Genomic DNA, 72,089 nt, shown 5'->3' on the forward strand with positions numbered 1-72,089 from the left:
GAAATGTATAAAAGCAAGAAGTTATGCTGAACCTTTCTCAAACACAGTTTCGGCCTCAGCTGGAGTATTGTGTTCAATTCTAGGCGCCACACTTAGGAAGGATGTCAAGGCCTCAGAGAGCCTGCATAGGAGATTTACTGGAATGGTACGAGGGATGAGGGACTTCAGTTATGTGGAGAGACTGGAAAAGCTGGGATTGTTCTCCTTAGCACAGAGAAGGTAAAGGGGAGATTTGATAGAGGTGTTGAAAATAATTAACTGATTTGATAGAGTAAATAAGGAGAAACTGATTCCGGTGACAAAAGGATCAGTTACCCGAGGTCACAGATTTAAGGTAATCGGCAAAAGAACCAGAGGCGAGCTGAGCAGAATTTTTTCACGCAGCGAGTTGTTCAGATCTGGAATGCGCTGCCTGAAAGGGCGGTGGAAGCAAATTCAACAAAACTTTCAAAAGGGAATTGGATAAATACCTGAAGGGGAAAATTTTGCAGAGCTGTGGGGAAAGGGCAGTGGAATGGGACTAATTGGGTTCTCTTTCAAAGAGCCGGAACAAGCATGACGGGCTGAATGACCTCCTTCTGTGCTGTATGATTCTCTGATTCTATGATATATGTTTCGCAGATGCAAGATTATTGTAGGAGGTTTAGTAGAGAGGGAAGGAGAATCTTCTTCACACAGAGAGTGGAATTCACTTCCAGGATTAGTCGTTGAAGCAGTAACTATGTCAACATCCAAGATAGACTGGATGGATAAAAAAAGGAAAAGGGACTGAAGGGATATGGGGACAGGGTGTGGAAATCCGATGAGGACTATTTGCTCGTGTGGAGGGTAAATGCCAAGACGGACTGGATGGGCCAATTGGCCTGTTTTCCTGTTGTAACTTCAACATATTCATATAAATACTAATGCAGCAATTATTCTGCCTACAGTCTTGCTGAAACAACATTCTTGTTGAGGTCAAGAAATGAACCATGATACTATATTTAATCTTTGACACGAAATTATGTCCCTAACTCTATCTATCCACAGATAAGACAGTGAGCAAAGTCATTATGACAACAATTGCTGCTTTTCCGAGTACATTAGTTTGAACTTTAGTCTGATATAACACAATATTAGCTGTTAGGGTGAATGAAAACAATTTAGCTCAGTTTCAGAGTTCAATTTGAGGATTGCACAATATTTAGTTTCGTGCAGCCGTTCAATAACACATGCTCATCATGTTCCACAAATCAGTCTATGAAGTTAGTAAAATGCTGTTCACTTCCTTCATCCAGAACTCGATGCACATCTGGTAAAATTTGAATTATTTCCTGAGGCAATCTGGTTTCATCTCGTATCCAAGTTATTCAATGGATTGTTCTGGTTTCTAAGTTACACCATGGATAGTTCCAATGTCTAAGCTATACTATGGATAGTTCCAGTATCTAAGCCATACTATGGATAGTACTAGTATATAAGCTATACGATGGATAGTTCTAGTACCGAAGCTATACTATGGTTTAGCTCTCGTATCTAAGTTATACAATCGATAGTTTTAGTATCTAAGCTATACTTTGGATAGTTCTAGTATCTAAGCTATACTCTGGCTAGTTCCAGTATCTATAATGTACTTTAGATAGTTCTAATATCTAAGTTATACAATCGATAGTTTTAGTATCTAAGCTATACTTTGGATAGTTCTAATATCTAAGCTATGCCATGGATAGTTCTAGTATCTAAGCTTTGCTATGGATAATTCTACTATCTAAGCTGCACGATGGATAGTTCCAGAATCTAAACTATACTATGGATGGTTCTAGTATCTAAGCTATAACATGGATAGTTCCATATTTATATTATTCTATGGATAGTGCTAATATCAAAGCTATACTATGAATAGTAGTAGTGTCTATGCTATACTATGGATATAATGTGGAGATGCCGGTGATGGACTGGGGTGGACAAATGTAAGGAATCTTACAACACCAGGTTATAGTCCAACAAATTTATTTTAAAATAAATTTGTTGGACTTTTACCTGGTGTTGTAAGATTCCTTACATACTATGGATAGTTCAAGTATCTAAGCTATAATATGGAAAGTTTTAGTCTCTCAGCTATACTATGGATAGTTCTAGTATCTGACCTATAGTATGGATAGTTCTAGTATGTAAGCCATGTTACGGATAGTCCCAGTATGAAAGCTATACTATGGCTAGTTCTAGTACCTAAGCTCTACTATGGATAGTTCTAGTATCTAAGTTATATGACAAGTTCTAGTATCTAAGCTATACTGTGGATACTTCCAGTATCTGAGCTATAACATGGACAGTTCCAGTATGTTAGCGATGCAATCTCAGCATCTCAATTCCAGCATCTCAGACATACAATGATTAGTTCGAGTGTCTACACTATGCTATGGATAGTTCTAGTCTCTAAGCTATAACATGGATAGTTCTATGTTTAGGTTGTTCGATAGATAGTGCTAGCATCTAAGCTATACTATGGCTAGTTCCCGTATCTAAGCTGTACTATAGATCGTTCAAGTATTTAAATTATACCATGGCTAGTTCTAGTATGTAAGTCATACTATGGATACTTCTTGTATCCAAGCTATACTATGGATAGTACTAGTATCTAAGCCATACTATGGATAGTTCTGATATCTAAGCTATGCTATGGATATTCCTAATATCTCAGCCATAATATGGATAGATCGACTATCTAAGCTATACTATGGATTGTTATAGTATCTAAGCTAAACTACGAATGTTTCTAGCATCTAAGCTATAACATGGATAGTTCTGTATTCAAGTTATTCTATGGATAGTTCCAATATCAAAGTTATACTATCAATAGTAATAGTGTCCAAGCTATACTATGGATAGTACTAGTATCTAAGCTATACTATGGATAGTTCTAGTACCTTAGTTATACAATAGATAGTTCTAGTATCTAAGTTATACCATGGCTCGAACTAGTATCTAAGTTATACCGTGGATGGTTGTAGTGTCTAAGCTATACTATCTCTGGTTCTGGTACCTAAGCTATACTATGGATAGTTCAAGTATCTAAGCTATAATTGGAAAGTTCGAGTCTCTCAGCTACATTATGGATAGTTCTATTATCTGAGCTATAATATGGATACTTCCAATATCTAATCTATAACATGGATAGTTCTAGTATGTAAGCTATGCAATGGATAGTTCCAGCATCTCAGCCATATTATGGATAGTTCGAATGTCTATGCTATATCATGGATAGTTCTAGTATCTAAGCTATAACATGGATAATTCTATATTTAAGGTATTGTATGGATAGTGCTAGTATCTAAGCTATACTATGGCTAGGTCCAGTATCCAAGCCATACTATAGATAGTTCAAGTATTTAAGTTATACCATGGCTAGTTGTAGAATCTAAGTTATACCATGGATACTTCTACTCTCTCAGCTATGCTATGGATAGTTCCAGTATTTAAGCTATACGATGAATAGTTCGAATATCAAAGCTATGCTATGAATATTTCTAGTATCTCAGCCATACTCTGGATAATTCTACTCTCTATGCTATTTTATGAATAATTCTAGTATCTAAGCTATAACATGGATCGTTCTATATTTAAGTTATTCTATGGATAGTGCTAGTAACAAAGTTATACTAGCAATAGTAACAGTGTCTAAGCTATACTATGGATAGTTCCAGTGCCTAAGCTATACTATGGTACAGCTCTCGTATCGAAGCTATACTATTTAGAGTTCTATTATCTAAGCGATACTATGGATAGTTCTGGTATCTAAGCTATAGTCTGGCTAGTTCCAGTATCTAAGCTATAGTATAGATAGTTCTAGTATCTAAGTTATACCATGGCTAGATCTAGTATTAAGTTATACCGTGTATAGTTCTAGTATCTACGCTATACTAACTCTGGTTCGAGTACCTAAGCTTTACTATGGATAGTTCTAATATCTATGCGATGCTATGGAGAGTTCTAGTATCTAAGTTATACCGTGGATAGTACTAGTATCTAAGCTATACTATCTCTGGTTCTACTCTCTGAGCTATATTATGGATAGTTCTAGTATCTAAGATAAACAATGGATAGTTCTAGTATCGAAACTATAACATGGATAGTTCTATATTTAAGTTATTCTATGGATAGTGCTAGTATCAAAGTTATACTATCAATAGTAGCAGTGTTTAAGCTATGCTATGGATAGTTCCAGTGTTTAAGCTTTACTATGGATAGTTCGAATATCAAAGCTATGCCATGGATATTTCGAGTATCTCAGCCAAACTTTGGATAATTCTACTCTCTAAGCTATATTATGGATAGTTCTAGTATCTAAGCTAAACTATGGATGGTTCTAGTATCCAAGCTATAACATGGATAGTTCTATATTTAAGTTATTCTATGGATAGTGCTGGTATCAAAGTTATACTATCAATAGTAACAGTGTCTAAGCTATGCTATGGATAGTTCCAGTACCTAAGCTATACTATGCTACAGCTTTCGTATCGAAGCTATACTATTTCGAGTTCTATTATCTAAGCTATAGTATGGATAGTTCTGGTGTCTAAGCTATACTCTGGCTAGTTCCAGTATCTAAGCTATAGTATAGATAGTTCTAGTATCTAAGTTATACTATCTCTGATTCCAGTACATTAGCTATATTATGGATACTTCTAATATCTAAGTTATACCGTGCATAGTACTAGTATGTAAGCCATAATATCTCTAGTTCTAGTACCTAAGCTATATTATGGATAGTTCTACGATCTAACCTACACTATGGATAATTGTAAACAATTTTACAACACCAAGTTATAGTCCAGCAATTTTATTTTAAATTCACAAGCTTTCGGAGATTTCCTCCTTCCTCAGGCAAATGTTTGCCTGAGGAAGGAGGAAATTTCCGAAAGCTTGTGAATTTAAAATAAAATTGCTGGACTATAACTTGGTGTCGTAAAATTGTTTACAATTGTCAACCCCAGTCCATCACCGGCATCTCCACATCAACACTATGGATAGTTCTAGTATCTAAACTATAACATGGATAGTTCTATAATTAAGTTATTCTATGGATAGTACTGTTATCTAAGCTATACTATGGATAGTTCTAGTATCTAAGTTATACCATGGCAGGTTCTAGTATCTAAGCTATACTATGGATACTTCCAGTATCGAAGCAATAACATCGATAGATCTAGTATCTGAGCTATACTATGGTTAGTTCTAGCATCTAAGCTATAGTATGGATAGTTCAATATCTTAGCTATAACATGGACATTTCTATATTTGAGTTATTCCATGAAGAGTGCCAATACCTAAGGTATACTATGAATAGTTCTAGTTTATAAGCTATACTATGGATAGTTCTAGTATCTAAGCTCTCCAATGGATCATTCTAGTATCTAAGATATACCATGGATAGTTCTGGTATCTAAGCTTTCCTATAGCTTGTTCTGGTATCAAAACACTACTTTGGATAGTTATCGTATCTATGCTCTACAATGGCTAGTTCTAGTTTCTAAGTTATGCCACGGATAGCTCTAGCATTTATGCTATACCATGGATAGTATTGGTATCTAAGCTATACGATGGCGACTTCTACTATCTGAGCTAAACAATGGATCATTCTAGTATCTAAGCTATATCATGGATAGTTCTGCTATCTAAGCTATACGATGGCTTGTTCTAATATCTAAGCAATATATTGGATAGTTCTAATATCTAAGCCAAACTTTGGATTGTTCTTATATCTAAGCCATACTATGTATAGTTCTGGTGTCCAAGCTATACTCTGGATAGTTCTAGTATCTAACCAAACTATGCATATTTCTAGCATCTAAGCTATAACATGGATAGTTCTATATTTAAGTTATTCTATGGATAGTGCTAGTATCTAAGATATACAATGTTTTGTTCCAATATCTCAGCCATACTATGGATGGTACTACTATCTATCTATACTAAGGTTAGTTCTAGTATCTAACCTAACCGTGGATATTTCTAGTATGTAAGCTATAACAGGGAAAGTTCTATATTTAAGTTATTCCACGGATAGTTCTAGTATCTAAGCTATACTATGACTATTTCCAGTGCTAAGCTGTACTTTGATAATTCTAGTATCTAAGTTATACTATGGATAGCACTAGTATCTAAACTATACTATGGATAGTTCTACTATCTAAGCTTTGCTATTGATAGTTCTACTATCTAAGCTATATTATGGATAGTTCTAGTATCTAATCTAAAGTACGGACGTTTCTAGTATCTAAGCTATAACATGGATAGTTCGATATTTAAGTTATTCTCTGGACAGTGTTAATATCAAAGCTATACTATCAATAGTAATAATGTTCAAGCTATGCTATGGGTAGTTCTAGTATCTAAGCTATAACATGGATCGGTCTACATTTCAGTTATTCTATGAATAGTGCTCGTATCCAAGCTATACTATGGATAGTTCTAGTATCTAAGTTATACCATGGCCGGTTCTGGTATCTAAGCTATACTATGGATACTTCCAGTATCGAAGCAATAACTTCGATTGTTCTAGTATCTAAGCTATACTATGGATAATTCGAGCATCTAAGCTATAGTATGGATGGGTCTAATATCTTAGCTATGACATGGATATTTCTATATTTAAGTTTTTCTATGGAGAGTGCTAATACCTAAGCTATACTATGGCTTGTTCCAGTATCTAAGCTCTGGATAGTTCTCGTATTTAGTTCTGTGACTAGTTCCAGTGTCTAATTTATGCCATGGATAGCTCTAACATCTATGCTATGCTATGAATAGTTTTAGTATCTAAGCAATACTCTGGCGACTTCTAGTGTAAACAATGGATCGTACGATGGCTTGTTCTAATATCTAAGCTATATATTGGATAGTTCGAATATCTAAGCCAAAGTTTGGATGGTTCTAGTATCTACGCCATACTATGTATAGTTCTGGTATTTAAGCTATATTATGGATAGTTCTAGTGTCTAACCAAACTATGTATAGTTCTAGCATCTAAGCTATAACATGGATAGTTCTTTCTATAAGTTATTCTATGGATAGTTCTGGTTTCTAAGCTATACTCTGGCTAGTTCCAGTATCTAAGCTCTACTATGGATAGTTCTAGTATCTAAGTTATATCATGTCTAAATCAAGTATTTAACTTATACCATGGGTGGTTCTAGTATCTAAACTATACTTTGGCGAGTTCTAGTATCTGAGCTATACTATGGATTGTTCCAATATCTCAGCCATACTATGGATGGTTGTACTATCGATCTATACTAAGGTTAGTTCTCGGATATAAGCTATACTCTGGATGTTTCTAGTATCTAAGCTATGACATGGATAGTTCTATATTTATGTTATTCTATGGAGAGTTCTAATATCAAAGCTATACTATGAATAGTAATAGAGTCTAAGCCGTACAATGAATGGTTCTAGTATCTAAGCTGTACTATGGATAGTTCTAGTGTCCAATTGCTGCTTTTCAGAGTACATTTGGTGGAACTTTCGTGTGACATCTCAGAGGCTTAGCTGCTAGGGTTAATAAAAATAATGTAGCTCAGTTTCAGAGTTCAATTTGAGGATTGCACAATGTTCAGTTTAGTGTAGCCGTACAATAACCATGCTCTTCATTTTCCCCAAATCAATCTATGATGTTAGTAAAATGCTGCTCACTTCCTTCATCCAGAACTTGTTGCACATCTGGTAACAATTGAATTATTTCCTGTGGCAATCTGGTTTCATCGAGTATCTAATCTATACTATGGATAGTTCTGGTATCCAAGCTGTATATGGGTGGTGCTGGAATCTAAGCTATACTGTGGATAGTTCCAGTATCTAAGCTATAACATGGATAGTTTTAGTGTCCAAGCTATACTGTGGTTAGTTCTAGTGTCTGGCCTATAAGTAGTTAAGCCATTTGTAGGAGTGAGTTGCAGTTTTTCCTTCCACGCTATCGCTGGCACTTTAATCCCAGGTGCTTCAATTTTGCTATCAAGTCTATTATGTGACACTTTGCCAAACGCCTTTTGAGAGTCTATATGCCACAACATCAACCTCAGTGCCCTCATCAACCCTTTCTGTTATTTAATTCAAGAACTAATTTGTCAGACACGGTTTGCCTTTAACAAATCCATGCTGGCTATCATTGATTAATCAAGTTCTTCCAAGTGACAATGGTCTCAAGAAGTTTCACCACCACCGATACGAGGCGGACTGACTTATCATTACGTGGTTTGTCCCACTCCCATTTTTTTAAACAGGGGTGTTACATTACCAACCCTCCGGTTCTCTGCTACCAGACATTTGATAATGTACCACATAATAGCACAACAGTTTTGTTAGCTAAATTGAAGCCCATGGGATTAAAGGGACAGTGGCAGCGGGGATGCAACATTTGCTGAGGGACAGAAAGCAGAGAGTTTTGGTGAACGGTTGTTTTTCACAATGGAGGGAAGTATAAAGTGGTGTTCCTCAGGGGCGGTATTTGGACCACTGCTGTTTTTGATATACAGTCATGACTTGACTATATAGACAGAAAATTTCAAAGTTTGCAGATGACACGTAATTTGGAAATGTAATAAAGAATGAGGAGGATGGTAACAGACTTTAGGAGGACATAGACAGATTGCTGAAATGGGCAGACACATGACAGATGAAATTTAACGCAGAGAAGTGTGAAATGATACATTTTGGCAAGAAGAACGAGGAGCGGCAATTTACACTAAATGTACAATTTTGATGGGAGTGCAGGAACAGAGAGATCTGCGGGTATATGTAAGCACATCTTTGAAGGTGGCAGGACACTTGAGAAGGCTGTTGATAAAGCTTATGGGATCTTTGGCTTTATTAATAGAGGCATAGAGTACAAAATCAAGGAAATTATGCTAAACCTTTATGAAACACTGCTTGGGCCTCAGGTGGAATATTGTGTACAATTCTGAGCACCACACTTTAAGAAAGCCTTAGAGAGGATGCAGAAGATATTTAATGGAATGGTACCAGGGATGAGGGACTTCAGTTGTATGGAGAGGCTGGAGAAGCTGGGGTTGTTCTCCTTTAACCATGTACGATATGTCTTCCTTTTTACCCAACCGAGGATTCCCCTCCATTGTAGTTGACAAAGCCCTCGACCGTTTCCGTCCTATTTCCCGCACTTCTGAGCTCACCCCTTCCCTTCCCTTTCAGAGCCATAATAGGGTCCCCCATGTCCCCAACTTCCACATCAACAGCCTCCACATTCAACGTATCATCCTCCACCATTTTCGCCAACTCCAGCGCGATCTTCCCTATCGCTCCCCTTTCAGCATTCTGAAGGCACCGCTCCCTCCATGACACAATGGTCCACTCTTACATCATCCCAACACCGGCTCCCATCCCCACGGCACCTTCCCGTGCGAGTGCAAGAGTTGCAACAGCTGCCCCTTCACCTCCGCCCTTCCCACCGTCCAGGGCACCAAACGCTCCTTCCAGGTGAAACAGTGATTTACTCGTACTTCTTTTAAGTTACTATTCTGCATTCGCTGCTCAAAATGCGGTCTCCTCGACATTGGGGAGACGAAACGCAGATTGGGTGATCGCTTTGCTGAACAGCTCAACTCTGTCCGCAAGCATGACCCTGACCTGCCGGACACTGGCCATTTTAATTGCCCATCCCAACCCCACTCTGAACTCTCTGTCCTCGGCCTCTTACACTGTTCCAATTAAGGTCAATAAAAGCTCGAGTAACAGCATCTCATCTTTCGTTTAGGAACTTTACAACCTTCCGGACTCAACATTGATTTCCATAACTTCAGATCAGAACCACTTCTCCCATTTTTTTGGACAGTTAGTGCTGGTAATGGTTCTGCTGTTGCCATTTACAGCTTTACCTGATCAATGTTTTGTTTCTTAACCTGTCCCATTCCACCCTCCTTGCCTTGCATCATCATCTCTTTTATCATTTAATCATTCTTGCTCTCCTCCATATCACAGACATTTCCTTCAGTTCTTTGCTCCACTCCCGCCCACCGCTTCCCCGGCTCTGTACTTACTCAAAAATGTTAATTCTTTTGACATCTTCCAGTTCTGATGAAAGGTATTTCCATCGACGTTATCTCTGTTTCATTCTCAACAGATGCTGCCTCACTTGCTGAGCTTCTCCAGCATTTTCTCTTTTTATTTCAGGTTTCCAGCATCCGCAATATTTTGCTTTCAATTCTGTGCTATTTCGTACTCTAGTGCTATCAGTCACAATCCAACCCTATGAGCAACTATCTTCTACTTTCAAATGCTACAGTCGATGCTGATCCCTGGTCCAGGATGGTGCTTTCACATCGAAACTCAACTCTGGACCTGGGCAGTGCTATCAATTGGACACTGATGTCCGACCATGGGCAGGGCTATCAAATGGCGACTGTGCTCTGGACCTGGAGAGTGCTTTCAAATGGAGACTGAGCTCTGGAACTTGCCAGTGATAGCAAGTGGAGATCCAGCCCCAGATCTGGGAGTGCTATCCAATGGGGACTGATCTATGGACCTTTGCAAGGTTACCAAAGGAAGACTGACCTTTCTGGATAGATACTGCCTGACTTGCTGAGAAATAAAACCATTTGCCGTTTTTTCTTTCTCCTTAGACCAGACAAGGTTAAGAGGAGATTTGATCGAGGTGTTCAAAATCAAGGACGGTTTTGATAGAGTAAATAAGGAGAAACTGTTTCCAGTTTCAGAAGGATCAATAATCAGACGACACAGATTTAAGGTGATCGGCAAAATGGGCAGAGTAGACAAGAGGAAACATATTTAACACAGCGAGTTGTAATGATCTGGAACGCACTGACTCAATATGTGGTGGAAGCAGATTCAATAGAAATTTTCAAAAGGTTAATGGAATAATACTTGAAGGGAGAAAATATACAGGGCTATGGGGAAAGAGTAGAGATTTGGACTAATTCGATAGCTTTTCCAAAGAGCCGGCACAGGCACGATGGGCGGAATGGCCTCCTTCTGTGCTGTACCATACCATGATACTACTCCCACATCAAAGGAGGTTTGAAAGATTGTGGCTCGAGACCTTATCTATTTCCACCCTTACCTCCCTCAGCAACCTACGGTGTATCCCATCACCTTTGTGTATTGTTATCCTTTCCAAATTTCTCAATTGTCTCCTCCTTTCCTGTGACACTGGCAGCATCCTTTTCTTTAATGAAGACAGATGCACAGTATTAATTTAGAAACTCAGCCATACCCTCTCCCTCCTCAAGATGGTTAGATTTTTGATCCCCAATCGACATCATCCTTCCTTTTGAATATCCATTCACTCACTCATTCTGGTAGACTGGTGTCTCTTATTTTGTAATATTTCACTATTCTGTTTGTTAACATTTATCTCCAATTGATAGCGCTGTCTGGGTCTGGGGTTCAGTCTCCATTTGATAGCACTGTCTAGTTCAAGAGATCAGTCTCCTTTGATAGCACAGTCTGTGTCGAGAGATCAGCATCCATTTGACAGCCCAGTCCCTGGCCAGAGATCTACCTTCAATTGGTCGACCTGCAAAGGTCCAGAGATCAGTCTCGATTTGATAGCACTTTCTAGCTCTGTGGATTCGTGTCCATTCGATGTCATTGTCCAGGTCCAGAGATCAGTTTCCATTTGATAGCCCTGCCCATGGCCGGAGATCAGTCTCCATTTGATCGCTCTGTCCAGGTCCCGAGATTAGACTCTATTTGGTAGCAATGCCCAGGTCCAGAGATCAGTCTCCATATGATAGTACTGCCCAGGTCCCGAGATTAGACTCAATTTGATAGCACTGCCCAGGTCGAGCGGCCAGTGTCTAATTGATAGGACTGCCCAGATCTGGGGATGGATCTGCAATGGATATCACTGGAAAGGTCCAGAGATCAGTTTCCATTTGATAGCCCTGCACATGATGGGAGATAAGCGTCTAATTGATAGCACTGCCCAGGTCCAGAGTTGAGTTTCGATTTGATAGCACCGTCCTGGACCAGGGATCAGCATCCACTGTAGCATTTGAAAGTAGAAGAAAGGTACACATAGGTTTGGGATGTGACAGATAGCACTAGACTACGAAATAATACGGTATTAATAGCAAAATATTTCGGATGCTGGAAATCTGAAATAAAAAGAGAAAATGCTGTAGAAGCTCAGCAAGTGACGCAGCATCTGTGGAGAAAGAAACAGATTTAACGTTTCAGGTGGAAGACCGTTCGTCAGATCTGGAATATGTTAAAAGAGTTAAAGTTTTTGAGGAAGAACAGAGCCGGGGAAAGGGGGGTGGGGGAGAGTAAAGAACAAAAGGGATGGTCTGTGATAGGGTGGAGGACAGGAGTGATTAAATGATAAAAGTGATGATGGTGCAAGGCAAGGAAAGTGATAATGGGACAGGTTAAGAAAAATAAAGTTGGGTCTAAATTAGCTGTAAATGGCAGCAGCAGAAACATTACCAGCTGACCGAAAAAATGGGATAAGTGGTTTTGATCTAAAGTTATTGAATCAATGTTGAGTCCAGAAGGTTGTAAAGTGCCGAAACGAAAGATGAGATGCTGTTCCTCGAGCTTCCGTTGAGATTCATTGGAACAGTGTAAGAGGCCGAGGAAAGAGAGGATAGAGTGAGAGTGGAATGGGGAATTAAAATGGCAAGTGACCGGCAGGTCAGGTACACGCTTTCGGGCAGATCGGAGGTGTTCAGCAAAGCAATGACAAAATCTGTGTTTGGTCTCCCCAATTTGGAGGAGACCGCATTGTGAGCAGCGAATGCAGTATCGTAAATTGAAAGAAGTGCAGGTAAACCGCTGCTTCATCTGGATGGAATGTTTGGGGCACTGGATGGTGGGAAGGGAGGACGTGAAAGGGCCGGTGTTGCATTTCATGCACTCGCACGGGAAGGTGCCGTGGGGAGGAGACCGAGTGTTGGGGGTGATGGAAGAGTGGACGAGGGTGTCGCAGTCCCTTCGCAATGATGAAACTGGAGGGGAGGGAAAGATGTATTTCGTGGTGGGATCACGCTAGAGGTACCGTAAATAATGGAGGATGATATGTTGAATGTGGAGGCTGCTGGGGTGGAAGGAGAGGACAAGGGAGACCCTATCATGTTCTGGGAGGGCAGAAGTGCGGGAAATAGGACGGACCAGGTCGAAGGCCTAGAGTCCTTACAGGAAGCGAGGTGGAAGGACGTGTAATGAACGTAGCCATGGGAGTCCCTGGGCTTATGATCGATATTGGTTTACAGCTTATCGCCAGAAATGGAGATAGAGTAGTCGAGGAAGTGAAGAGTAGGAGATGGATCATGTGAAGGCGAGGGGAAGCTGGAAATTCTAAGTAAAGTTGATGAACTTTTCCAGTTCGAGGCGAGAGCAGGAAACGACCCCGATACAATCTTAGGTAGAGTATTTGGTGGGATCAGACTAAGCGAGAATTGGAGAAGGTCTAAGATTGGTTTAGAGTCCATGTGTGATAACGCACGAAGTGAAGTAAATAAGATTGGTGAGCTACATGCAAAAATACCCATATTAGGAATGGATACCTGGATGAAGAAAGGACAGGATTGGGTAATACATATTCCTGGAGGACAAGGTGTTCAGGAAAGATAGAGAAGGGAAAAAATGAGGTGGGGGTGTGGCAGGATTGAATAAGGAGAGTATTGGGGTGCTGGAGAGAGAGGATGTCCTTGAGGGTCAAAGGCATCATCTATTTGGTTAGAGTTAAGAAATAATAGAGATGCCATTACACTACTGGGTGTATTCTATAGGCCACCAACTAGTGGGAAGGATATAGAGGAACAAATTTGCAGGGGAATTACAAAGAGGTGTAAGCGCCACAGAGTAATGATAATGGGGGACTTGAACTATCCTAATTTAGACTGGGATAGTAACCGTGGAAAGGGCAAAGATGGGGAGGAATTTCTGAAGTCTGTTCAAGAGAATTTTCTTGTTCAATATGTTTCCGGCTCAACGAGAAAGGAGGCAATCCTCGATCCGGTTCTGAGGTGGGTCAAGTGGAGCAAATGTCAGTGGGGGAACATTGAGTGAACAGCGAACGGAGCATCATAAGGTTTAAAATAGTTATAGAAAATGACAAGGAGCGATCTGGAGGAAAAAATACTTAATTGGAAGAGGTTCAATTTCAGTGGGTTGAGAACGGATCTGACCCGGGTAAATTGGGAAACAAAGATTGGCAGGCAAAACTGTAATCGAACAATGGGTAGCATTTGAAGCGAACATGGTTCTGGTCGAGTCTGGGTACATTACCACGAGGGAGAAAGGCAGGGCAACTAAAGACAGAGATCCCTGGATGACAAAAGAGATAGAGAGTAAGGTGAAGTAGAAAAATGGGGCGTATGAATGCTGTCACGTTGATAATACACGTGAGAACCAGGCTGAATGTAAAAAGTTCAGAGGGGAAGTGAAAAAGGAAATAAGAGGGGCAAAGAGAGAGTATGAGAATAGACTGGCAACTAACATCAAAGGGAATTCAAAAGTCTTCGATACGCATTTCAACCGTAAACGGGTAGTAAGAGGTGGGGTGGGGCTGATTCTGGACCAAAAAGGAGATCTACTCATGGAGGTGGAGAGGATGGCCGAGGTAATAAATGCATACTTTGAATCTGCCCTTACCAAGAAAGAAGATGCTGCCAGATTCACAGTAAAAGAGGAGGTCGTTGAGATATTGGATGGTGTAAAAATTGATACAGAGGTGGTACTAGAAAGTTTCTCTGTACATAAAGTCACCCAGTCCAGATGGGATGCATCCGAGGTTCCTGAGGGAAGTAAGCCCGAGAAAAATTGAAGTCAATGGGAATCAGGGGGACAACTCTCCTGTGGCTGGAGTCATACCTAGCACAAAGGAAGATGGTAGTGGTTGTTGGAGGCCAATCATCTCAGCCCCAGGGCACTGCTTCAGGAGTTCCTCAGGGCAGTGTCCTGGGCCCAACCATCTTCAGCCGCTTCATCAATGACCTTCCCTCCATCATAAGTTCAGAAATGGGGATGATCGCTGATGATTGCACAGTGTTCAGTTCCATTCGCAACCCCTCACATCATGAAGCAGCTCAAGCCCGCATGCAGCAAGAACTGGACAACATCCAGGCTTGGGCTCATAAGTGGCAAGTAACATTCGCGCCAGACAAGTGCCAGGCAATGACCATCTCCAACAAGAGAGTGTCCAACCCGCTTCCCTTGACATTCAACGGCATTAACATCGCCGAATCCCCCATCATCAACATCCTGGGGGTCACCATTGACCAGAAACTTAACTGGACCAGCCATATAAATACTGTGGCTACAAGAGCTGGACAGAGTCAGGGCATTCTGCGCCGTGTGACTCACCTCCTGACTCCCCAAAGCCTCTCCACCATCGACAAAGCAGAAGTCAGGAGTGTGATGGAATATTCTCCACTTGCTTGGATGAGTGCAGCTCGAACAACACTCAAGAAGCTCGGCACCACCCAGGACAAAGCAGCCCGCTTGATTGGCACCCCATATACCATCCTAAATATTCACTCCCTTCACCAACGGCACACAGTGGCTGCAGTGTTTACCATCCACAGGATGCAATGCAGCAACTCGCCGAGGCTTCTTCGATAGCAGCTCACAAACCCATGACCTCTACCACCTAGAAGGACAAGAGCAGCAGGCACATGGGAACAACACCACTTGCACGTTCCCCTCCAAGTCAAACACCATCCCGACTTGGAAATATATCGCTGTTCCTTCTTCGTTGCTGGGTCAATATCCTGGAACTCCCTTCCTAACAGCAGTGTGGGAGAACCGTCACCAAATGGACAGCAGCGGTTCAAGAAGTCGGCTCACCACCGCCTTCTCACGGGCAATTATGGGTAGGCAATAAATTTCGGCATCGCGAGCAGCGCCCACATCCCATGAACGAATAAAAAAAGTCACCCAGTCCAGATGGGATGCATCCTGGGCTGTTGTGGGAAGTAAGAGTGGAAATTGCCGAGGTACTGGCCACAATCTTCCAATCCTCCTGAGATACGGGGGTGTTGCCACAGGACTGGAGAATTGTAAATCTTAAACCCTTGTTCTAAAATGGTTGTAAGGATAAACACAGCAATTACAGGCCAGTCACTTTAAACTTGGTGGTGGGGAACCTTTTGAAAACGATAATCCGGGACAGAATTAGATGTCACTTGGACAAGTGTGGATTAATAAAGGAAAGTCAGCACGGATTTGTTAAAGTGTTTAACACGTTTGATTGAGTTTTTGAGACAATGAATCATGGGGTACCGCAGGGATCAGTGCTGGGCCCCAGCTATTCACAATATATATGAATGATTGGGTTGAGGGAACTAGATGAAATATTTCAAAGTTTACGAACGACACAAAACTAGGTGGGATCGTGAGTTGTGAGCAGGATGCAAAGATGCTTCAAGACGATTTAGAGAAGTTGAGGGAGTGGGCAAATACATGTCAGTTGCAGTATAATGTGGATGAAAGTGAAGTTTTCACTTCGGAAGGAAAAACAGATCGGCAGAGTATTATTTAAAAGGTGATAGATTTGGAAATGTTGATGTACAAAGGGACCTTGGTGTCCTTGTACACCAGTCACTGAAAGCAAACATGCAGGTGCAGCAAGCAGTTAGGAATGCAAATGCTATTTTGCCTTCATTGCAAGAGGATTTGCATACAGGAGCAAGGATGTCTTACAGCAATTAGACAGGGCCTTGGTGAGACCACACCTGGAGTATTGTGTGCAGTTTTGGTCTCCTTACCTGAGAAAGGATATACTTGCCATAGAGGGAGTGCAGCGAAGGTTCACCAGACTGATTCCTGCGATGGCAGGACTGTCGTATTTGGAGTGATTGGGTCGAGTCGTCCTTTATTAATTCGAATTCAGACGAATGAGAGGGGATCTCATTGAAACAAAAATTCCGACGGCGCTAGAGAGATTGGATGCAGGGAGGATGTTTCCTATGGCTGGCTCCAGAACGATGGGTCACAGTCTCAGGATGCTTCATCGGACATTTAGGACTGAGATGAGGAGAAATTTCTTCACTCAGAGGGTGGTGAACCTTGGGAATTCTCCACGACAGAAGGCTGTGCAGGCCAAGTCACTGAATATATTTAGGAAGGAGATGGTTAGATTACTAGACACAAAAGGCATCACGGGGTTTGGGGAAAGAGCGGGAATATGGTATTGAGATAGAGGATCAGCCACGATCATATTGAATGGCGGAGCAGGCTCGAGGAGCCGAATGGCCTACTCATGCTCCTATTTTTATGTTTCTATGTGTTTCTATTTCTTAGCACTGTCCAGGCTTGTGGATCCGTTTCCATTTGATAGCACTGACGAATTCCAGAGGTCAGTCACTGCTTGATGGCACTGGTCAGTGCATAGAATCATAGCAAATTTAAGGCAGAGAAGCAGGCCATTCGGCTCATCGTGTCCGTGTCGGCTGAGAAACGAACCACCCAGCCGAAACCCACTTTCCCGCATTTGGTCCTAAGCCCTGCAGGTCATGGTTCCTCAGCTGCTAATCCGTGTAATTTTAAATGAGTTGAGGGTTTCTGCCTCTCCCACCCTCTCAGGTAGTGAGTTCCAAACCTCTACCACCCTCTGGGTGAAAAATGTTTTCCTCACTTCCGCTCTAATCCTTCCAACAATCACTTTATATCCATGCCCCCTGGTTTTTGACCCTTCCGCCCAGGGAAATATCTCCTTCGTATCCATTGTATCTGGGCCTCTCATAATTTTTTGCACCTCAATCAAATCACGCTCAGTCTCCTCTGTTCGAAGGAAAACAACCCCAGCCTATCCAATCTGTCATCACAGTTAAAATTCTCCAGTCCTGACAACTTCCTCGTAAATCTTCTCTGCACCCTTCCTCGTCCAATTACATGCTTCCAGTATTGTGGTGACCAGATCTGTACGCAATACTCGAGCTGTGGTGTAACTAGTGCTTTATACAGTTCCAGCATAACATTCCTGTATCTATATTCGATGCCTCGGCTAAAAAGGAAAGCAGTTCATATGCCTTCTGAACCACCTTATCGACCTGTCCTGCTTCCTACACGAATCTGTGGACATGCACTCCAATGTCCTTCACTTCCTCTACACCTCTCAGTATCCTCCCATTTATTGCGTACTCCCTTGCCTTGTTTGCCCTCACCAAATGCATTGCCTCACACTTCTCCGGATTGAATTTCGTTTGTCACTTTTCTGCCCATCTGACCAGTCGATTGATATCTTCCTGGAGTCCACAGCTTTCCTCCTCACGATCAACCACACGGCTTATCTTTGCATCATCCGCAAATTTCTTAATCATGCCCCCTACCTTTAAGTCTAAATCGTTCCTGTATGCCACCAAAAGCAAAGGACCTTGTCCCGAGCCCTGCGGAACCCCACTGGAAACAGCCTTCCAGTCGCAAAAACACACGTCGGCCATTACACTTTGCTTTCTGCAACTGAGCTAATTTTTGCTCCAATTTGCCACATTCTCTTGGATCCCATGGGCCATCACTTTTTTGACCAATCTGCCATGTGGGACATTGGACGATCTCCATTTAAGAGCATCGTCCAGGCCGGGAGTTCAGTGTCCATTTGTTAAAATGCCCCTATCTAAAGATCAGTGTCAATTTCCAAGCACTGCCCAGGTCCAGGGTTCAGTCTCCATTTGTTAGCACAGTCTTGGTCCAGTGACCAGTGTCCATTGATAGACCGTCCAGGTCGAGCGGTCAGTGCTCATTTAGGATCATAGGAACAGAGGAAAAGGAGGAGGCCATTCAGCCCCTCGTGCCTGCTCCGCCATTTGATAAGATCATGGCTGATCTATGATCGAACTCCATATACCTGCCTTTTGCCCATATCCCTTCACACCTCTGGTTGCCAAAAAGCTATCTATCTCAGATTTAAATTTAGCAATTGAGCTAGTATCAATTGCCGTTTGCGGAAGTGAGGTCCAAACTTCTACAACCCTTTGTGTGTAGAAATGTTTTCTAATCTCGCTCCTGAAAGGTCTGGCTCTATTTTTTAGATTTTGCCCCCTACTCCTAAAATCCCCAACCAGCGGAAATAGTTTATCTCTATTAACCCTATCTGTTCCCCTTAATATCTTATAAACTTCGATCAGATCACCCCTTAAAATTCGAAACTCGAGACAATACAAACCCAATTTGTGTAATCTCTCCTCGTAACTTAACCCTTGAAGTCCTGGTATCATTCTAGTAAACCTGCGCTGCACTCCCTCCAACGCCAATATGTCCATCTGAAGGTGCGGTGCCCAGAACTGCTCACAGTACTCCAGGTTCGGTCATAACAGGGTTTTGTATAACTGCAGCATAAATTCTGCCCCCTTGTACTCTAGTCCTCTAGATATGAAGGCAAACATTCCATTTGCCTTCTTGATTATGTTCCGCACCTGTTCATGACACTTCAATGATCTCTGTACCTGAACTCCAAGGTCCCTTTGGACGTCCACTGTTTTTAACTTTTTACCATTTAGACATTACCCTGTTCTATCCTTTTTTGATCCGAAGTGGATGACCTCACATTTGTCTACATTGAATTCCATTTGCCACACTTTTGCCCATTCAACTAATCTTTCAAAATCGCTTTGTAATTTTATGTTTTCATCTACAATGCTTACAATGCCACCAATCTTTATGTCATCGGCAAACTTAGATATGATACTTTCTATGCTTTCATCTAAGTCGTCAATAAATATTGTGAATAATTGAGGCCCCAAGACAGATCCCTGCGGGACTCCACTAGTGACATCCTGCCAATGTGTGTACCTTCCCATTATCCATACTCTCTGTCGCCTTTCGCTCAGCCAACTTCCGAACCAAGTCCTTATTTTTCCCTCGATTCCATGGGCTTCTATCTCAGCTAACAGTCTCTTATGTGGGACCTTATCAAATGCCTTCTGGAAGTCCATATAAATAAAGTCCATTGACATTCCCCTGTCCACTACTCCAGTCACCTCTTCAAAAAAGTCAATTAGGTTTGTCAGACACGACCTAACTTTCACAAATGCATGCTGGCTCTCTCTGATTAACTGAAAATTCTCAAGGTGTTCAGTCACCCTATCCTTAATTATAGACTCCAGCATTTTCCCCACAACAGATGCTTGGCGAACTGGTCTATAATTCCCAGGTTTCCCTCTTTCTCCGTTCTTGAAAAGCGGAGTAATATGTGCAATTTTCCAATCTAGAGGGACACTTCCTGAATCCAGATAACTTTGAAAGATTATAGTTAGGGCATCCGCAATGTGCTCACCTACTTCCTTTAAAACCCTCGGTTGGAAACCATCTGGTCCTGGGGATTTGTCACTCTTTAGTGCTATTATTTTCTTCATTACTGTTGCTTTACTTATGTTAATTTTAACGAGTCCCTGTCCCCGATTCAATATACGTTTTCTTGGGATTTCCGGCATGCTATCCTCTTTTTCGACTTTAAATACTGCAACTGGTTGTACTATTTGTATTGTAGATTTCCCCTGGGTCTTCCCCTCTAATGCTGCTCTCAACTTTATTCCCTTCTGACTCCCCGCTCAGGTTCCCATCCGCCTGCCACTCCAGCTTAAACCTTCCCCAAAAGCACTAGCAAACACCCCCGCGAGGACATTGGTCCTGGTCCTGCTCGGGTGTAACCCGTCCCGCTTGTGCAGGTCCCACCTTCCCCAGAACCGGTCCCAATGTCCCAAGAATCTAAATCCCTCCCTCCTCCACCATCCCTGCAGCCACGCATTCACCCTGTCTATTCTCCTGTTGCTATACTCACTAGCACGTGGCACTGGTAGGAATCCTGAGATCAATATCTTTGAAGTCCTGCTTTTTAATTTATCTCCTAACTCCTTAAATTCACCTTGCAGGACCTCATCCCTTTTTTACCTATGCCGTTGGTACCAATATGGACCACGACTACTGGCTGTTCACCTTCCCCCTCCAGAATGTCCTGCAGCCGCTCCGTGACTTCCTTGACTCTCGGACCAGGGAGGCAACATACTATCCTGGAGTCACGGTTGCGGCCGCAGAAACGCCTACCTGTTCCCCTTACAATTGAATCCCCTATCACTATAGTCCTGCCACTCTTCTTCCTCCCCTCCTGTGCAGCAGAGCCACCCGTGGTGCCACGAACTTGGCTCTTGCTGCTTTCCCCTGATAAGCCATCTCCCCCAACAGCATTCAAAGCAGAATATCTGTTTGAGAGGGAAATGGCCCCAGGGGACTCCTGCTCTACCTGACTGGTCCTTTCACTCTGTCTGGCCTTCACCCATTTCCTTTCTGCTTGCGTAATCTTTAACTGGGGTGTGACCACATGAGTGAAAGTGCCATCCACGATAGTCTCAGCATCGCGCATGCTCCACAGTGAATCCACCCGCAGCTCTCGCTCCAAAATACGGTTAGCCAGTAGCTGCAGCTGGACACACTTCCTGAAGCCATGGTCGCCAGGGACACTGGTAGTGTCCATTACGTCCCACATAGTGCTGGAGGAGCATATTACGGGTGCGAGCTGTGCTGCCATGATTTGCCTTACACTGTCATACTCTCCTCGCGCTCTAGGTGTCTCCTTTTATACTGTGCTCACCTCTTGGACTCTCCTGCCTCACCTGTGACGTCGCACAGTAGTTTTCTCTTGTTGCAGGTCTGCTGCTTCTTTTATTCCCTAATCTCAGTCTTCTACGCTCAGGTCCACTGCCGCTCTGGGGAAAAAGTTCTGAAAAGCAAGGCAAAGCAGCACCTCCTTCCCCCACTTCACCGAACTCGCACACTTACCAAACTCTCAGCAGACCACTCTGTCCTGCCGCACTCCGTGCTGTCGCACTGACAGGCCCCATGTATTTCTACAGTTTGTGACTCAGATGAGTCAGGCCTGCCCGAACTTCAGGTATCAGTTTCACAGCACTGTCCAGGTCTAGAGATCAATGTCCATTTGATAGCACGGTTCAGGACTGGTGATCAGTGGTCTTTTGATCACAATGTCTTGGCCTGTACATCAGTCTTCATTTGATAGCACCGTCCAGTTTCCTGACTTCAGTTTCGATTTCATGGCACTATCCTGGTCTGGGGATGAGTCCCCCTTTGATAGCGCTCCCCAGTCTGGAGATCAGTCTCCATCTGGTAGCACTGCCAGGTCTATAGATCAGTCTCTCTTCGATAGCAGAGCCCCGGTTTAGGGATCAGTGTCCATTTTATAGCACAGACAAAGTCCAGTGGATCAGTCCCAATATGATGCCGCTGACCAGGACTGCGGATCAGTTTCCCTTTGATAGCCCTGTCCAGTTCATGGAATTAGTCTCCAGTCAAAAGAACAGCCCATGTCTGGAGATCGGTGTCCATTTGCTTCCACTGCCCAGGTCCGGAGATCGGTGTCCATTCGATGTAACTGCCAGGGTCCAGAGATCGGTGCTCATTTGATGGGTCTGTCCAGGTCCCGCGTTCGGCGTTCATTTGATGGTACTGCCAGTGTCCAGAGATCGATGTTCATTTGATGACACTGCTCAGGCCCGGAGTTCGGTGTTCATTTGATAACAATACCCGGTCCAGAGATCAGGCTCCATTTGATAGCACTCTCCTGGTCTGAGGATCGGACGAGTAGGACCTCAACAGAGCTGGGACTAATGTCCTCGCTGCGAGGTTCATTGGTGCTGCGGTGGAGGGTTTACACGAATGTGGCAAGGGGATGGGCACCAGCATGTCGCATTGGAAAGGAGAAACAAGGTGAACAAAGGATTAGGAGAGACAGATAGCACTAGAGTAAGAAATATTGCAGTATTAGGTGGGATCAGACGAAGAGAGAATACGAGGAGGTCTAAGATAGATTTGGAGTGAATTTGTATAAACGCACGAAGCGAGGTAAATAAGGTTGGTGAGCTTCAGACAAAAATAGCCACATGGGAATACGACGACTTGGCGACAACGGAGACTTGGATCAAAAAAGAGCAGGATTGGGTTCTAAACATTCCTGGACACAAAGTGCTCAGGAAAGCTCGAGAAGGAAATAAAGGAAAGAAAGGAGGCACTGGCAGTATTGATCAGTGGGGGAACTTTTAGGGAATAGTTAAGAAAAGACATACCTGCTGTCGAGGCAGTAGAAAAAAGGTTCACTCGGTTAATCCCGGGGATGAGGGGGTCGACATTTGAGGAGAGGTTGAGTAGATTGGGATTCTACTCATTGGAGTTCAGAAGAATGAGAGGCGATCTTATTGAAACATATAAGATTGTGAAGGGGCTTGATCGGGTGGATGCGGTAAGAATGTTCCCAAGGATGGGTGAAAGTAGAACTCGGGAGCATAATCTTAGAATAAGGGGCTGCTCTTTCAAAACTGAGATGAGGAGAAACTTCTTCATTCAGAGGGTTGCAGGTCTGTGGAATTTGCTGCCCCAGGAAGCGGTGGAAGCTGCATCATTAAATAAATTTAAAACAGAAATAGACTTTTTCCTGGATGTAAAGGGAATTAGGAGTTTCGGGGAGCGGGCAGGAAATTGGACATGAATTTAGATTTGAGGTTAGGATCAGATCAGCCATGATCTTATTGAATGGCGGAGCAGGCTCGAGGGGCCGATCGGCCTACTCCTGCTCCTATGTCTTATAGTATCATAAGGTTTAGGTTCGTTATGAAAAAAGGACAAGGAACAATGCAGAGTAAAAATACTTAATTGGAGGAGGGCCAATTTCAGTGGGATGAGAACGGATCTGGTTCGGGTAAATTCGAGCCGGCACGGACAAGATGGATCGAATGGCCCCCTTACGTGCTGTATCTTTTCTATGGTTCTATGGTTCTAATTGGTCTCCAAGATTGGTAGGCAAAACTGCAATCGAACAATGGGCAGCATTTAAAGGGGAGATGGTTCGGGTACAGTTTAGGTACATTCCCGAAGGAGAAAGGTAGGGCAACTGAAGCCAGAGCTCCCAGGATGACGAAAGAGATCGAGAGTAAAATAAAGCAGAATAAATGGGGCGTTTGTCAGATTCAGTTTGACAATGCAAGTGAGAATCAGGCTGAATATAGAAATTCAGAGGGGAAGTAGAAAATGAAATAAGAGGGACGAAGAGAGAGTATGAGAATAGAATGGTAGCTAATTTAAAAGAGAATCCAAAAGACTTCTACAGGCATATAAACAGTAAACGGGTAGTAAGAGGATGGGTGGGGCTGTTTGGGACCAAAAAGGAGAACTGCACACTGAGGCAGAGGGGATGGCCGAGGTCCTAAATGAATAATTGGCACGTGTCTTTACCAAGGAAGAAGAGGCTGCCGAAGTCACAGTAAAGGGGGAGGAAGTTGAGATACTGGATGGGATAAAAATTTATAAAGGAAGTACGAGAAAGGTTGATTGTATTTAATGTAGATAAGTCACCCGGTCCGAATGGGATGCATCCGATGTTGCTGAGGGAAGTAAGGTTGGAAATTGCAGAGGTACAGGCGATAATCGTCCAATCATCCTGAGATACGGGGGTGGTGTCAGAGGACTGGAGAATTGCAAATCTAAAAAAAGGGTGTAAAGATAAACTCAGCAATTACACGCCAGTCTGTTTATCTCGGTGGTGGGGAAGCTTTTAGAAACGATAATCCGGGATGAAATTAACAGTCACTTCGTCAAGTGTGGAATAATCAAGGAAATTCAGCACGGATTTCTTAAAGGCACGTAGTGTTTAACGAATTTGTTTGAGTATTTGGATGAATTAAGTGAAAGGTTTGATGAGGGCACTGCGGTTGATGTTGTGTATACGGACGACCAAATGGCGGTCGATAAATTGCCGCATTATAGACTTTTCACCAAAGTTGAAGCCCATGGAATAAAAGGGGCAGTGGCAATGTGCATAGGACATTGGCTAAATGACAGGGAACAAGAGTATTGGTGAACGGTTGTTTTTCGGACTGGAGGAAGGTGTACAGAGGTGTTCCCTGTACAGGACCATGATTTTCTTGATATATATTAATGAATTGGACTTTGGTGTGCTGGGCACAATTTCAATAATTGCAGAAAGCAAATCGTGATACCCATTGATTCCAATTTTACGAGGGCTCCTTGATGCAACACTCCGTCAAATGTGGCCTCAAGGTCAGTCACTCTCACCTCACCTCTGGAATTCTGCTTTTTGTCCATGTTTGGGCCAAGGCTGTAATGAGGTCTGAAACCGAGTGGACCTGGCGGAACCCAAACTGAGCTTTGGAGAGCTGGTTATTGGTGAGTAAATGTTGATTGATTAACTGTCGACGACACTTTCCGTCAATTTGCTGATGATTGAAAGTAGACTGATGGGCCAGTAATTGACCAGTTGGGATTTGTCCTGCTGTTTGCGGATAGGACATACCTGGTCAATTTTCCACATTGTCAAGTCGATGCCAGTGTTGCAGCTGTACTGGAACAGTTTGGCTGGAGGCGCAGCTAGTTCTATAGCACAAGACTTCAGCACTACAACCGGGATGTTGTCGGTGCCCACAGCATTTGCTGCATCCAGTGCACTCAGACGTTTCTTGATATCACGTGGAGTGAATCTAATTGGTTAAAGACTGGCTTCTGTGAAGGCGGTGATATCGGGAGGAGGCCTGGATGGATCATCCACACGACACTTCTGACTGAAGATGATTGCAAACGCTTCAGCATTGTCTTTCGCACTGACCTGGTGGACTCTGCCTTCATTAAGGATGGGAATGTTCACAGAGCCTCCTCCTCCCGTTAGTTGTTTAATTGTCCACTAGCATTCAAGGCTGGATGTCGCAGGACTGGTTGTGAGATCGCTTAGCTCTGTCTAAAGCAAGCTGGGACGAATGTGTCCTTTGTTGTAGCTTCACCAGACAGTCACCTAATTTTTAGGCACGCCTGGTGCTGCTCCTGGTATGCTTATCTCCACTCCTCATTGAACCAGGGTTGATCTCCTGGCTTGATGGTAATGGTAGAGTGAGGAATATGCCAGGCCATGTTGTTCCAGATTTTGCTCGAATATAATTCTGCTGCTGCTGATGGCCCACAGCGCATCATGGATGTCCAGATTTGAGCTGCTTGAGCTGTTCTGAATCTATCCCATTTAGCATGGTGGTAGTGCCACACAAAACGATGGACAGTGTCCTCAGTGTGAAGACTGGACGTCGTCTCCACAAGGACTGTGCGGTGATCAGTCCTACCAATACTTTCACGGACAGATGCACCTGCAACCGGTAGATCTCTGTTTCCAACTTACCTCCCTGAGCAATTAAGATGCACCCCGTGCTCTTCATCTAATTCTGTACGATACAATTCATCTAATGCCTCCTTCTTTTCTGTGACTCTGGCAGCATCCTCTTCTTTATTGAAGATAGAAGCAAAGTACTCACCTGGAAACTCGGCAATGCGCTCTGCCTCCACAAGGTGATGAGTGTTTTGACCCCACCCTGCCTTTCACTATCCATTCACTCACTCATTCTGGTGGACTGGTGTCTCTTATTTGCTAATACTTTGTGAACCTCTTTTTTACTAAATGTGTCTCTATTTGATAGCACTGTCCAGGTCTGGGGTTCAGTCTCCATTTTATTGCACTGTCCAGGTCTGGGGTTCAGTCTCCATTTGATGGCACTGCCCAGGTCTGGGGTTCGGTCACCATTTGCTGAACACAGTAAGCTCAGTGTAAATTCCTCTCAAAATGCTGTCCAATCTTTGTTGCCAATCTGATGAGTGATTTTCCTGATCTTTTTTGTTCCGATTTCTCCCAGTTAACCTGCTGGTGATCCTGATCTTATCCCGGGGAAAGTGTGGTCTGTCTCGTTGCATCTCCTGTTACCTGGTGTCCATGGCAGCGGCTGATCTAACCGTTATCGTCACTGCTGTGATACTGGACCGTATTGTCACCCTTTATTTCATTAATATATTCATAAACAGCGTTACCATGTGTGGTCTCGGTGACTGCCTCACTCATGCAGCCACAGACTGTTCTGTCTGGTTCACCGTCACTTTCACCTTTGATCGATTTGTGGCCATTTGTTGCCAGAAGCTGAAAACTAACTATTGTACCGCGAGAACAGCGGCTGTGGTTCTCGGAACAGTGAGTGTGTTGAGCTGTTTGAAGAACATCCCTTGGTATTTTCGATATCAAGTTAATTATTTATTTTCCATTCCGGTATATTGCATGGTGAGGTTCAGCTACTATACCTCACTCCTGTGGAAAGCATTCGACTACTTTCATCGTGCGTTAACTCCACTGCTCCCGTTCGTGCTGATTCTGCTCCTCAACGCTCTGACGGTCAGACACATTTTACTGGCGAGTCGAGTGCGCAGGGGGCTCCGGGGGAAGCGTGATCGGGAGAATCACAAGGATACGGAGATGGAGAACCGCAGGAAGTCCATCGTTCTGCTCTTCAGCATATCTGCAAGCTTCATACTGTTGTGGATGATACAAGCTGTGTCCACCATCCACGAACGGATTGTGTTTAATCACGTCACTGATCTAATCTTCGGCAACCACCTTCCAGGCGGTTTAGAATACATCGGGCCGATACTGCAACTCCTCAGCTCCTGCAGTAACACCTGCATCTACGTCCTGACTCAGACCAAAGTCAGACAGGAGATTAAGAATGTGCTCACATATCCCTTTGTTCTGATTGTCCAGTTGGTTAAATAAACCTAAGAGCTGACCGCTCTCCTGCACTAGAAGTGAGATTGTTTCACTTTCCATCGCACAAATCCCATCCCAGCTCTTGTTGCCGGAGACACAAAACATCACAGAAACGTTTGGAATCATGAGGCATTTTAAAGCTAATCCAACAATATTTGGCTTCGAACTCACTTAACGCTGACTGACAGCATTGTGAAGAATTGTTGAACAGGATTCTCATCTTGAATGGAAATCTTTAATCTTTGATGAAAAAGTATTGTACAAAAAGAGACAGGTAAAATTTATCCACAGTGTCATCATAATTGAGACTTCTCTGCGGCCTGTATTTTGACCAGCCCCTTCCTCCTCACTGACACGCCTCTCCACCTCACATGCCCCCCGACCCGCCCCTCCACCTCACATGCCCCCCGACCCGCCCCTCCACCTCACATGCCCCCCGACCCGCCCCTCCACCTCACATGCCCCCTAGACCCGCCCCCGTGACTCTTGTGACTGAGTCTAATCATGGCTGTAATTTTCTTTGTACACTTCACTGTTGCTGAGTAAAATGGATTGCTTCATCAAATCTCTGTCCCATCGATCTGCAGCCTCCATGCAGGTGAAATGCGAGGGTGAAACGCTTGGATTGTGAAGTTCTAATGGGTGGGACAGTACCTCATATTGTCCTGGACAGATTTTTGGAGACCATTATCCTTAAGTGATGAACAATTTTGAATATTTTTGGCCTGCTGTACCACCTGGTGAACTTTGGATGTTTGTTCAGAATGTAACTTTGTGCCTTCAAATGAAATATCCTGTTTTTTTGCCGGGAGTTTGGAATGATTATATCTGGCACCAATCTTCCCACCCACATCCCCTCCCTCGGGGAGATCATCCTGACACTCCAATATTCTCCCACAGCTGTCTGCTTTTGCTTGTTTTCCTCAGATGTTTATGGCAATATTTCTCAACTTGTGTTGGGAAACATTAAAGATGTCTTCTAAGGGCTGTCCCTTGTTTCTCCCTTCCTTGGTCTTCCTCATTGGATTCCAACCCACTGGACTCTGCATTTTTCTGGAGAAGGTATCCCAGTGGGGACCACACGAAGAATCTTGTGAGTTCTCCCAAATCTTTGCGAGGTCTTTGCTGGCCTTGTACAGCTGGACATGCAAAATGCAACAGATTGTAGTTGAAAACTGATAACTACAACGCTATGATATTTCCAGAAGTACCAGCACTTCTAGAATAAGATGGGTTGGCATCTGTGCCCAGAAGGAGATGGCTGTGCCAACCCTGATATGATCAGAATTGATACAGAAAGATACAGGCGGATGGAGCACTGCAATGCTGTAGGAGTGAGGAGGGAGTGCAGTGCAGGCGCCATCCTTCACTCTCCCTTAACAAAGAGTTAAGAGACAGTCAGACAAATTTTCCAATCTATTGGGTTCAATGCTGAACTGGAACCAAGGCTGTTCTTCTGCTGGTTACTGCTCTCAAAACCTGCCCAAATCTCCATGGTCCAAACTTTTCCAATCCCGCAAGGTCCCTCCGCACCCCCCACGCCCAAGACACCAACCCTGCATGCCACACTCCCGACCCATTCCACCCAGTCCCTCACCGCTGTCACGTCCGATCCCATCCCGTTCCTTACAGCCTTTCCCATCCTGTCCTCTCTCGTGTCACTACAGTGCATACAGGAAGCTGAGAGTTTCATGGATAGCACGTTTCATGAGGTGGCCACCCCACAAATACTGAGGGTTGAGGGGAGATGGAATGGTTGACCACCAGACAGATGGGGAGTAACAGGCAGGCAGTGCAGGAATCCCCTGGGAGTGCGGCACTCACAAACCACTGAGGATGTTGACACCTCGGGGGAGTACAGTTCGGAGCAAATCCAAAGAACGTGGGAGACTCGACTGCACAGATGGGCAAAGGAAATGCAGTTGTTACAGGGGATTCGATAGTCAGGGAGATGGACATGCGTTTCTGCAACCGCCGACATTTGTTCCACATGGTTTCTTAGCTCCCTGGTGTCAGACAGGGTAAAGGATATCACAAAGAGGGTGCAGAACATTTTGAGGGTGGAAGGGCAACAGCCAGAAGTCGTGGCCTATGTGGGAACCAACGACATAGGAAGGAAAAGGGTCGAGCTCCTGTCGTCATAGTTTCAGGGGCTAAGGAAGAAGTTGAAAAAGCAGGACCTCAAAGGTAGTAATCTCTGGATTACTCCCAGTGCCACACGCTAGTCAGTATTGGAAAAGTTGGATAAGACAGGTTAACAAGTGGCGAGAGAAATGGTGCAGAAGGTAGGGCTTCAGATCCCTGGGGCATTGGGACCAGTTCTGTGGCAGTTGGGAATAAAATGTGCCACACAAAAGTATGTTATGCTCATTTTGTTGGGGTGTAATATATTAGCATGGATAGAAGATTGGTTACAGAGAGTAGGGATAAATGGGTGATTTTCAGAGTGGCAGGCTGTGGGGTGCCGCATGGATCGGTGCTTGGGCCTTAGCTATTTACAATCTATATTAATGACTTAGATGAAGGAGCCGAGTGTAATGTATCCAAGTTTGCTGATGATACAAAGCACGGTGGGAAAGTAAGCTGACGGGAGGACTCAAAGCGTCTGCGAACGAATATAGGCAGGTTACGTGAGTGGCCAAGAAGGTGGCACATGGATTATAATGTAGGGAAATGCGAGGTTATTCATTTTGGTGGGAAGAATAGAAAAACAGATTTTTTTTTTTCAAATGGTGAGAAACTGTTACATTTTGGTGTCCAGAGAGATCTGGGTGTCCTCGTACATGAAACACAGAAAGTTAACATGCAGGTACAACAAGCAATCAGAAAAGGAAATGGCATGTTGGCCTTTATTGCAATGGGTGTTGGAGTACAAGAGTAAGGAAGTTTTGCTATCTGGAGTAATGTGTACAATTTTGTTCTCCTTTTCTAAGGAAGGATATACTTGCCTTAGAGGTGGTGCACTAGATTAATTCCTGGGAAGTGAGGGTTGTCCTATGAGAAGAGATTGAGTAGGATGTGCCAATACTCTCCGGAGTTTAGAAGATTGAGAGGTGAACTCGTTGAAACATTTAGGCTTCTGAAGGGGCTTGAAAGGGTCGATGCTGAGAGGTTGTTTCTCCTGGCTGTAGAGTCTAGAACGAGGATAAGGGGTCGGACATTTAAGCCTGAGATGAGTAGGCGTTTTTTTTTTCAGTCAGGGCGTTGTGAATCCTTGGAATTCTCTACCCCAGAGGGCTGTGGATGCTGAATCATAGCGTATATTCAAGACTGAGGTCGATAGATTTTTGGACTCTCGGGGAATCAAGGGATATGGGGATAGGGCGGTAAAGTGGAGTTGAGGTCGAAGATCAGCCATAATCTAATTGAATGACGGAGCAGGCTCAAGGGGCTGTATGGCCTACTCCTGCTCGTATTTCTTATGTTCAGGATCTTTTCAAGACGGGCGGGTTGCACCTCAACAGAGCTGGGGCCAATGTCCTTACGGGGAGCTTCATTCGTGCTGTGTGCGAAGGTTTAAACTAATTTTGCGGAGGGTGGGCACCAGGATGAAACATTCGCGAGGAGAAACAAGGTGCACAGAGGACTGGGAGGGACAAGCAGCACTGGTGTAAAAAATAGTTCAGACATCAGAGGGATCAGACATGGGGGAAATGCGAGGCAGTCTAAGATGAGATTGGAGTGCATGTGTGTAAATGCACGTTGCGTGGTAAATAAGGTTGGTGAGCTGCAGGCTCAAGTCTCCACATGGGATTATGTTATAGAGGCAATAACAGAGACCTGGCTCAAAGACGGGGAGGACTGGTACTTAATATTCCTGGATACAAGGTGTTGAGGAAAGATAGGGAAGGAAAGAAAGGAGGGAGGGAGGTGGCAGTATTGATCAAATAAACTATTATAGCACTGGAGAGGGATGATGTAGTTGAGGAGTCAAAGTGAGAATCTAATTGGTTAGAATTAAGGAATAATAGAGGAGCTATTACACTACTGGGTGATACTATAGGCCAACGAATAGTGGGAAGGAGATAGAGGAGTAAATTTGCAGGCAGATTACAGAAAGATGCAAGAATTATAGAGTGGTGATAATGGGGAACTTTAATTATCCCAAAATAAACTGGGACTCTAACAGTGTAAAGGGCAAATAGGGAGAGGAATTCCTGAAATGTGTTCAAGAGAACTTTCTGGAACAGTGCGTTTCCAGCCCAACCAGGAAGGAAACAGTGCTGGATATAATTCTGGAGGAATGAAGTGGGCAGGTAGAGCATGTTTCATTGGGGGAGCAATAGCGGAACAGTGATCACAATATCATTATGCTTAGAATAGTTACGGAAAAGGACAAGGAACAATCAAATTTGAAAATGCTTTACTGGAGGAGGGCAAATTTCAGCGAGTTAAAAATGGATCCTGTCCAGGTGGATTGGAACCAATAATTGGTGGACAAAACCATAATTGAACAATGGGATGCCTTCAAGGAGGAGATGGTCCGGGTACAGCGTCGTCGCATCTCTACAAAATGGGTAAGGAATGGCATCCAAATATCTAGCTCCCTGGATGACTAAATATATAGAGATTAAAATGAAACAGAAAAAGGAGACTTTTAAGGTTCATAATTCAATAGAGAACAGACTGAATATAGAAAGTAAAGAGGAGATCTAAAAATGGGAATACCAGGGGCAAAAAAACTGAAAGAGTTTGAGAATAGATTAGCGGCCAAAATAAAAGGGAACCCAAAAATCATAAAAAGGGCAGTCAAAGGGTTAGGGAAAAAAAGGAGATCCTCTTTTGGAAGCAGAGGGCAAGGCTGAGCTACTAAATGAATCCTTCACATCAGTCTTCAACAGAGAAGAGCATGCTGTCGTTGTAGCAATTAAGGAGGATGTAGTTGCCATATTGGATAGGATTAAAATAGATAAAGAGGTCCTTAAATGATTGGCAGTACTCAAAGTAAAAAAGTCACCCGGCTCTGATGGGATGCATCATAGGTTACTGAGGGAAGTGAGGGTGGAAATTGAAGAGGCACTGGCCACAATCTTCCAATCCTCCTTAGATATATGGATCGTGCCAGAGGACTGGAGATTGCAAATTTTACACCCCTGTTCAAAAAAGGGGAGAGGGATAAACCGGCAATTACAGGCCAGTCAGTCTGACGACAGTGGTGGGGAAACCTTTCGACACAATAATCCAGGACAAAATGAATTGGCACTTGGAAAAGTATGGACTAATAAATGAAAGTAAGCACGGATTTATTGAAGGCAAATCGTGTTTGCCTAACTTGATTGAGTTATTTGATAAAGTAACAGTGTAATGGCATTTAATAAGGTACCACATAAAAGGTTGTAATACATAATAAGTGCTCATGGGAATGGGGGTAATATTAGCATGGAAAGAGGATTGGTTAACGGACGGAGAACTGATAATTTTCAGGTTGGCAGGCTGCAACTGGTGGGGTGCCGCAGTGATTGTTGCTTGGGCCTCAGCTATTTATAATCTATATTGATGATTTAGATGAATGGACCGAGTATAATGTATCCAAGTTTGCTGACTATACAAAACTAAATGGGAAAGTAAGCAGTGAGGAGGACATAAAGAGTCTGCAAAAGGATATCGACAGGTTAAGTAGTTCGCAAGAAGCTGTCAGATGGCTGTAATTTGGGGAAATGTGAGGTTTTTCACTTTGTAGGAAGAATAGAAAAACATAATATTTTATTAAATGGTGAGAAACTCGTAAATGTTGGCGTTCAGAGTGATTTAGGCGTCCTCGTACAAGAAACACAGAAAGTTAGTATGCAGGTACAGCAAGCAATTAGGAAGGCACATGGCATGTTGGCCTTTATTGCAAGGGGGTTGAAGTACAAGAGTAAGGAAGTTTTGCTACAATTGTACAGGGCTTTGTTAAGACATCTTCTGGAGTACTGTGTACAGTTTTGGTCTTCAGATCTAAGGAAGTGTATACTTGCCTTCGAGGTGGTACAACGGATGTTCACCAGATTCATTGCTGGGATGAGAGGGTTGTCCTATGAGGAGAGAATAATTAGAATGGACCTATGCTTTCTGGATTTTAGAAGAATGATAGAATATTTCATTGAAATATAAAAGATTCTCAAGTGGCTTGACAGGGTTAATGCTGAGAGGATGTTTCCCCTGGCTGGAGAGTCCACAACCAGGGGGCGAAGTCTCAGGATAAGAGGTTGGCCACTTAGGACTGAGATAAGGAGGAATTTCTTCACTCAGAGGGTTGTGAACTTTTTCAAATCTTTTCCCCAGAGGGCTGTGGATGCTCCGTCGTTGAGTATATTCAAGGCTGAGATGGAAAAATGTATGGTGTCTAGGGGAATCGAGAGATATTGGGATCGGGCGGGAAAGTGGAGTTGACGTTGAAGATCAGCCATGATCTTATTCAATGGCGGAGTCGGCTCGAGGGGCCAACATGGCCTACTCCTGCTCATATTTCGTATGTTTTTAGGAGGACAGAGGCAGACTGGTGAAATTTAACGCAGAGGCGTGTGAATTGATACATTTTGGTACGAAGAACGAGGAAATGAAACATAAACTAAATGGCACAATTTAAAAGGGGGTGCAGGAACCGACAGACCTGGGGGTGCACACACACAGAACTTTGAAGGTAGCAGGACAATTTGAGAAGGCTGTTAAAAAAAAATGACCCTGGGCTTTATTAACAGAGGCATAGAGTACAAAAGCAAGGATGTTATGCTAAAACTTTATAAAACACAGGTTAGAATTGTGTCTAGTTCTCGGCACCACACTTTAGGAAGGATGTCTAAGCCTTCAGATAGACCTTAGGCCGCAGAAGAGATTTACTCGAATGGTCTCAGGGATGAGGGACTTCAGTTATGTGGAGAGAGTGGTGAAGCTGGGGTTGTTCTCCTTAGACCAGAGAAGGTTAAGGGGAGATTTGATGGAGCTGTTCAAAATCATGAACGGTTTGGACAGAGTAAATAAGGAGAAACTGTTTCCAGTGGCAGAAGGGTCCGTAACCAGAAGACACAGATTTAAGGTGATCGGCAAAAGAATCAGAGGCGAAATGAGAAAACATTTTTTTACGCTGAGTAGTAATGATCTGGAATGCGCTGCTTGAAAGGGCGGTGGAAGCACATTCATTAATAACGTTCAAAGGGGAATTGGATAAATACGGGAAGGGAAATAACTACAGGGTTACGGGGAAAGAGCAGCGGAATGGGACTGATTCGATAGCTCTATCAAAGAGCCGGCACAGTCATGATGTGCCGAATGCCCTCCTCCTGTGCTGCAACTATTCTGATACTGTGAGTGGGGCCACATGATGGACATCAGTGGGAGATTGGGGAATGTGACAGTGAGCCTAAGTCTGTCCTCAACAGATGTTCCGACAGGGACTGCCCAACACCAATCAATGAATCATTAGCAGAAGCGCGACCTGGCTAAGCAGGGCTGACTCACTGCTGAGCCGGAATCAAATCTTCGTTGATGTGTTCAGTACCATACCGAGCGGTACCAGATCCTAATGTGGCAGTGTTTGGAGAAAGATCATATCCAGGGTTACACGTCAGTCTCTGATGTTGGTAGTGCCATGATTAACAAAATCATTGGGTCACAACAAACAAAACGACAGGCTCCCAAACACCACCACTTCATCTCAGAGCTCTCAAAATATCATTCAAAAATAAATGATCGGTTTGCCATCACTGCAGATGAGTGGATCGGAAATCCACTGTTGGACTGGAAAAATAGGCTTGTGAACAGAAATCCAAAACTTCCAGCCTCACCTCACCTAAACTGATAGATATATATATAAATATTTATGTAAAAGAATAATTAGCCACTCCTATCCTCACATACAAAAGTAGTTAAATCGCACCTGTAGCATTTAGGTAGCAGCAAAGCGTGATGGGATACTTGACCATTATGGTAGCAGTTCGTAACTCACACTGTAAAAGCTGACAAAGGCAGGTTTGTTGGATTTATGGCCAGCACCTCGCTTATCTCCAGAACAAGTTAAGGAATGTTTACCCAAGGCGGAGGCTGACATTGTTTATCCTAACCAGCTTATTTCGGATGATTAAGGGAGGAGCGGTGGATATCTCCAAGGTCACCCCAGCACAAAAGGGAGTAAGGGATGAGCTGATCAGGACTTTGTGAAGACCCCCGTGCAATCTCAATGTCTGGGACTTATGTGTTTACTGTTAATGGTCCTCCTCAGGAATGTGAGATGTTTAATTACATGGGACGACGCAAGGTAGCCCCTGACAAATGAGTGTCAGATTATACCACTCAATGAAACCCACTGTAGTTACGTAAACATGTACCCTCACCTTTCACAGCAGGTGGTTGTTGCTAATTGAAAGGTGCAAACATGCTTGTTGTGCTGATGTTCCTTTGAGAGTTAAGTGCGAGCTGGGGGAATCCTACCACTCTCCCTTTGTGCACAAAGCGTTCCAATAAACTTTAACTTGGCCAGCAGTCCCGTCTCCGTCTGGTTTTGCTCCAAAAATTCGAGTCCATCACCACAAGCCATGCCGTATTTCTGGGGTGTTAATCTCTCATCAATCAGCTGATTCCATGGAGCCGACCGCTTACTTCCAGCTGTGTTTTCATATCGTGAGTCGATACTGAAACTGGAGGGTCGGCTCAACCTGAAGAAATTCAGAAGAGATTCATTAGCTGCAGTCAGTTATCCAGCAAGAGCAAGCATAGAAAGTTGAGCAGTTTATATGGCAAGATTCCGTCAAGGGGTCAAGTGTTATCATGGACTCTTACAGCACTGGAGGCCGTTCGACCCATCTTGCCTGTGCCGGCTTTTTGAAAGAGCTATCCAATTAGTCCCCTTCCGCTGATCTTTCATAGAGTCATCGAAAGGTTGCAGCACGGACGGAAGCCATTCGGCCCATCGAGTCCGTGCCGGTTCCATGCAAGAGCAAAAAAACTAGTCACACTCCCTGTCCTATCCCCGTGGACCTCCATTTTTTCCCCTTTCAAGTACTTATCCAGTTCTTTTTTGAAGGCCATGATTGAATCTGCCTCCACCATCCTCTCGGGTTGTGTATTCCGTATTCTAACCACTCCTGTGTGGAAAAGTTTTTCCTCATGTCACCTTTGGTTCTTTTGCCAATCACCTTAAATTTATGTCCTCTGGTTCTTGACCCTTCCGTCAATGGGAACAGTTTCTCTCTGTCTACTCTGTCCAGACCCTTCATGATTTCGAATACCCCTATCAACTCTCCTCGCATCCATGTCTGTTCTAAGGAGAACATCCCCAGATTCTCCAGTCTCGCCACATAACTGAAGTCCCTCATTCCTGGTACCATTCGAGTAAATCTCTTCTGCACGCTGTGCAAGGCCTTGACATTCTTACTAAAGTGTTGTGCTCAGAATTGAACACAATACTCCAGCATTTTATAAATGTACGGCATTACCTCCTTGGTTTTGTACTCAATGCCTCTATTAATAAAGCCCATGAACCGTATGCTTTTTTTAACAGCCGTTTCAACTTCCAAAGATTTGTGTACATACACCACCAGGTCTCGTTGTTCCTGCACTCCCTTTAAAATTGTATCTTTTAGTTCAAATTGCCTCTCCTGATTCTTCATACCAAAATGTATCATTACACAATTATCTGCGTTAAATTTCATCTTCCATGTCTCTGTCCATTTCACCAGTCTGACTCTGACCTCCTAAACGCTGTTGCTTTCCTCCACATGGTTTACTATATTTCCAAGTTATGTGTCATCTGCAAACTTTGAAATTATACCCTCTCGGTCTTGGAACCCCTTTTAAAATTGTAAAATTTAGTTCATATTGCCTCTTTGCATTCTTCTTACCAAAATGTATTACTTCACTGCCGACATGAGTCCTACATGGTGTGTTGCTTCACTGGTGCCAGAATAAAGGACATCATCGAGAGGGTGCAGATAATTTTGAGTTGGGGGGAGGGGAAAAAGGCAACAGCCGGAAGTCATGGTCCATGTGGAAACCAATGATATAGGAAGGAAAATGCTTGCGGTCCTACAGACAGAGTTCCAGGAGCGAGGGAGGAAGTTAGCGAGTTAGAATTCTCAGGTGACAATCTCTGGATTACCCCCAGTGCCACGCGCTAGTGAGTAAAGCAATAATTGGATAAGACAGGTTAACGCGTGGCTGGAGTAACGGTGCAGGAGGGAGGGCTTCAGATTCCTGGGGCATTGGGACCAGTTCTGGAGCAGGAGGGACCACTACAGGTCGGATAGGTTGCACCTCAACAGAGCTGGGACCAATGTCCTTGCGGGGAGGTTCACTCGTGCTGTAGGGGAGGGTTTAAACTAATTCGGCAGGGGGATGGGCACCAGGATGAAATATTCGGATTGGAGAAACAAGATGCACAGAGGACTGGGAGAGATAAACAGCATTGGAATAAAGAATCGTTCATAAATAGGAGGGATCGGACAGGGGGAAAATGCTAGGCAGTCTGAGATGGGTTTGGAGTGCATGTGCGTTGCGCATGGAGCGTGGTAAATAAAGTTGGTGGCGCAAGTCGCTGCCTGGTACAATGACATAGTAACAATAACAGAGACCTTGCTCAAAGAAGGTGAAGATTGGGCACTTAATATTCCTGGCTACATGGTACTCAGGAATGACAGTGAAGGAAAACGAGGATGTGGTGGCAGTATTGATCAAAGATACTGTTACAGCACAATAAATGGATGATATAGTTGAGGGATCAAATACAGAATCTATTTGGTTAGAATTAAGGATCAATAGAGGAGCTATTACACTACTGGTGAATACTGTAGGTCACCAAATAGTAGAAAGAAGATCGAGGAGTAAACTAGCAGGCACATTACAGAAAGATGCACGAACTATAGTGTAGTGATAATGGGGACTTCAATTATTCCAGTAGAGACTGGGACAGTAAAACTGTAAAGGGCTAAGAGGGGGATGAATTTCTGAAGTGTGTTCAAGAGAACTTTCTGGAACAGTATATTTCCAGCCCAATGAGGAATGAAGCAGTGCTGGATCTATTTCTGGGGAATGATGTGAGGCAGGTGTACCATGTTCCAATGTGGAAGCATTTGAGAAACAATGATCACGATATCATTAAGTTTAGAATTGTTATGGAAAAGGACCAGGAGCAATCAAATGTGAAAATACTTAACTGGAAAAGGGCAAGTTTCACTGAATTGAAAATGGATCTGGCCCAGGTGGATTGGAATCAAAAATCGGCAGGCAAAACAGTAAATGAGTAATGAGAGGCCTTCAAAGCGGAGATAGTTCGGGGACAGAGTGGTTCCATTCCCACGAGTGGGAAAGGAAGGGCATTCAAAGCTATAACTCCCTGGACGACTAAAGATATGGAGATTAAAATGAAACAGAATAAGGAGGCTTATGATAGATGTCAGTTTCATAATTCAGTGGAGAACCAGGCTGAATATAAAAAGTACAGAGGAGATCTAAAAGATTGAGAGGGGCAAAGTGAGTTCATTAGAATAGATTAGCAGGTAACATAAAAGGGAAACCAAAAGTCTTTTAGAAACATATAAATATTAAAAGGCTCGTCAAATGAAGGGTGGGACCGATTAGGACCAAAAAGGAGATCTTCTTGTGGAGGCAGATGGTATGGCTGAGGTACTGAATGAATACTTCACATCGGCCTTCACGAGAGAAGAGGATGTTGCCAAAGCCACAGTAAAGGAGGTGGTAGTAGAGAAATTGGATACGATAAAAATAGATAAAGAGGAGACGCATATAAGATTGGTACCGCTCAAAGTGGAAAAGTCTCCCGGTCCAGATGGGATGCATCGAATGTTACTGGGGAAGTGACGGTGGAAATTGCAGAGGCTCTGGCCACAATCTTCCAATCCTCCTTAGATATGGGGACGGTGCCGGAGGACTGGATCATTGCAAATGTTACACCCCTGTTCAAAAAAGGGGAGAGGGATACAATTGGCAATTACAGGCCCAGTTATCCTGACATCGGTGACTGGGAAACTTTTAGAGACAATAATCCAGGACAAAATTTATTGGCACTTGGAAAAATATGGATCAATAAATCAAAGTCAGTATGAATTTGTAAAAGGCAAATTGTGTTTGACTAACTTGATTGGTTTCTTTCATAGGATCCTACAGTACATGAGGAGGCCAATCAGCCCATCGTGCCCGTGCCAGATTTTTGAAAGAGCTGTCCAATTTAATCCCACACCCCAGATTTTTCGCCATACACCTGCAAATTAATCCTCTTCAAGTACATGTCCAATTGCCATTTCAAATTTCCTATGGAATGTGCTTCCACCACCCTTTCAGGGAGTGCGTTCCAGATCTTAAAAACCCCCTTTATGAAAAAATCACTCCTCATTTCCCATCTCGTTCTTTTCCCAATTATTTTTAATCTATGACGTCTGGTTACCGATCCACTTGCCAGGGGAAACAGTTTCTCCCGACTTGCTCGATCAAAACCCCCCATAATTTTGAACACACCTATCAGGAATCCCCTTAAACTACTCTTCTCTGAGAACAATCTTAGCTTTTCCAATCTCTCCACATCACTGAAGTAACTCATCCCTGGTACCATTCTCGTAAATCTCTTCTGCACCCTCTCTATGGTCTTGACGTCCTTCTTAAAGTGTGGTGCCCAGAATTGTACACAAAACTCCAGCTGAGGCCTAAGCGGTGTTTTGAAATGGTTTAGTATGACTGCCTTTCCATTCAATGCCCCTATTTACAAAGCCAATTATCCCATACGCTTTCTTAACCACCTTATCGACTTGCCCTGCCACCTTCAGTGATTTGTGAATATACACCCGAGGCCCCTCTGGTCTTGCAGCCCCCTCAAAATAGTACCATTTAGATTATACTGCCTCTCCTTGTTGTTCCGCCCAAAGTGCATCACTTCACACTTATCCGCATTAAATTGCATCTGCCATGTGTCTGCCCATTTCACCAGTCTGTCTCAGTCCTCCTGAAGTCTGCTGCTATCCTCCTCACTACTTACTATGTTGCCAAGTTTTGTATCATCTGCAAACTTCGAAATTGTACTCCCTCTACCCAAACCCAGGTCATTTATATTCAACAAGAGAAGCGATGGCCCTCATACCGACCCCTGGGGGACCCCACTGTATACTTCGCTTCAGTCGGAAATGCATTCGTTCACCACTGCTGAATGCCTCCGATCGCTTAGCCAATTAAGTACCCAAGTTAGGGTTCGGGGTAGGGTTACCGGGCAACCAGAGACGGAATTAATATTTACATAGGGATCGAGGGATGGTATCAATACTGATATGGGATCCAGAGATGGTAATTGTAATTGCAAGGGATCCAGAGAAGGTGCTAATATTTACAGGGAATCCAGAGATTGTACTAATATTTACAGAGGATCCAGAGAAGGCACTTATAATTACAGGGGATCCAGAAACGGTTTTAATATTTACAGGGGATCCAGAGATGTTACACATATTTACAGGGGATCCGGAGACGGTACTGTTATTTACAGTGGATGCAGAGAAGGCAAAAATATTCACAGGGGATTCCGAGACGGTGCTAATATTTACAGGGGATCCAGAGGTGGTACTAATATTTACAGGGGATCCTGAGATCGCACTAATATTCACAGGGTATCCAGAGATCGTACGAATATTTACAGGGGATCCTGAGATCGCACTAATATTGGTAGGGGATCCAGAGAGCGTACTAATATTTAAAGGGGATCCAGAGACCATACTAATATTTATAGCAGATCCTGAATCGGTATTAAAATTACAGGGGATCCTGAGATCGCACCAACATTTATATTTGATCCAGAGATAACACTACTATTTACAGTGGATCCGGGGTTTGTGCTAATAATTGCACAGCATCCAGAGATTGTATTAATATTTGGCGGGTAATCCTGAAACTCTAATAATATTTACAGGGAGTGCAGAGAAACTACTAATATTTACAGTGGATCCAGATATGGCACTTACATTTACAATGGATCCAGATAAGGTGCGTATACTTTCAGTGGATGTAAAGAAGGTGCTAATATTTACAGGAGATTCAGAGATGGTACAAATATTTACAGTGGATCCAGACGCAGTCCTAATATTTACAGGGGATCCAGGGAAGGCATTTATATTTGCAGCGGATCCAGAGACGGTTCTAATATTTACAGTGGATCCAGAGATGTTACAAATATTTACAGGGGATCCAGAGACGGTACTATTATTTACAGTGGATGCAGAGAAGACACAAATATTCACTGGGGATCCCGAGACGGTACTAAAATTTACAGGGGATCCAGAGGAGTTACTAATATTTACAGGAGATCCAGAGATCGCACTAATATTTAAAGGGGATCTATTGATCGCACTAATATTTACAGGGGATCCTGAGATCCCACAAATATTTACAGGGGATCCAGAGACCATACTAATATTTACAGGGTATCCAGAGACCGTACTAACATTCAAAGGGGATCCAGAGACAATACTAATATTTACAGGGGATCCTGAATCGGTATTAAACTTTACAGGGGATCCTGAGATAGCACCAATATTTACATGTGATCCAGAGATGACACTCGTATTTACAGGGGATCCGGGGTTTGTGCTGATATGTGCACAGCCTCCAGAGATGGTATTAATATTTGGCGGGTAATCCTGAAACTCTAATAATATTTACAGGGCGTGCAGAGATGGTACTAATATTAACAGTGGATACAGAAAGGTACTTATACTTTCAGTGGATCTAAAGAAGGTGCTAATATTTACAGGAGATCCAGAGGTGATACTAATAATTATAGGGGTTCCAGAAAGTTTTCTATTATTTACAGTGGATCCAAAGATGTTACTAATAATAACAGCGGTTCCAGGCACTGTGCAAATCTTTACAGGGGTTCCAGTGACAGTATTAATAGTTAAAGGGGATCAACAGACAATACTACTATTGACAGGTGATCCAAAGTATCCATTGACTGTACTAATATTTTCAGGTGATCTAGAAACTGAAATAATATTTGGATCCACAGAAGATACTCGCATTTACATTGGATCCAGAGTTCAAGTTAATATTACAGGTGATGCAGAGACGGCACTTATATATAGAGGAGATCCGGAAGGGTTATTAATATTTACAGGGATCCAGATACATCACTAATGTTTAGAGGGGAACCAGTGGCGGTACGAATATTCACAGGGGATCCAATGGCAGCACTGATACCTTCAGGTGATCCAGAGGTGGTACTAATATTGACAGGGGATCCAGTGGCAGCACTAATATTTACAGCGATTCAGATACATCACTAATATATAGAGGGGAACCAGTGGTGGTAAGAATATTCACAATGGATCCAATGGCAGCAATGATATTTTCAGGGGATCCAGAGGCGGTACAATTATTAACAGCGGATTCAGAGGCCGTACTAATAATTACAGGGGATCCAGATGCAGTACTAATATTTACAGCGGATCCAGAGGCGGTATTAATATTTACAGTGAATCCAGACGAGGTACTAATATTTACAGGGGATCCAGAGGAGTTGCTAATATTTACAGGTGATCCGTTGACTGTACTAATATTTAAATGTGTTCCAGAAACTGAACTAATATTTAGATCCACAGATGATACTATCATTTACATTTGATCCAGAGTTCATGTTAATATTAGAGGTAGTCCAGAGACGGCACTTACATATAGAGGTGACCCGGAGGGGGTTTAATATTTACAGTGTATCCAGAGGCGGTACTAATATTGACAGGGGATCGAGAGGTGGTACTAATATTGACAGGGGATCCAGCGGCAGTACTAATATTTACAGGGGATCCAGAGGCGGTACTAATATTTACAGGGAATCCATGGATGATACTAATATTTACCAGGGATCCAGAGATGTTAGTAATAATTACAGGTGATCCAGATTTCGTGCCAATATTGAAAGGGAATCCAGAGGTCATAATAATATTTACATGTGTATCAGGAGACGGTAATAATATTTAAAGGTGATCCATTGAATGATAGAAAATTTACGGCACAGAAGGAGGCCATTCGGCCCATTGTTTCTGCGCAGCTGAAAATGAGCCAACCAGCAAATCCCACTTTCTGGCACTTGGTCCATAGCCCTGTAGGTCACGGCACTTCAGGTGCACATCCAAATACTTTTTAAATGAGTTGAGGGTTTCTGCGTCTACCACCCTTCCAGGCAGTGATTTCCAGACCCCCACCACCCTCTAATCCATCTACTAATTACTTTAAATCTATGTCCCCTGGTTATTGACCTCTCTGCTAAGGGAAATAGGTCCTCCTAGCCACTCTATCGGAGACCCTCATAATTTTGAACACCTCCATTAAATCAAATGTCTGCCTCCCCTGTTCCAAAGAGAACAACCCCAGCCAATCCAATCTTTCCTCACAGCTAAAATTATCCAGTCCTGGCAACATCCTCGTAAATCTCCTCTGTACTCTCTCTAGTTCAATTATGTACTTCCTGCAATGTGGTGATCAGAACTGACACAGATCCTGAAACTGTACAAATTCTTACAGGGTATCTACAGACGATATTAATTTTTACAGGGAGATCCCGAGATCATACTAATATTTACAACGTGTTCGGAGATTGGTTCTTATATTTACAGGAGATCCAGAGACGGTACTAATATTTACAGAGGATCCAGAGATCGTGCTAATATCTTCAGGGGATCAAGAGAAGTTGCTAATATTTGCAGGTGGATCCAGAGATGGCAATAATATTTTCAGCGGATCTAGACATAGTACTAATATTTGCAGGTGGATCCAAAGGCGGTACTAATATTCACAGGGGATCCAGAGGTGGTACTAATATTTACAGGGGATCCAGAGACACTACTAATATTTACAGGGCATCCTGAGACAGTGCTAATATTTACAGGGGATCCTGAGTCGGTACTAACATTTGTAGTGGATCCAGAATCGGTACTAATATTTACAGGGGACCCAGAGTCGCTACTAATCTTTAAAGGGCAGGGAATCCATGGATGATATTAATATTTACAAGTCATCCAGAGTTCGTCCCAATATTGACAGGGGATCCAGAGGTCATAATAATATTTACAAAATATTTTATTAATTATGGGTGATCCAGAGACAGTGCTAATATTTACAGGGATCCAGAGAGAGTACTAATATTTAAAGAGGATCCAGGGACAGTACTAATATTTACAGGGGATCCAGAGATGGTACTAAAATTTACAGAGGGATCGAGAGATCGTGATAATATCTGAGAACATAAGAACATAAGAAATAGGAGCAGGAGTAGGCCAAACAGCCCCTCGAGCCTGCTCCGCCATTCAATAAGATCATGGCTGATCTGATCCTAACCTCAAATCTAAATTCATATCCAATTTCCTGCCAGCTCCAAGTAACCACTAATTCCCTTTACTTCTCGGAAACTGTCTATTTCTGTTTTAAATTTATTTAATGATGTAGCTTCCACCGCTTCCTCGGGCAGCAAATTCCACAGACCTACTACCCTCTGAGTGAAGAAGTTTCTCCTCATCTCAGTTTTGAAAGAGCAGCCCATTATTCTAAGATTATGCCCCGTGGTTCTAGGGGCATCCTTTGGAATATCCTTAGCGGATCCACCCGATCAAGCCCCTTCACAATCTTATATGATTCAATAAGTTCGCCTCTCAACCTTCTGAACTCCAATGAGTAGAGTCCCAATCTACTCAACCTCTCCTCATATGTCCACCCCCTCATCCCCGGGATTAACCGAGTGAATCTTCTTTGTACTGCCTCGAGAGCAAGTATGTACTTTCTTAAGTATGTACACCAAACCTGTAAGCAGTATTCCAGGTGCAGACTCACCAATATCTTATATAACTGCAGCAATACCTCCCTGTTTTTATATTCTGTACCCCGAGCAATAAAAGCCAACATTCCGTTGGCCTTCTTGATCATCTGCTGCACCTGCATACTAACTTTTTGATTTTCTTGCACGAGGACCCCCAGATCCCTTTGTACTGCAGCACATTCAAGTTTCTGGCCATTATGATAATAACTCACTCTCTGATTTTGATTGCCAAAGTGCATAACATCACATTTTCCAATATTGTGTTGCATCTGCCAAATCTACGCCCACTCACCCAGCCTGTCGATATCCGCTTGTAGGTTTTTTAGGTCCTCCTCACTCTCTACTTTCCCTCCCATCTTTGTATCATCTGCAAACTTTGATATGTTACACTCGGTCCCCTCCTCCAAATCGTAAATATAGATTGTAAAGAATTGGTGCCCCAGCACCGACCCCTGCGGAGCACCACTGGCCACTGGTTGCCAGTCCGAAAATGAACCATTTATCCCAACTCTCTGCTTCCTGTTAGATAACCAATCCTCCACCCATGCCAGAATATTACCCCCAATCCAGTGATTCTTTATCTTGAGCAATAATCTTTTATGTGGCACCTTGTCGAATGCCTTCTGGAAGTCTAAATACACTACGTCCACTGGTCCCCCCTTGATCCACCATGTACTTTTTGGCCTCAAAGTACTCAAGCAAATTTGTCAGACATGACTTCCCCTTCGTAAAGCCATGCTGATTCTTTCGGATTAAATTATGTTTATCCAAATGTTCCGCTACTGTCTCCTTAATAATAGACTCCCAAATTTTACCCACCACAGATGTTAGGCGAACTGGTCTATAATTTCCACCCTTCTGCCGACTACCCTTTTGAAATATGGGTATTACATTAGCAGTTTTCCAATCTGTCGGGCCCTTTGCCGAGTCCAGAGAATTTCGGAAAATTATTACCAAAGCATCCACAATCCCAACTGCCACTTCGCTCAAGACCCGAAGATGTAAGCCATCAGGTCCAGGGGATTTATCCTCAGTGAGTCCCATTAATTTACTGAGTACCAATTCCTTAGTGATTTTAATCGTATTTAGCTCCTCCCCCCACTGGAGCCCCCTGTTTGTCCAGTGTTGGGATATTCTTAGTGTCCTCCACCATAAAGACTGAAACAAAATATTTGTTCAGCATTTTTGCCATCTCCATGTTTCCCACCATTAATTTCCCGGTCTCATCCTCGAAGGGACCTACGTTTACCTTAGCCACCCTTTTTCTTTTTATATAACTATAGAAACTCTTGCTATCTGTTTTTTTATATTTTTTGCTAATTTATATTCATAATCTATCTTCCCTTTCTTAATCAATCCTTTCGTTACTTTTTGCTGTATTTTCAAGTCTTCCCAATCTTCTATCCACCCACGAAGTTTAGCTACCTTATATGTCCTTGTTTTAAGTCGGATACTATCCTTAATTTCTTTACTTAGCCACGGATGGCTGTCATTTCTTTTCGACCCTTTTTTCCTCAGTGGAATATATATTTTTTGAAATTTGTAAAATAACTCCTTAAATGAACACCACTGCTCATGTACCGTCTTACCCTTTAATCTATTTTCCCAGTCCACTTTAATCAATCAATTCCGCTCTCATACCATCATAGTCTCCTTTATTCAAGCTCAGTCGGCTTGTTTGAGAAACAACCTTCTCACCTTCGAATTAGATATGGAATGTAACCATGTTATGGTCACTCATTCCAAGTGGATACTTAACTCGGACATTATTAACTCATCCTGGCTCATTACACAGGACCAGGTTCAATGTTTCTTGCCCCCTTGTAGGATCAGTTACATATTGCTCAAGAAATCCATCCCTGATACACTCAATAAACTCTTCCTCAAGGCTGCCATGCCCAATTTGATATGTCCAGTTAATATGATAGTTAAAATCCCCCATAATTATAGCTGTTCACTTATTACATGCCCCGACTATTTCCTGGTTAATATTTCTTCCAGCAGAGTGGAAATATTATTATTATTCCTTATCTCCACCCATACTGTTTCATTATCCTGATCCTTTGTCCCAATATCATTTCTCTGTATTACAGTGATTCCTTCCTTTATTAACATAGCCACCCCACCTCCCCTTCCTTCCTGCCTGTCCTTCCTGATTTTTAAATACCCTGGCATATTTAATTCCTTTCGTTGTCACCCTGCAGCCATGTTTCTGTAATGACCACATGATCATACCCATACATAGTTATTTGTGCTGTTACCTGGTCCATTTTGTTCTGAAAGCGACGTGCATTCAGATAAAGAACTTTCAAATATGTTTTGTGACACTTGGTTCCTGCTTTTTCCTTTTTTAACACTTCACCTTTTACTCTTTTCCTCTGTCTCCCTGCTCAGGTTCCCAACCCCCTGCCACAGCTTTGATGCCGGGTTAATCGCCTTACGCCTTCTAGTTTTTATTTTATCTGTCGTGCCTAAAGTACACTTTCTTTCCGCTGCTCTACGCTTTTCCCTTTCACTTGTTCTTGAACAACTGTGTGCACTATTTGTATTGTAGAATTCAGCTGGGTCTTCCCCTCTCTTGCTGCTCACAACTTCATTCTCTTCTGACTCCGCGCTCAGGTTCCAATCCCCCTGTCACTCTTGTTCAATCCTTCCCCTTCAGGGGATCAAGATAACTTACTGATACAGAGTCGGTACTAATATTAACAGGGAATCCTGAGTCCTTCCTAATATTTATAGTGGATCCTGAGGCAGTAGTAAGATTACAGCAGATCCTGAGACAGTGTTAATATTTATAGGGTATCCTGAGACCGTGCTAATATTTACAGGGGATCCAGAGACAGTACGAATATTTATAAGGGTTCCAGAGGCGGTACTAATATTTACAGGGGATTCAAAGATGGTATTAATATTTACACTGGATCCGGAGGTGTTACTAATATTAACATGCATTCCAAGGACGACACAAAATTTAAACGCGATCCGGAAAAGGTACTAATATTTACAGGGGATTCACATGAGTTACTTTTATTTCCAACGGATGCACTAATACTTGCTGGGGATCCAGAGAAGGTGCCAATAATTACTGGCTATCCAGAGACAGTCTTAGTAATGACAGGGAATTCAGAGACAGTGCTAATATCTCCAGGGGCTCCAGAGACTGTACTAATATTTACTGGGGATCCAGAGATATTACGAGTATTGACAGGGTATCCAGAGAAGGTAGTAATATTTACAGGGGATCCAGTGAAGGTACTAATATTTAGGGGGAACCAGAGAAGGTACTATTAGTTCTCGGGGATACAGGGAAGGTGCTAATATTTAGTGGCGATCGAGAGTCATTACTAATATTTAAAGGTGATCCGGATATGGTAATAATATATACGGGGGCCCAGAGACGGTAATAATACTCACGGAATCTAGGGTCGATATTAATATTTACAGAGGATCCAGAGATCATTACAATGTTTACAGGGGATCCATAGATCACCTTAATATTTACAGGGGATCCAGAGAAGGTACCAATATTTATAGGGGCTCCAGTGATCTGATAATATTTACATGGGATGCAGTGATGTACTAATATTTACAGGTGGCCCAGAGGCGGGATAAATATTTACAGGTGAGCCACAGATTAGGGAGTACTATTCCAGAGGGAGTACTAATAATTACTGCGGTCCAGAGACGATACTAATACAGGGGATCCAGAGACAGTAATAGTGCTAAGAGGGGATCCAGAGGCTGTTCTAATATTTTCAATGGATCCCAGCCTGATGTATAATTTCCCTGTTTGCTTCCCTTCTTTAGAGTTAACCTATTGACGATTATGATCATCTCTCGGCGAAAGTGCGCTCTCTCTAAATGTGTCACTCGGTACCTAGTTGCCATGACAGTGGGAGATCGACTGGTCGTTATCACTGATCTGATACTCAGGTAGATTCCGATTGCTTATCAGCTTCATTTTCAGTTCCTGGACTCAACCCCAGTGTGTAATATCCACGCCGTCTTGCTTTTCGCGGCCACAGACTGCTCTGTCTGGTTCACCGTTTCTTTCACCTTTGACATTTTGTGGCCATTTGTTGTGAGAAGCTGGAAAGTAAATATTGCACCGAGAGAAGGGCGGCTGTGGCTCTGGGAACAGTGAGTGTGTTGGGCTGTTTGAAGAACATGTTCGGGTTCTTTCTGTTCAGGTATCGGTATATACTTTCCAATCAACCCTGGTTTTGTGGGGCAAAAATCAGAGTTTCAAAATCACGTGTGTGGGCAGCAATCGAACATCCTCAACCCGCACGTCCCATTCGTTCTGAATAGAGTTATTCAGCACGGATAGAGGCCCTTCGGCCCATCGTGTCCGCGCCGGCCATCAAGCCCAGTCTAATCGAATCGCATATTCCAGCATTTGGTCCGTAACCTTGTATGCTATGGCATTTCAAGTGCTCATCCAAATGCTTCTTGAATGTTGTGAGGGTTCCTGCCTCTACAACCCTCCCAGGCAGTGAGTTCCAGACTCCAACCACCCTCTGGGTGAAAAAGTTCTTTCTCAAATCCCCTCTAAACCTCCTGCCTTTTACCTTGAATCTATGCCCCCTTGTTATAGAACCCTCAACGAAGGGAAAAGCTCCTTAGTATCCACCCTATCTGTGCCCCTCATAATTTTGTACACCTCAATCATGTCCCCCCTCAGCCTCCTCTGCTCCAAGGAAAACAAACCCAATCTTCCCAGTCTCTCTTCATAGCTGAAGCGCTCCAGCCCTGGTAACATCCTGGTGAATATCCTCTGCACCCACTCCAAAGCGATCACATCCTTACTGTCGTGCCGCGACCAGAACTGCACACAGTACTCCAGCTGTGGCCTAACCAGTGTTTTATACAGCTCCATCATAACCTCGTTGCTCTTATATTCTATGCTTCGTCTAATAAAGGCAAGTATCCCATATGCCTTCTTTACCACCTTATCTACCTGTTCCGCCGCCTTCAGGATCTGTGAACTTGCACACCAAAATCCCTCTGACCCTCTGTCTTGCCTAGGGTCTTCCCATTCATTGCGTATTCCCTTGCCTTGTTAGTCCCTCCAAAGTGCATCACCTCGCACTTTTCCGGGTTAAATTCCATTTGCCACTGTTCCGCCCATCTGTCCAACCCATCTATATCGTCCTGCAGACTGAGGCTATCCTCCCCGCTGTTTACCACCCTACCAATTTTTGTATCATCAGCGAACTTACTGATCATACCTTTTACATTCACATCCAAGTCGTTAATGTAGACCACAAACAGCAAGGGCCCCAGCACAGATCCCTGTGGTACCCCACTGGCCACAGGCTTCCAGTCACAAAAACAACCTTCGACCATCACCCTCTGCCTTCTGCCAATAAGCCAGTTTTGTATCCAAAGTGCCAAGGCACCCTGGACTCCATGGGCTCGTACCTTCTTGACCAGTCTCCTGTGCGGGACTTTATCGAAGGCCTTACTGAAATCCATGTATACCACATCCACTGCGTTACCCTCATCCACACGCCTCGTCAACCCCTCAAAAAATTCAATCAAATTAGTCAGACATGATCTTCCCTTGACAAAGCCATGTTGAATATCCCTGATTAATCCTTGCTTCTCCAAGTGGAGACTAATTTTGTCCTTCAGAATTTTTTCCAACAATTTTCCTACCACTGATGTTAGGCTCACTGGCCTGTAGTTCCCCGGTTTTTCCCTACTCCCCTTCTTGAATAATGGTACTACATTAGCGGTTCTCCAGTCCTCTGGCACATCCCCTGTGGCCAGAGAGGTTCTGAATATATGTGTTAGAGCCCCCGCAATCACCTCCTTTGCCTCACACAGTAGCCTGGGATACATTTCGTCCGGGCCTGGGGATTTATCCATTTTTAGGCCTGCTAAAACCGCCAATACCTCCTCCCGCTCGATGTTAATATGTTCGAGTATATCACAGTCCCCCTGTCGTATTCCTCTTACCCTTAATATACTTATAAAACATCTTAGGATTTTCCTTTATTTTGCTCGCCAGTGTTTTTTCATGGCCCCTCCTTGATCTCCTAATTTCCATTTTAAGTATGCCCCTGCACTTTTTGTACTCCTCTAGGGCTTCCTCCGTCCTTAGCCTTTTGTATCTGCCAAAAGCCCTCCTTTATTTCCTAATCCACTCTCGTATATCCCCTGACATCCAAGGATCACTGGAGTTCTTGGAACCACCCTTGACCTTTACGGGAACATGTTGCCATTGTATGGTCTCAATCTCCCTTCTGAAAGACTCCCATTGCTCCGATGCGGATTTTCCTACAAGCAGCTGATCCCAGTCCATTTTGGCCAGATCCTTCCTTATCCTATTAAAATCGGCCTTCCCCCAATTTAGAACCTTTATTTCCGGCCCCTCCCTGTCCTTTTCCATGACCACCTTAAATCTCACTGAATTATGGTCACTGTCACGAAAGTGCTCAACTAACCAGCACTTCTTCCACTTGGCCGGCCACATTCCCAAGAATTAGGTCCAGTACCGCCCCCTCTCTTGTCGGACTTTCTACATGCTGGCTCAAAAAGCTCTCCTGGATGCACGTTAAGAATTTTGTACCCTCTAAGCCTTTTACACTCTGAGTATCCCAGTTAATATTGGGGAAGTTGAAATCCCCCACTATTATTATCCTATTATTTGCACAATTTTCTGAGATTTGCCTACATATCTGTTCCTCTATCTCCCCCTGACTGTTTGGGGGTCTATCGCACACTCCCATCAAAGTGCTTGCCCCCTTTTTGTTTTTAAGCTCCACCCATATGGCCTCATTTGAGGAACCTGCTAATATATCATAACTCCTTATGGCAGTAATTAATTCTTTATTTAATATTGCGACCCCCCCTCATCTTATACCTCCCCCTCTGTCTCGCCTGAAGATTCTGTACCCCTGAATATTGAGCTGCCAGTCTTGCCCCTCCCTCAACCATGTCTCTGTGACAGCAACAATATCATACTCCCATGTGTTTATCAACAACTTCAGTTCATCCACCTTATTCGCAAGAAATAGATGCCATCCAGCCTTGCTCTTACATATTTACCCTGTCTTCCAAGCTGACTTATTTTTTTCTCAATATTTGGCTGCACATCACCCCCTATTGTGGCTCCACTCTGTATCCCATCCCCCTGCCAAGTTAGTTTGAACCCCGCCCACCCCCCCAACAGTGCTAGCAAACCTCCCCGCAAGGATATTTGTCCCGCTCTGGTTCAGATGCAACTCGTCCGACTTGTACAAGTCCCACCTTCCCCAGAAGCAGGCCCAGTGATCCAGGAAACTGAAACCCTCCCTCCAGCACCAACTCTTCAGCCACGCATTCATCTGTTCTATCCTCCTATTTCTATACTCACTAGCCCGTGCCACTGGGAGTAATACAGAGATTACAACCTTTAAGGTCCTGCTCTTTAATCTGCTACCTTGCTCCCTAAATTCTTGATGCAGGACCTCATCTCCCTTCCTACCTATGTCGTTGGTCCCAATGTGGACCACGACCTCTGCCTGCTCACCCTCCCCCTTGAGAATGCCCTGAAGCCGCTCAGTGACATCCATGACCCTGGCACCAGGGAGGCAACAAACCATCCTGGAGTCACGTTTACGGCCACAGAAACGCCTGTCTGTTCCCCTTACGATAGAATTCCCTACCACTATAGCTCTTCCACTCTTTTTCCTCCCAGCCTGTGCAGCAGTGCTACCCCTGGTGCCAGGAAGTTGGCTGCTGCTGCCTTCCCCTGATAAGTCATCCCCCTCAACAATATCCAAAGCGGTATATTTGTTTGAGAGGGGTACGGCCACAGAGGACCCCTGCACTGGCTGCCTGCTCCTCTTACTCTGCCTGGAGGTCACCCACTTGCTTCCTGGCTGTACAACCTTTATCTGCGGTGTGACCATCTCACTAAACATGCTATCCACGACGTTTTCAGCATCGTGAATGCTCCATAATGAATCCATCCGCAGCTACAGTGTCGCAATGCGGTTTGTCAGTAGCTGCAGCTGGATACATTTCCCGCACACATGGTCGTCAGGGACACCGGAAGGGTCCCTGATTTCCCACATAGAGCAGGAAGAGCATAACACGAGGCTGGGCTGTCCTGACATGACTTACCCTTTAACTAATTAATTCAAATTAAATGAATCCCACCAATTTCACTTCAATTAAAAGGTATACTCAAGGGCCCTTGCTGAACAGCAGTCCCCCACGACACAACAGAGACCCGAGAATCCACAAACTCTAACCTTAGACAAATTCAGCAGGAAAATACTCACCAACCAATCACTTACCTCTTCCTTGGTGACGTCCCACTTTGGATTACTTTTTGCTTCTTATTTATCTTAGTTCCAGTAGTTAAGTCGCTGAAAACAAAATATAAAAACGAACCGACCCTTTAAATTCCCTCTACCCCCCAAAAGGTTAGAGGAGGTGAGAGGGTGGGAGTCACTACTCGTGTCGTGTCTCTGGTTCAGCAACCGCTCCACCTATACACGGGTACCAATGAATTAGCCCCGCCCCCTGCCTTTGAAAAAGCCCGCGAAGCTCCTTCCCCGCTGGGGAAAAAGACTCACGTCGGTGAGTTTAATTACTCACCTCAGGCCTCCGCTGCTCCCTTTATCGACTCGCCAATCATCTACCCGCTGTCCTGTGACGTCAATCCTTGTTTTTTTTCACCGATTGCCTCTCTGCGGGTTGGCCCTCGAGCCTGGTCCTTTCGTAGTCTCCGAGTCCCGCGCTCTCTCCTAGGTCCGCTCCCGCCTGTAGCTCCGCTCCGATTGCGGGTAGGCCCACGAGCCTGGGCCTTTAGTAGTCTCTGAGTCCCGCGCTCTCTCCTAGGTCCGCTCCCGCCTGTAGCTCCGCTCCGAGCCTGTCGCTCCGCTCCGAATCTGCTGCTCAATGCTTCCACCCTCAGACACATTTTATTGGCAGCAGAGCCCGCAGGAGGTTCTGGGCTCACAGCTGTCGGGAGAGTCCCAGAGAACTGAGAGATGGCGAGCCGAAGGAAATCCATAATTTTATTGTTTGTTGCATCAGGGAACTTTATTCTGTTATGGGAAGTGTTTACTGTGAATTCGATATGGAGCCGGATGGTGCTTTTGGGGTATGGGACTGTATTTCCACCTGACATTGTACAAGAACTGGGATTCATGCTCCAGCTCCTAAGTTGCTCCACAAACACATGTATTTATGCCGTGACACAGACTAAATTCAGAGAGCAGTTGAAGAATGTGGTTTAATCTCCCTTTACTGCAAGTGTTAAATTCCTGGAATAATGAGACGATCAGAAAATCTACTCAGAGCAGAGTTAATCTTCTCCCATATCGTTTCTGATTCTCTCTCCACCTGGCCCTGCTTCTGCAAACACTGTGGGGGTAAAATTGGTTCAGAGTCCGTTCTGGTCTGACACCCCACGCTCGACGGACCCTGGGCAGGCAGGACGCAAGTCTCTTCCCAAAGGAGCACTTTACTGCAATCAGCGTTCCTTTCCAGGCCTTGCAGGTGGAGTGAATGCAATTCGCACTTTTCATCACCAAAGGGAGCGCCATCTCTTCAGGGGAAGATATTTCTTGGAAATCTCTTAAATGTAGCTTGTAGCTGTTATTGCTGAAAATAACAGGCTACTGTCTGCATGGATTCTGAAAAGACATCAGAGATCGCACATGTAAAACATAGATGCAGATCCCATCTCTATGTTTACACACTGCTAATTTATGTTAAAACATTGAATAATGGTTGCACATTACTAAATCCCACATCCTCCAATCGACACAGCAGACCTCACCAATCTGCCGATCTGAGTTGGTACGCCTGCGAGAGCGCATGCACCAAGGTTCTCTGCTGATGCACTAGAGACCTTGAGTGCAAGAAGTGGACAGAAGGAGGGACATCCTATATCTGCCATGTTGGCGGGTGGTGGGGAGGAGTCAAGAGGCCTCCAGACCTATACCCAAATGGCAGTGCGAGGCAGCGGGGGACGAACTCAATGCCAGGCGCATAGCATCATTATCATGGATGCATTGCATGAAGAAGTTCAATGCTTTGACATGAGTGGGCAAGGTGAGGGAGGACAACTGTCAAGTGGCGTCTCCTATCAACTGCACCACGCACTAAACCCCCCATACCAATAAACTCTTTCCATCAGTACTCAACTCTTCCAATCAGATGCTTCCTCCCGGTATTACACAATACCACTGTTTCAAGCCGCTCACCCACAACTCACAGGCCACACATACTGGCAGCTATTCAATTGTGATCGGCAAATCACCCAGACACGTCTCACTTTCTTGCGCATATCAAGACGCAGCAATTGGCAGTGGCATTTAACCCCTAGAGCCTGTTCCCCAATTCAGTGAGATCATGGTGAACCTGTGACCTAACTCCATAGACGCGCCTTAGCAGTATATACATTAATACCCTTGGTTTACAGAAATCTATCAATCTCAGATTGAACATTCACAAGTGAGCTAGCATCAACTTCCGTCTGTAGAAGAGCCTTCCAAACGTCTCCAACCCTTTGCATGTAGAAGCATTTCCTCACTTCACTCCTGCACGTCCTGGCTCTAAATGTTATGCTATGTTCCCGCGTCCTCGTATTGAAGTCTATGTGATCTCCAAAATGGTTACAAATGTCTTGGCAGCCAGAGGAAATAATCCAGTCACTAATCTGTAAATCCTGCATGGTCCTTTTAAATACCGCCGGTGGGGGAGGTGGAGGGGGGGGGGGTCCTCCAGGCGCTCTAATACACGTTTCAGATGGTCGGGGTTAAGATTGTGCGTTGAGTTGAGCGTTAAGTCCCTAAATGGTGTCTACTACTTTAAATCAGCGTTACAGACCGATTGAAGCCATTTTCTCCCTACTTTACATGATTCCCAGGTTTCTTATCTGCGCCTATGCAAACTCCTACACCAAGATGGCATCTGGCAGACGTCACGCAGCAAACTTGCGCGCTCATCCAAGGCGCATCTTGGATGTCGGAGAGTCCATGTCCCGCCGAAACAACGGGCGCGACACAACCCAATTTAGCGACCATTCACTCTAAACCAGCCTTAGACTCTCTTTTGCTCTTTCATCGTCTGATCCCACCTCATACTGTACTATTATTTCATTTACTGCTATTTTTCTATTTCAATCCTTAGTGCACCTTGTTTCTCCTTTCCATTACCACATCCTGGTGTCCATCGCCGTGCCAAATTAGTTAAACCCACCCACCCCCCACCCCCCACCCACCCACAGCACTAGCGAGCCTCCCCGTGATGATATTGTTCCCAGCTCCGTTGAGGTGCAACACGTCCGGCCTGTAAAGGTCCCACCTCCCACAGAACTGGCCCCAATGCCCAGCAATCTAAAGCTCTCCCTCCTGCACCGTCTCTCCAGCCACGTATTCATATATTGTATCCTCCTATTTATAGACTCACTAGTGCGTGGCACTGGGAGTAATCCGGAGATTACTACCTTTGAAGTAATGCTTCTTAATCTCATTCCCAACTCCTTAAAATCTGCCAGCTGGACCTCACCCCTCTTTCGACCTACATCTTTGGTACTGACATGGCCCATGACCTCTGGCTGTTCACCCTCCCCTCCGCCCACCCCCCACCCCAGAATGTTCTGCAGTCGCTCAGTGACATCTTTGACCCCGGCACAAGGAAGGCAACACACATCCTGGAATTACGTCTGTGGCTGCAAAATCGCCTGGCTGCTCCCCGAACTATAGAATCCGCGATCACTATTGCGCTCCTGACCTTTCTCCTCCCACTAAAATGTGCAGAGTTCCCAGAGGCGGTGTTAATTACTACAGAGGATCCAGGGATGGCAAGTAAATTTACAGGGGATCCTGAGGCAGTAATAATATGTACAAGGGGATCCAGAGATCATACCAATATACAGGTTATCCACGGAGAGTAATAATATTTACAGTGGATCCAGAGATGAAAGTAATATTTAAAAGGGATTCAGAGATTGTACTAATATTTACAGGGGATCCAGCGATTGTACTCATATTTACAGGACATCGAGGAATAGCACTAATATTTATTGGGGAACCTGAGACGATACTAATATTTTAAGGGACCCGGAGATCGTGACAATATTTACAGGGTCCAGAGGGTCAAATATTTAAAGGGAATACAGAAATTATATATACATTTGCAGGGGATCCCGAGATCACACCAATATTTATATGGGATCCAGAAATTTTATTTATAGCTGGACGGTCCAGAGATGGTTCAAATATTTAAAGGGATCCCAGAGGCAATACTTATATTTAGAGGGGATCCAGGGACAGTACCAATATTTATAGGGGAACCAGATATCGTCCAAATATATACGGGTGATGTAGAGATCATACTAATATTTACAGGGAATGCAGAAAGTGTAATAATGTTTACAGGGACCCAGAGATGTAATGATGTTTACAGGGGATCCAGAGTCAGTCCTAGTATTTATAGGAGAGCCAGGGACGAGATAATTTTTTGCAGGATCCAGAGACGGCTCTGATATTTTCCGGAGTTCCATATATCGTTCTAATATTTACAGGGTTTACAGAGACGGTACAAGTGTTTACAGGGGTTCCAGAGACGGTACTAATATTTACCATGCATCCCGAGTCAGCACTGATATTTGCAGGGGGATCCAGAGACGGTGCTAATGTTAACAGGTGATCCAGAAATGGCACTAATATTTACAGGGACCCCAGATAAGTATTACTATTTGCAGGGAATTCACAGACGGTTCTGATATTTACAGAGGGATCCATGGACGTTGCTAATAATTATAGTGGTTCCAGAGACCGTACTAACATTTACAGGGGATCCAGAGATTTACAGGCGTTCAGCCTTTGGTACCATTACTTACATGGGATCCAGTGACGGTACTAATAATTACAGGGGATCGAGAGATTGTATAAATCTAAACAGGGGATCTGGAGACAGTACTAATATTTATTGGGGTTCCAGGGGCAGTAATAATATTTACAGAAGATCCAGTGACTTTACTAATGCTTACAGTGGATCCGGAGACGTCACTAATATCTACAGGGGATACGGAGACTATAAATATTTACAGGGGGTCCAAAGCAGGTATTAATATTTAGAGGTCATTCTGAGTCTGTACTAACATTTACAGGTGGTGCATAGACGGTACTAATATTTACAAAGGGGTCCAGTGGAAGGGGAGCTGTGTCAGATTTTGGGGTTGGGGGCTGTGTCAGGTTTTGGTGGGAGTGGAGTTTAACAGATCTTGAGGGAATGGGGAGCTGTTTCAGATTTAGGGGACGGAACTGTGTCAGATTTTTGTGCAGGGGACTTCGTCAGTTTTTGGGGAATATGACTGTGGCAGATTTAGGGCAAGGGAACTGTGTCAGATTTTGGTGGAGGGGACTGCGTCAGATTTTGGGGGAGGGGACTGTGTCAGATTTTGGGGGAGGGGACTGTGTCAGATTTTGGGGGAGGGTACTGTGTCAGATTTTGGGGGAGGGGACTGTGTCAGATTTTGGTGGAGGGGACTGCGTCAGATTTTGGTGATGGGGACTGTATCAGATTTTGGGGGAGGGGACTGTGTCAGATTTTGGTGGAGGGGACTGTGTCAGATTTTGAGCGGTGGAGGAGCAGTGTCAGAGTTAGGTTGAAGGTGACATTGACAGATTTTGGGCAGAGGTGACTGTGATAGGTTTTCGTCGGAGCTATATCAGATTTTGGGGGAGGGGACAGTGTCAGAATTTGGGGGCGCGGACTGTGTCTGATTTTGAGGAAAGGGACTATGTCTCATTTTCTGAGGAGGGGTCGATGTCTGATTCTGTGGGGAGGGAACTGTTTTAGAATTTGGGGTGAAAATAATCTGTATCAGATTTTGCGGGCAACATTTACAGGGGTATGAAGGACTGCAGATACTCAGTCTTCCCCCAGACTCTGCCAATGTGTACAGGGGTCTGTGGGAGTGGGTCACTGTCCAATGATGTGGCAAGGGCCCAGCAGATTAGAGGATAGCAAATATATTACCGCTATTCAAGAAAGGAGGGAGAGGGAAAACTGGGAGCTACAGGCCAGTTAGCCTGACATCAGTCATCTGGAAAATGCTGCAATCCATTATTAAGGACGTGGTAACAGGGCACTTGGAAAATCATAAATGATTAGACAAAGTCAACTTGGCTTTATCAAAGGAAAATAGTGTTTGTCAAATTCATTAGAGTTTTTTGAGGATGTAACTAGCAGGGTAGATCAAGGGGAACCGGTGGATGTGGTATTTTTGAATTTTCAAAAGGCATTCGATAAGGTTCAACATAAAAGGTTGTTATGAAAGGTAAGGGCTCTTGGGATGGGGGTAAAACATCAACATCAATAGAAGATTGGTTAACGGACAGAAAACAGAGAGTAGGAATAAAAAGGTCATTTTCAGGTTGGCAGGCTGCAACTCGTGGAGTGCCGCAAGGATCGGTGCTTGGGCCTCAGCTACTTACAATCTGTATTCATGACTTAGATGAAGGGACTGAGCGCAATGTATCCAAGTTTGCTGACGATTCAAAGCTAGGTGGCAAAGTGAACTGTGAGGAGGACACAAAAAGTCTGCAAAGGGATATCGGCAGGTTAAGTGAGTGGGCAAGAAGCAGGCAAATGGAGTATAATGTCGGGAAATGTGAGGTTATTCACTTTGCTGGGAAGAATTGAAAAGCAATATTTTTTTTAAATGGAGAGAAACTATTTAACGTTGGTGTTCAGAGAGATTTTCGTGTCTCCGTACAAGAAACACAAAAGGTTAGCATGCAGGTACAGCAAGTAATAAGGAAGACAAATGGCATGTTGGCCTTCATTGCAATGGGTTTGGAATAAAGGAGTAAGGAAGTCTTACTACAGTTGTACAGGGCTTTGGTGAGATCACACCTGGTGTACTGTGTACAGTTTTGGTCTTTTATCTCAGGAAGCATATATTTGCCTTAGAGGCGGTGCAAGGAAAGTTCACTAGACTGATTCCTGGGATGAGAGGGTTCGTTCTCAGAAGAGGAGTGATTGAATAGAATGGGCCCATACTGTATGGAGTTTAGAAGAATGAGAGGTGATCTCATTGAAACATGGAAGATTCTGAGGGGTCTTGACAGGGTTGATGATGAGTGGTTGTTTCCCCGGGCTGGAGAGTCTAGAAATATGGGGCATAATCTCAGGATAAGAGAACAGCCATTTAAGAATGAGATGAGAAGGAATTTCTTCACTCAGAGTTTTGTGAATTTTTGGAATTCTCTACTCCAGAGGGCTGCGGATGCTCAGTCGTGAGTATATTCAAGGCTGAGATCGATAGATTTTTGGACTCTTGGGGAATCAAGGGATGTGTGGATTGGGCTGGAAAGTGGAGTTGAGGTCGAAGATCAGCCATGATCTTATTGAATGGTGGAGCGGGCTCGAGGCGCCATATGGTGTACTGTTGCTCCTATTTCTTATGTCCTAAGGACTGCAGACATTCAGCCTATCCACAAATTGTTTCAGTATTTATAGTGGTCGGCGAGAGTGAATCAATGCATAAAGGGATACTAACGACATTACCCAGACCATGCCAGTATTTACCAGGGTCTGTGGGAGTGGTTCATTATTAACAGCGTTACTAGACAGTGTACACATATAGACAATCCACAGATCGTGTCAGGAAATATGGAAACGGGTCAAAATTTTGAAAAGTATTCAGGGCCGTCATCATCGTCAGTATGAATATTTGCAGGAAATCCATAGACTGCGAATATTTATAGTAGAATCCAAGGACTGTGCCCTTATTTACAGGTAGATCCAGAGACTGTGCCAATATTTACAGGTAAACCAAGAGACTGCCCCAATATTTACAAGAGGATCCATAGACTTGCCAATACTGACGGGGTATTCGGATATTGCACCAATATTCTCAGTGTGGTTTCCAAACTGACCAGTAGAATGGTTCAGTTTCCATCTCTGAATGTAAACACGACTCTTGAAAAGTGTGTAGAAACTGTCTGAAATTAAAGGATTTCACTCAGAAATAATCTGCAATCTGTAAATGAAGCTGCTCTCCGTTCACATCAGTGCTGTTGGACTGCGGGTCTCATAGTTTCGGTTCTTCCAAATATTTACCAATATCATACACTTTCTATCTGTGTAATATTTGGTTAAATATATGTTGTGATACAAAAATTGTTGGATTTAAAGTTGTTAACTGAATTTGTTTCTTCAGTAACTGTAATTAATGTCAGGCTCCATGGAACATAGTTGTGTCACTTGAGTGTTTACCTCTGCTGCAAATAAGCGTCTACTTTCAACATGTTATCCCGTGGTGTAAATGAGAGCATCACCTACCGCATTAACAGGGCTCATCGGCACCACAGAGAAGGAAAGAATAGATCTGAGAGCAATAGATTGGAACAGCCCATTCTGGAGTTTCCAATATGTGTCCATATATTATGATTCACTGCCATTAGACGATCGGATATATTATGTGCTCTTTGGTTCTGAATTAATTTACTATCCCCTCCTCGCTGCTGTTGGAGTCTTAGAGAAGTCTCTATATACAGCAATTAATCCAATAAAGCATGTTTCTCTGTATTAATCTTCTTGTCGTTCCCTGTCCCACACTCGCTGCTGTTGGTGTTCCAGGTAAGTCGTTATATTCAGCTATTAATTCTATAAACCATGTTTGACTGTATTTCTGTTCTTCCCGTTCCCTTTCCCACACTCTCTGCAGGTCGATTTGATGGTAAGTCTCTATATCCAGCTCAAAAATTAAAGGGGGGCACGCGAGATGCCAGATAAATTGACGGGGAACAGAAGAGGGAGATATATTTACCGGGATTCGTGTGTGTGAGATTTAATTCACAATGGGCCTTGAAAGGGAGGCTTTATTCCAGGGTCCCTGAGCGTGCATCTGTTTTACAGAGTGCTTGGGCTGTGTCAGTATTCGTCAGGGTTCGAGGCAAGGTAAAAATATACAGGGGATGCAGAGATGGTGATAATATACAGAGGATGCAGAGACGGTGATAATATAAGGAGGATGCAGAGACGGTGATAATATACAGAGGATTCAGAGACGTTGATAATATACAGAGGATGCAGAGACGGTGATAATATATGGAGGATGCATAGACGGTGATCATATACAAAGGATGCAGAGACGGTGATAATATACAGAGAATGCAGAGACGGTGATAATATACAGGGGGTGCAGAGAGGGTGATAATATTCAGAGGATGCAGGAACGGTGCTGCTATTTAGAATGGCTACGAGAGATCATACCAATAGTTACAGAGGATACAGAGATGGTGCTAATATTTAAAGTTGATCCAGAAAACCTACTAATATTTACAGGGGATCCAGAGACGGTACCAATATTTACAGGGGATCCCCTGTAAATATTAGCATCGCCTCAGGATCCCATGTCAATACTATTATCATCTCTGGGCCCGGTCTAATAATTTATACCGTCGCTGGATCCTCTGTAGATATCAGCAGCGTCTCTGGGTCCCCTGTAACTATGAGCAGGTTCTCTGGATCCCCTGTAAATATTAGTACCATAATTGGATCCCTCTGTAAATATTATTACTATCTCATGATCTCCTGCAAATATTAGTACAATCTCTGGGTCCCCTGCAAATATTAGCACCGCCTCTAGATTCCCTGTAAATATTACTTATATTTACAGGGGATTCGGAGACAATAGCAATATCTACAGATGACCCAGAGATCGTATTAATAATTAGAGGGGATCCAGGGACGGTACTATTATTTATATGGGAACCGGGGACTGTGCTAATATTTACAGGGACCCACAGACATTATCAATATTTACTGTGGTGTCCTGAGATAATATTAACATTTTCAGGGGATCCAGACACTGTACGTATATTTGCAAGAGTTCCAGACCGACATTATTATTTACAGGGCATCAAAGGACGTTATTAGAATTATAGAATCAAAGAAAGGTTACCGGAAGGAAGGAGGCCATTTGGCCTATCGAGTCCGTGCCGGCTCTATGCACGAGCAATCCAGCTCGTCCCACTCCCCCACCCTAACCCCGAGGCCCTGCAATTGCTTTTCCTTTCAAGTACTTATCCAGTTCACTTTTGAAGGCCATGATTGAATCTGCATCCATCACCCCTCCAGGCAGTGCATTCCAGATCCTAACCACTCACTGCGTAAAAATGTTTTTCCTCATGTTACATTTGGTTCTTTTGCCAATCACCTTACATAAGAACATAAGAACATAATAAATAGGAGCAGGAGTAGGCCAATCGGCCCCTCGAGCCTGCTCCGCCATTCAATAAGATCATGGCTGATCTGATCCTAACCTCAAATTTAAATTCATATCCAATTTCCTGCCCGCTCCCCGTATGTCTATGTCTTCTGGTCCTTGACCCTTCTGCCAATGGGAGGAGATTCTCGTTATCTATTCTGTCTAGACCCTTCATGATTTTAAATACCTCTATCAAATCTCCTCGCAACTCTCTGTTCAAAAGGGAATAATCACAGCTTCTCCAGTCTATCCACGGAACTAAAGTCCCTCAGCCCTGGAACCATTCCAGTAAATTTCGTCTGCACCCTTTCTGGGGGCTTGACATATTTCCAAAGTGCGGTGCCCAGAACTGGACACAATATTCCAGTTGTGGCCGAACCAGTCTTTTATAAAGATTCAGCACGACTTCCATACTTTTGTACTCGATGCCTCTATTTGTAAAGCCCAGGATTCCAGTGAGTTTTATTAACTACTTTCTCAACCTGCCCTACCAGCTTCAACGATTTGTGCACATATACGCCCAGGTCGCTCTGTTATTGTACCCATTTTAGAGTTGTGCCATCTGTTTTATATTGCCTCTCCTCATTCTTCCTACCGAAATGTATCACTTCGCATTTTTCTGCGTTAAATTCCATCTGCCATGTGTCCGTCCATGCCACCAAACTGTTTATATCCTCCTCACTGTTTAATACACTCCGAAATTTAGTGTCATCTGCAAATTTTGAAATTATGCACTGGACACCCAAGTTCAATTCACTAATATATATGATGAAAAGCAGTGGTCCCAGTACCGACACCTGGGGAACACCACTGTACTCCTCACTCCAGTCAGCAAAACAACCTTTCACCATTACTCTCTGTTTCCTATCCCTTAGCCAATTCTGTACCCATGTTGCTGCTGCCCCGTTTATTCCATGGGTCGCAATCGTGATGAGAAGCCTACCATGCCGCACTTTATCAAAAGTCTTTTGAAAATCCATATACTCCACATCAACTGCATTGCCCTCATCTACCCTCTCTGTTACCTCATCAAAAAACTCGATCAGGTTAGCTAAACACGATTTGCCATCAACAAATCCGTGCTGACTTTCCCGAATCAATCCACAATTGCAAAAGTGACTGTTAATTCTGTCCCGGATTATCGTTTGTAAACGTTTCGCCACCACTGAGGTAAAACTGACTGGCCTATTGTTGCTGGTTTAACCTTATAGCCTTTTTTGAACAAGGATGTAACATTTGCAATTCTCCATTCCTCTGGCACCAACCCCGTATTTACGGATGTTTGGAAGGTTATGGACAGTTCCTCTGCAATCTCCACCCTTACTTCGCTCAGCAATCGAGGATGCATCTCATCCAGAACGGATGAATTGACGGGCGCTAAATTGGGCCGTGTAGCGCCCGATTTTGCGGCTTTCCGCAGCCTCACGAAGTGCCAAGATGGCGTCTTGGATGTGCACGCACATTTCCAGCGCGATGTTCGTCGGACGCCATCTCGGTATAGGACATAGCGCAGACGCAATTAACGAACGCTGGAAGCAGGTAAGTTAGGGAGAAAATGGCTTCAATCAGTGTGCAACGCTGATTTGAAATGATATTTTAGGGGCTTAACGCTCGACTCAGCGCACAGTCTTAATCCCCACCACCTGAACGTGTCTTCGAGTGCATGGAGGACCGGCAACTGAGCTATTTAAAGGGACCATGCAGTATTTACAGTTTAGTGGCTGGATTATTGTTTCTGGCTGCCAAGACATTTGTAATTGTTTTTGGAGTTCTCATGTACTTGAATACTTCGTCTATGGGGCATAGCCTACCATTAAAAGCCAGGATCTGCAGAAGTGAAGTTAGGAAATGCTTCTACATGCAAAGTTTGGGAAACAATTCTGCAAACGGCCGTTGATGCTAGCTCAATTGTGAATTTTAAACCTGAGCTTGATAGATTTCTGTGAACCAATGGTATTAAGGGATATGGGGCTAAGGCGGATATATGGAGTTAGTTCACAGGTCCACCATGATCCCATTGAATGGCGGAACAGGCTCGAGGGGCTGAATGCCACTGCCACTTGAAGCCTACTGTCATGTGCTACCTTCTCCTGCATGAAAGCGGGACGTCTGTCTGGGTGATGTGCCTATCATGTACGAATTGCTGCCTGTGTGCGTGAACTGTGAGTTGTGGGTGGGCAGCTTACAACAGTGGTAATGTGTGAGGTTGAGAAGAAGCATCTGATTGGAAAGGTTCAATAGTGCTGGAACGAGTTTGTTGTTAGATGGATGTTGGGGGCTTTAGTGCGTGGAGGTGTGGATACGGCTAATGGTGCAGTTGGTAGGAGATGCCACTTGACAGTTGACCTCACTTACCTTGACCACTCATGTCGAAGCCCTGAACTTCTTCCTGCACTGCATCCATGTTCATGATGCTGTGTGCCTGTCATTGACTTTATCCCCTACTGCCTCCCGCTGCCTTTTGGGTGTATGTCTGGAGGGCCTCTTGCTCTCCCCACCCCCCGCGGATATAGGATGTCCCTCTTTCGGCCCAACTCTTGCAACATGGCCTCTGGTATATCAGCAGAGAACCTTGATGCACGGATTGTCAGATCGGCAGATTGGTGAGATCTGGCATGCAGATTGGAGGATGTGGGTTTTAGTGGTGCGCAATCTTTAGTCACTGTTTTAACATAACTCGTCAGTATGTAAAAATTGGTATGGAACCTGCATCTGTGCTTTACATGTGCGATGTCTGATCTACTTTCAAACTTCGTGCAGACAGCAGGCTGTTATATTCAGCTTCAAGAGATTTCGAACAGACAGCCTGCCTTTAAGAGATTGGAGCTCCCCCTGATGGTAGAAAGTGCGAATTGCATGAATCCTCGTTCACGCTGATTTCCAACGCAGTTTGCAGGCAACTCCTCAGACATGACGAAAATTTCGTCCTGCCTGCGCAGGGGCCATTGGGCGCGTGATAATAGCGGATCGTACTACCCCTGTCTACTTTAAATATAGCTAGCCTTTCAAGTACCTCTTCTTTATCAATTTTATCCCATCCAGTATGTGAACCATATCTTCCTTAACTGAGATTCTAGCAGCATCTTCTTCCTTGGCAAATACTGATATAAAATACTCATTTCGTACCTCTACCATCCCCTCTGCATCCATGAGTAGATTTCCTGTATGCTCTCTATCGGCCCCAACTGTCCTCTTACGACCCGTTTACTGATAACATGGAACCAGAGAACCAGAGAAAAGATACAGCACAGAAGGGGGCCATTCAGACCATCACGTCCGCGCCTGCTCAAAGAACAACGAGGGGCCTTTCTATCCCACCTTCCAGCACCCGATCCATAGCCCTGCAGCTTACAGTACTTTAAGTACAGGTCCAGGTACATTTTAAAAGATTTGAGGGTCCCTGCCTCTACCACCAATTCGGACAGAGAATTGCATACACCCACCACCCTCTGGGTAAAAAAAGTTTTTTCTCTTGTGCCCTCCAATCCTTCTGCCAATCAGCTTAACTCTATGTCCTCTAGTTCTTGAACTCTCCGATAGGGGAAATAGGTACTTCCTGTCAACTACAACTGGGCCCCTCATACTTCTGCACACCTCAATCAAGTCTCCGCTAAGCCTCTTCTATTCCAAGGAAAACAACACAAGCCTATCCATTCTCTCTTCGAAGCTGCAATTTTCAAGCCCCAGCAACATTCTTGTAAGTCTTCCCTGCAATCTCTCTGGAGCAATGATGTCCTTCCTAACATGACTGTAGAAGACTTTTCGATTCCCTTTTATGTTAGCCGCCAGTCTAGTCTCTTTCTCTCTTTTCTCCTCTTATTTCCTTTTTCACTTCCCCTCTGAACGTTCTATATTATCATAGAATCATAGAAGTTACAACATGGAAACAGGCCCTTCGGCCCAACATGTCCATGTCGCCCAGTTTATACCACGAAGCGAGTCCCAATTGCCTGCACTTGGCCCATATCCCTCGATACCCATCTTACCCATGTAACTGTCCAAATGCTTTTTAAAAGACAAAATTGTACCCGCCTCTACTACTGCCTCTGGCAGCTCGTTCCAGACACTCACCACCCTTTGAGTGAAAAAATTGCCCCTCTGGACCCTTTTGTATCTCTCCCCTCTCACCTTAAATCTATGCCCCCTCGTTATAAACTCCCCTACCTTTGGGAAAAGATTTTGACTATCGACCTTATCTATGCCCCTCATTATTTTATAGACTTCTATAAGATCACCCCTTAACCTCCTACTCTCCAGGGAAAAAAGTCCCAGTCTGTCTAACCTCTCCCTGTAAGTCAAACCATCAAGTCCCGGTAGCATCCTATTAAATCTTGTCTGCACTCTTTCTAGTTTAATAATATCCTTTCTATAATAGGGTGACCAGAACTGTACACAGTATTCCAAGTGTGGCCTTACTAATGTCTTGTACAACTTCAACAAGACATCCCAACTCCTGCATTCAATGTTCTGACCAATGAAACCAAGCATGCCGAATGCCTTCTTCACCACCCTATCCACCTGTGACTCCACTTTCAAGGAGCTATGAAACTGTACTCCCAGATCTCTTTGTTCTATAACTCTCCCCAACGCCCTACCATTAACGGAGTAGGTCCTGGCCCGATTCGATCTACCAAAATGCATCACCTCACATTTATCTAAATTAAACTCCATCTGCCATTCATCGGCCCACTGGCCCAATTCATCAAGATCCCGTTGCAATCCTAGATAACCTTCTTCACTGTCCACAATGCCACCAATCTTGGTGTCATCTGCAAACTTACTAACCATGCCTCCTAAATTCTCATCCAAATCATTAATATAAATAACAAATAACAGCGGACCCAGCACCGATCCCTGAGGCACATCGCTGGACACAGGCATCCAGTTTGAAAAACAACCCTCGACAACCACCCTCTGCCTTCTGTCGTCAAGCCAATTTTGTATCCAATTGGCTACCTCACCTTGGATCCCGTGAGATTTAACCTTATGTAACAACCTACCATGCGGTACCTTTTCAAATGCTTTGCTGAAGTCCATGTAGACCACGTCTACTGCACAGCCCTCTTCTATCTTCTTGGTTACCCCTTCAAAAAACTCAATCAAATTCGTGAGACATGATTTTCCTCTCACAGAACCATGCTGACTATTCCTAATTAGTCCCTGCCTCTCCAAATGCCTGTAGATCCTGTCACTCAGAATACCCTCTAACAACTTACCCACTACAGATGTCAGGCTCACTGGTCTGTAGTTCCCAGGCTTTTCCCTGCCGCCCTTCTTAATCAAAGGCACAACATTTTCTGCCCTCCAATCTTCAGGCTCCTCACCTGTAGCGGTGGATGATTCAAATATCTCTGCCAGGGGACCCGCAATTTCCTCCCTAACCTCCCATAACGTCCTGGGATACATTTCATCAGGTCCCGGAGATTTATCTACCTTGATGCGCGTTAAGACTTCCAGCACCTCCCTCTCTGTAATATGTACACTCCTCAAGACATCACTATTTATTTCCCCAAGTTCCCTAACATCCATGCCTTTCTCAACCGTAAATACCGATGTGAAATATTCATTCAGGATCTCACCCATCTCTTGTGGTTTCGCACATAGATGACCTTGTTGATCCTTAAGAGGCCCTACTCTCTCCCTAGTTACCCTTTTGCCCTTTATGGATTTGTACAAGCTCTTTGGATTCACCTTTGCCTGATCTGCCAAAGCAATCTCATATCCCCTTTTTGCCCTCCTGATTTCTCTCTTAACTCTACTCCGGCAATCTCTATACTCTTCAAGGGATCCACTTGATCCCAGCTGCCTATGCATGTCATATGCCTCCTTCTTCTTTTTGACTAGTGCCTCAATCTCCCGAGTCATCCAAAGTTCCCTACTTCTACCAGCCTTGCCCTTCACTTTTTAAGGAATGTGCTTACCGTGAACCCTGGTTAACACACTTTTGAAAGCCTCCCACTTACCAGACGTCCCTTTGCCTGCCAACATACTCTCCCAATCAACTTCTGAAAGTTCCTGTCTAATACCATCAAAATTGGCCTTTCCCCAATTTAGAATTTTAACTTTTGGGCCAGACCTATCGTTCTCCATAGCTATCTTAAAACTAATGGAATTATGATCACTGGTCCCAAAGTGATCCCTCACTAACACTTCTGTCACCTGCCCTTCCTTATTTCCCAAGAGGAGGTCAAGTTTTGCCCCCTCTCTAGTCGGGCCATCCACATACTGAATGAGAAATTCCTCCTGAATACACTCAACAAATTTATCTCCATCCAAGCCCCTAATGCTATGGCTGTCCCAGTCAATGTTGGGAAAGTTAAAGTCCCCTACTATTACCACCCTATTTTTCTTGCAGCTGTCTGTAATCTCCTTACATATTTGCTCCTCAATTTCCCGTTGACTATTTGGGGGTCTGTGGTACAATCCTATCAAAGTGATCTCTCCCTTCTTATTTTTCAGTTCTACCCATATAGACTCAGTGGGCGAACCCTCGGATATATCCCCTCTCACTACTGCCGTGATGTTCTCCCTAATCAAGAACGCAACTCCCCCTCCTCTCTTACCTCCTGCTCTATCTTTCCGATAGCATCTGTACCCTGGAACATTGAGCTGCCAGTCCTGCCCCTCACTTAGCCATGTTTCAGTAATAGCTATAACATCCCAGTCCCATGTACCCATCCATGCCCTGAGTTCATCTGCCTTGCCCATCAGACTTCTTGCATTGAAATAAATGCAGTTTAATCTAGACTTCCCTTGGTCTTTGCCCTGCTTTCTCAGACCATCTGTCCGGTCATGTTCTGTACACTCTCCCTATTCTGCCTAGTTCTCATTTGTGTCATCAACCTGACCTCTGTGATATGACCTTTTCTTCTGTTTCAGCTTACTCACTATCTCTTTTGTCATCCATGGAGCTCTGGCTTTAGTTGCCCTACCACCTCCCTCGTGGAAATGTGCCGAGCATGTCCCAGAACCATCTCCTGTTTCAAGGCCGCCCACTGTTCCATTACAGTTTGCCTGACAATCGTTGATTCCCATTTTCCCGGGTCAGATCTTTTCTCATCCCACTGAAATTGGCCGCCCTCCAATTGAATATTTTTTACTTTAGAGTGGTCCGTTTTGTTGTTCATAGCTATTCTAAACCTTATGACACAATGATCGCTGCTAACTAAATGTTCCCCCACTGACACTTGCTCCACTTGATCAACCTCATTCCCTAGAACCAAGTCCAGCAATGCCTCCTTCCTCGTTGGACCGGAAACGTACTGGTTAAGGAAGTTATCTTGGACGCATTTGAAAATGCCCCGCCATGCCCCTTATATTATTATTGTTATCCCAGTCTATATGAGGATAGTTGAAGTCCTACTTTATCACTACTCTGTAGCTTTTACACCTCTCTGTAATTTCCCAGCAAATTTGCTCCTCTGTAGCCTTCTGACTAGTCTGGCCTATCGAGTACACCCATCACTGTAATGGCACCTCTGTCGTTTTTTTTTAAAACTCTAACCAAATCGATTGTGTACTTCACCCTTCCAGGACATCCTCTCTCTCCACTACTGCAATATTCTCCTTAATCAATACAGCCACCCGCCCATCTTTCTTTCCTTCCCTATCTTTCCTGAACAACTTGTATCCAGGAATATTTTGTACCCAATCCTGCCCTTTTTTGAGCCAGTTCTCCGTTATCACCACTACTTCATATTTCCATGTGGGTATTTGAGCCTGAAGCTCACCAACTTTACTTACCTTGTTTCGTATGTTTACACACTTTCACTGTAAACCGATCTTGGACCTTCTCTTATTCTCTCTCGGTCTGATCCCACATAATACCGTATTATATCTTACTCTAGTGCTATATGTCTCTCTCAATATTTTGTTCGCCTTGATTCTCCTTTCTAATGCTACATAGTGCTGCTCATCCCCCTGCGAAATTAGTTTAAACCCCATCCCACAGCACCAGTGAACCTCCCTGCTAGGACATTGGTCCCAGCTACGTTGAGGTGCAACCCATCTGGCCTGTACAGGTCCCGCCTCCACCAGAACTGGTCTCAATGCCAGGAATCAAAAGCCCTTTCTCCTGCACCATCTCTCCAGCCACTTATTCATCTGCTCTTTCCTCCTATTTCCACACTTGCTGGTGGATGGCACCGGGAGTAATCCGCAGATTACTACCTTTCAGGTCCTGCTTCTTAATCTCTTTCCGAACTCATTAAAATCTTCCTGCAGGACCTCATTCCTCTTTCTACCTATGTCATTGGCACGGATATGGGACATGACCTCTGGCTGTTCACCCTCTACCCCAGAATGTTCTGCAGCTGCCGAATGGGGATCCAGAAACGGCACTAATATTTACACAGGATCCAGAGATGTTACGAAGATTTCAGAAGATCCATAGATGGCAGTATTATTTGCAGGAGATCGAGTAAAGTTACTAATATTTGCAAGGGATCAAGAGACAGTACGAATATATGCAGGGGATCCTCTGACGGTACCAACATTTGCAGTGGATCGAGAGACGACACTAATATTTACAGTTGATCAAGATACAG

At 43.9% G+C, this 72,089-nt stretch overlaps 1 protein-coding gene across 1 annotated transcript; it reads left to right on the forward strand.

The window, feature by feature from the left end:
* Positions 1-23,865: 23,865 nt before the first annotated feature.
* Positions 23,866-27,544, forward strand: LOC137318087 (G-protein coupled receptor 15-like). Its single transcript, XM_067981055.1, has 2 exons — positions 23,866-23,938; positions 26,640-27,544. Exons 1-2 carry the CDS (start codon positions 23,866-23,868, stop codon positions 27,542-27,544), a joined length of 978 nt encoding a protein of 325 aa, XP_067837156.1.
* Positions 27,545-72,089: the final 44,545 nt, after the last annotated feature.

Source organism: Heptranchias perlo, unplaced genomic scaffold, assembly GCF_035084215.1.
Source record: "Heptranchias perlo isolate sHepPer1 unplaced genomic scaffold, sHepPer1.hap1 HAP1_SCAFFOLD_646, whole genome shotgun sequence".
Classification (NCBI taxonomy): domain Eukaryota; kingdom Metazoa; phylum Chordata; class Chondrichthyes; order Hexanchiformes; family Hexanchidae; genus Heptranchias; species Heptranchias perlo.

Excerpts from the sequence above, each read along its gene's own strand:
- LOC137318087 (XM_067981055.1), top strand. The coding sequence starts at position 23,866 with ATGACGAAAGAGATCGAGAGTAAAATAAAGCAGAATAAATGGGGCGTT. Across the intron at positions 23,939-26,639 it reads GATTCAGTTTGACAATGCAA|TTAACCTGCTGGTGATCCTG; the intron begins GTGAGAATCAGG and ends GATTTCTCCCAG.